The sequence below is a fragment of the Primulina tabacum genome, chromosome 14 (genome assembly GCF_025594145.1).
Source record: "Primulina tabacum isolate GXHZ01 chromosome 14, ASM2559414v2, whole genome shotgun sequence".
Taxonomy (NCBI): Eukaryota; Viridiplantae; Streptophyta; class Magnoliopsida; order Lamiales; family Gesneriaceae; genus Primulina; species Primulina tabacum.
In genome coordinates, this window is record NC_134563.1 from 28,295,031 (window position 1) to 28,367,119 (window position 72,089).

At 38.7% G+C, this 72,089-nt stretch overlaps 1 protein-coding gene and 1 pseudogene across 1 annotated transcript; one reads left to right on the forward strand and one right to left on the reverse strand.

Annotated features, from left to right (window-relative positions):
- Window positions 1–35,806: 35,806 nt before the first annotated feature.
- On the forward strand, window positions 35,807–38,154 carry LOC142525425 (uncharacterized). The gene is made up of 3 exons (XM_075629713.1): window positions 35,807–36,074; window positions 36,408–36,750; window positions 37,854–38,154. Exons 1-3 carry the CDS (start codon window positions 35,914–35,916, stop codon window positions 37,917–37,919), a joined length of 570 nt encoding a protein of 189 aa, XP_075485828.1. The 5' UTR covers window positions 35,807–35,913; the 3' UTR covers window positions 37,920–38,154.
- Window positions 38,155–38,362: 208 nt separating this feature from the next.
- On the reverse strand, window positions 38,363–49,866 carry LOC142523901 (3-ketoacyl-CoA synthase 12-like; annotated as a pseudogene).
- Window positions 49,867–72,089: the final 22,223 nt, after the last annotated feature.

Genomic DNA, 72,089 nt, shown 5'->3' on the forward strand with positions numbered 1-72,089 from the left:
TTAATTCCAGCATTCTCTAGAAAATTTGATAGAGTTTGATTGATGAATTCAGTTCCTCGATCTGATCTGATTCGATCAATTCCAACTGATTTTTCATTTAAAAGTCTTTTGAAGAGCTTTATCAGTTGTGAAGCAGTATGGTCTTTAGATTTGAGAAAAATAACCCAAGTAAATCTTGAAAAATCATCCACGACTACCAAGGTGTATTTCATTCCCCCTAAGCTCATGACTGGTATAGGACCAAAGAGATCCATGTGCAACAGTTCCAAGCATCGGGATGAAGATTTACAACCCTTGTTTTTAAAAGAAGATCGTACTTGTTTACCATACTGACATGCTGAGCAAAGTTTTTCTTTTGAAAATTCTATTTTGGGCAAACCAGTTACAAGTTCATGTTTACTCAGATAGACAATGGTTTTAAAGTTTAAATGGTTTAGTCTCTTATGCCACAATCAGTTTTTAGATGATTTGGAAGCAATAAAACAAACTGGTGCATAAGTTTGATCATTCCAACTGATTTTATATGTGTTTCCATAACGTTTGCCAGTTAGTATGATTTCATCAGTTGAAATTTTGACTGAACATGAGTTTTTGTCAAAATGTACTGAGAATCCACTGTCGCATAACTGACTGATGCTGATCAAGTTATACTTCAGGTTTTCTACTAATAGAACATCTTTAAAAGTAAAGTTATCATGGATAAGCTTACCCTTACCCACAGTTCTACCTTTGGAATTGTCCCCAAAACTGATATTTGGACCACTGTATTTGATCAGTTGAGATAGCACACTTGCATCTCCTGTCATATGTCGCGAACATCCACTGTCCAAATACCATATTGAGTTCTTGTTTGTACATGTTACCTGTTGGCTAGATGATTCTTCTGCTGCATCATTAGCCATCAAGCACTTTACTTCCTCATCATCACTAGAACTGCATGAGCTTTCTGGTTCCGACTCTTCACTGTCAGTTTCTGCCCATTTAGATTTGTTTTCTTCAGCTAAGAGTACCTCATGTTTCTTTCTGAAGACCTTCTTATCTTCCTTGGATCTTTTTTTGCGTTCATATGATTTCTTTCTTCTGTCAGTTCAGCCTTGACTGTCCTTCTTGGGTTTAGGACAATCAGCAATGAAGTGACCTGATTTGCCACAGTTATAGCAGGCATTTGGTTCATCTTTGGAATTGTTCCTTTGGTATGGCTTCTGGAAGTTCCCTTGATTCTTTCTCATGAACCTTCCGAATTTTTTGATGAATAATGACATAGCATCATTACTCAACTGATCAGCAGATTTTTCGACTGAACTGATTTGTTCAGTTCTGATAGCAGCTAGAGCAGTTGTGGCTGCAGGGGTGGATGGTTCTCCTTCTCTGGTCTGCAGCTCGAACTCATATGCCTTTAAATCGGCAAATAAATCATGAAGTTCAATCTGGTTTAGATCTTTGGACTCCCTCATTGCCATGGTTTTGACATCCCATTTCTTGGGAAGACCTCTCATTATCTTTAGTGCAATCTCTTAGTTAGTATACACTTTTCCAAGTGCATTTAACTCATTGATGACACTGCTTACTCTTTCATCATACTTGTGCATCGATTCTCCTGCTTTCATTTTAATGTTATCAAACTTTTGCATAGCAACAGAAAGTTTATTTTCCTTGGTTTAATCATTTCCTTCATACAGCTGGATCAGCTTCTCCCAAATTTCTTTGGCTGTTTTACACATCTTTATTTTGCTGAAGGTTACTTTGTCCAGCTTTTTGTACAGAATGTCTTTTGCCACATTATCAAGATTTTCTTTTCTTTTATCTTCAGTTGTCCATTTATCTCTGGGCTTTTCTATTCTTTGCGGTGCTCCTTCTGTAATGGCAACTGCTTGTATTTGTTTTTAGAATCTTCATGGGTCCATCAGTTATGACATACCACATGTCATCATCTTGTGCAGCCAAATGAGCCTGCATTCTGATTTTCCAATCATCAAATTCTTCTCTAGAGAACATAGGAATTTTGTTGAATGAAGACATGCTTGCAAGTTTATAGATCAAAAGTATTCAAGAACAAGATTCAACCGCTTTGATACCACTTTGATAGGATCAATTAACGTATCAAGAGTGTTTAGAAGGGGGGGTTGAATAAACACTCACAATTAAAACTGATCTTTTCGAATTTTGAGTTCAGTTTGGTGACAAACTCATTCTCGGAATCTTGTTGGTCAATGACAATCAGTTAAACTAAAGTAGTTGCGGAAAATAACTGACTGAAAGATAGAATACGAAACTGAAATAAAATAGGCAAGGGTTGTTTCTGGATGTTCGGAGAATTTAATTACTCCTACGTCACTCCTTCTATCTCAAGGATAGGATATCCACTAAAAGACTTTGATCAAATACAAGAATTGTACTGACCCACTTCAGTTTGGACTTAACACTGCCAAAAACTGAAACTCTTAGTATTACAGAATGTTCTCAGTGCGTAACTGATCTTAGCACTATCGAATTTCAACGATTATTACAACTTGCTAATGAGCTCAAATTGTAGCCTTAACTGCTACGAATATATCAAGTAAGATTGAGCTGAGATTTTGACAGAGTGACAGCAAGCTTTTTGAATAGTGTTGACTCTCTTCTTTCTTCAGCTGTTCTTCTGTCATATTTATAAGCTTCTTTTCTCCAACGGTAACTTGAGATGAATTTGAATCTTTGTATCCGTTGATTTCTACTTGATTATTCCTTGGACATTGTTTGCTTCATTTATTGTGATGCGGCGTCTTAATTGCTTTCGCCGAAATGCATTTTTCTAAGCTGTATTGATTGAAGTGCGGCAGTTGCAATCTTCTATGTCTCTTGACGGTTGATTGTTCTTTCCCGAGATATGTTCAGTTGAAGGGTGCTTAGCATACGGCTGAATATATCAACTGATCAGTCAGTTGATCAGTTTCTAACTGATCAGTCAGTTGATTTCAGTTATTAAGTCCAGTTGCTGAGTTCAGTTTACTCGATCAGTTGGTTCGTATTTTCAGTTGATTCATATTTTTTCAAACGCCGGAATTTAGTTTCCAACAAACTCCTACACAACTGATTAAGCTTTTCAAAATATTATTAAATGAAAAATAAATTGGAATTGATAGAATAAGGTCTGATCGATGGACTGAATTTTTCAATCAAAATCTTTCTCGATTTTTAGAAAATACTGGAATTAAGCCTGAGTTCTCAGCAGCTAGAACACCTCAGCAAAATGGTGTAGCTGAAAGAAGAAATCGTACTCTTAAAGAAGCAGCTAGAATGATGCTTGCTGATTCCGGTATATCTCAAAGATTTTGGGCAGAAGCAGTAAACACTGCGTGTTATACTCAGAATAGATTAATGATTAATAAAAATCATTTGAAAATATCGTATGAGTTCTAGCATGGAACGAAAAAAGTGTGATGTCTTACTTCAGAATATATGGCTGCAGGTGTTTTATTCATAATAATGGCAAAAATCATTTGAAGACTTTTGATGCTAAATCTGCAGAAAGAATATTTTTGGGTTATTCATTAGTTAGTAAAGCTTATAGAGTGTTTAATAAATGTATTTTGAATTTAGAAGAATCAATTCATGTCGTATTTGATGAATCTGCACTAACTGATAAGCCAACTGATCCAGTTGAGCTAACTGATTGCTTTACAGAAATCAGTTTGGAGGATGATAGTGAAGAAGAAATTCACATCAATCGAAATATACTTCAAACACCAGAACCAGAAGTAGTGGATCAAACGGTTGAACAAGAAATTGTTCCTAACAATCAGTTTGTGGGACAACACTATGATATCCAAATGCCAACTGAAACCGCAGCAACTGAAACTGAAGGAAACATTCAATTACAAACTGAACCAGTTGCTGAAGTCGATTCGACTAATCCTAAGTACAGATGGAACAAATCACATCCACAAGAATCGGTGATAGGTAATCCATCAGATCCAATTATCAGTTGGTCTTAAACTGGTAAGACAATTATAAGTCGGTCTTAAATTGAACTGAATCAGTTTATAACTGATCACTCAGTTATTGACCTAACTGATCTTATCACGTAGGTTAACTGATTATCGATAGAATTCCACATTAAATGTTGTGATTGTCAAAATTACGTCATTAATTATAATTCCTTGCATAGTGATTGACAACGTGGCCCCACATAGTCCAATCGACTTATTTACAGTTACACATCGTGAACACACATTTTTCTTTATCCAAAGTTGTAAGGCCCGAGAATTCGATTACCGTGATCTGAAATGATTTGATGATGATTGAGGTGATTATAGAGGGAAAGGATTAGACCGGAAAAGACGGAAGAAAATACGAATTATGTGCGAGGGCAGAACACCTTGCGCATATGCGCGACGAGGATCCGTGCATATGCGCATGAGTGGCAGAAGACCTCGCGCATATGCGCGAGAAGTGTGCGCGCATATGCGCGAGCCATGCGAGAAACCAAAGGGAAGTCCAGAGTAGTTGGCGCATATACGCGACATGGATGGGCGCATATGCGCGAGCATGGCAGAGAAGTTGGCGCATCTGCGCCGGATGGAGGCGCGCATATGCGCGAGTTGTAATGCACTGAGATAGTAAGTCTCGCGCATATGCGCGGGGCTTGGGCGCGCATATGCACGTGTCATTCAGAATGAAAAAGTGCCACTTGCCCCTTACATGCAATGTGTGTGTATATATATATACATATCAGTCTTTGGAAAATTGAAAAGAAAGAAACGAGAGCCGAGGGAATTCTCAATTTTTAAATCATAGAGTTGTGGTTTCTGCAAAATCAGCCCATCTGAATTTGAATCCGAGTACAGTAACGAGTTCCTAGCGACGACAGCTACAACAGGACGTGAGTTTTATTTTTGAAATTATGATATTGGGGGAATTGTGATTTGACTGATATATTGTGTTCTGGATATACTGATCAGTATATAATTGAAGTCAGATCGAAGAACGGACCGTTTATGTAATTGTTATGATTTTCGGAAGTAATATGATTGAGATTGCGCAGATTTGATGTTATGACTTGTTATTATTGAAGATTATGATTCGTATTGATATCGATTATGAGTTGTGGTATTATATCTGTTATGTTGAGATTGACGGGGCTATCAAGACTGTATTATTATGCCGTCGAAACATCAATAGATTGATTGTGATTAGATTCAGTATTGATTGAGATTGTATCATGATATCGTTGATATGGATCAGATTATGTTTGATTTGAGTATTGATCAGAACATGTTTTGAATTGAGTTATACATTGATACAGTGTATTCGATATTGTCATTTCAGATTTGATATGGACAGATTTGACTTCGAGACTTCGACTTCGTCAGACCGAGAAGAGAAATGTATAGATTGATGTTGATGCGGGATTGCACAACTCGAGTTGACTTGACTTGAGTTTCCCAAAATCACATACTTTACCTTATCGCATTAATATTTGCAATTGAATGAAATTGATATTTTGATCTATTGATTTATGTATTGAGTCATAGGTGAATACGCCTAGGCAGAGACGATTGATCTCTTGACAGGGGTGCCTGATAGTGATGGAATCGTCACGGGCACATTGCACATTATCACGAGATACTGATTTGGCGAAAGTGCCAAAGTCTGTGACGGATAGGTCAAGACACCGGACGTTTGGTTATATCGAAGTGGATAGAATTGGAGTTTCTTCTATTACTGATGTTCGATATGGAAAGAGCCAAAGTCCGTGAATAAGAACGTGCCACCACCCCGATCGGGAGTGTAGGTGGGTGTATGTTCTTATTCAGATCGGGATCCCTAGATTAGGATGAGTCGAGTCAGAGTCTGTGAGTCACAGAGTGTGATTCAGAGTTTGTATTGATTTATGTTTCTGATTTGATACATGTTATGAATATCGATTTCATGCTTTTATATCTGTTTATATGAAATGCATGTATACATGATTTATACTGGGAATGTAATTCTCACCGGAATTATCCGGCTGTTGTCTTGTTTGTATGTGTGCTTGACAACAGGTGGGACAGGATCAGGATTAGGAAGAGGATGAGAGATTATAGTTAGCGTGGAGATCCGGGCCCAGAAGCAGAATAGGATTCAGCACTTGATGTATAGATGTTGAACCTAGTTGAGATAGAAACTTGTAGTACATGATTTGTACTTTTATACTGACATATATATTAAATAGATTACATCACATTTCCGCATTTATATTTTAAAAAGAAAAAAAATTTAGTCCCACTTTTCTTAATTGTTATATTTGACAGTAATAATGATTAAGACATGAATTAGCGTCCGGGTCCCCACAGCAGGTGGTATCAGAGCAATAGGTCTAGAACTGTAGGTTCTTGAGACTGAGATAGAAGCTAGTGAGCGGGGTAGAATGAGTTTTCTTTCCTTGCATGTGATTGCTAGCATGTAATTTATTATAATGTTGAATTACATTGTATATGCTAATATTGCATATGTGTTTACTGTTTTTGAAGATACACATTACCTGAATATCTGAGTTGATTTGGTAATGTGTATTATTTGAGAATGAATCAGAACCAATTCTTGATCAGAGGTAAGCTGATCAGGAAGGGACTGAGACGGATTTGTCTCATGTGATTGCTAACTCATGTGATAATCAGATATCCCTCCTCGAAGAATTACAGAACGAAGTAGTAGGGTGACTAATCAGATGGATGTGCCCGAAACTTTGATGGAAACACAGTTGATGAGGTTTCAGTCATTTCAGTCGCTGATTCTGAGGGGTATTCAGACGACAAGTGATTGTGAGAGTTGGTTCAACGATATCGAGATGCTATTTGATTCACTCGATTACCCAGATGAACGGAGAGTTAAACTGATTAGGCACCAGTTACGGGAAGTCGCAAAGAGTTGGTGGATCGCAACCAAAGAAACCCTAGAACAGCATGGTACAGTGATTACGTGGAAAGTCTTTAAAGTTGAATTCTATAAAAGGTTTTTCCCGGGTTCTGAGGGGTATTGAGACAACAAGTGATTGTGAGAGTTGGTTCGACGATATCGAGATGCTATTTGATTCACTCGATTACCCAAATGAACGGAGAGTTAAACTGATTGGGCACCAGTTACGGGAAGTCGCAAAGAGTTGGTGGATCGCAACCAAAGAAACACTAGAACAGCATGGTACAATGATTACGTGGAAAGTCTTTAAAGTTGAATTCTATAAAAGTTTTTTCCCGGGTTCGTATCAAGAGGACAAGAGGGAAGAGTTTGAAAATTTGAAACATGGTCAGCTAAACATTGAAGAATATGTTGCTAAATTCTCTACTTTGCTACGTTTTGCACCTCACGTGGCTGGGAATGATGAAGTTGTAACTGATCGGTTTATCAATGGATTGAATCCTGGAATACTTGCATTGGTAAATGTGGAGCGATCCTATACTTTTTCTGACGTCTTGAATAGAGCAAAGAGAGCTGAGGCAAGTTTGATTCGACAACAAGAAAGGCTATATGTGATCCAATCTCAGAAACATCAACAATCTCCAGTCCAATTCCTACAATCCCCTTTGAAATTGGAGGTTGGTAGTAGTAGTATTGGGAAGAAAGAACAGCTGAAAGCTCGAAAGAAGCAGTTCAAGAAGTTAGGGAGCGGTTCATCTAGCTCCAGTAGTTCTAGCCCGAGTTATACCGGGGTCTATTGTAGAACCTGTGGAGGAAGACATCTCACAGAGCAATGCCAAGTAGTGTATGGTAGTTGTAACATTTGCAAACAGCAAGGATACTTTGCTAGAGTTTGTCCACAGAGAGGTTCCCGAAGATTCCAGGGAGCAGAATCATCTGGATCAGTGACTCAGATCGATAGATCATCTTCTGTTGTTCGCTCTTTCCAACCACCCTCTACTCACACACAACCAGGGCCAGAAGGAAGCCAGAGTGGTGGTAGTAACCGAGGAATGGATCCAGGATGCACTTGAGGATGTAGTGGCAGGTAATCAATCTTTTATGATTATTCTGTGTATATATATATTGAGAAATATTAGTACATCCTGTATATGATTTTTGAATGAATTGCATTGATATATGCTTTATCTATTGAGTCCGTATTTACTGCAGTAGTTATCTCCTTACCTGTTGGGAAAGAGGTTTGATATTAGTGAATTCCGTGAGACATCGGATACTGCAATAGGATAAGAATGAGATTGAGTTAGCTTGTGTTGTACTGGTGTTATCTGATTCTGACCGCATTATTGATATTGATGTGTTGGCCAAGTACAGAGCTATCGCAGATTATTTCCAGGAAATGGTAAGATTCGGACCTGAAATGGCCGAAGAATGAACATGGTACGGTAAAGATTCTGGATTTAGAATACCTTTGATATATGTGATGTTCATGACTCGATGATTATCGAAAGGAACAGAGTGATTCCTTATGTATTCAGTTGATTTACTGAGATGGAGCGTATCATCGACTGATTTGCTAGTGACAGAAGCGTTGCTAAAGTCGTCCCAGATGAGCTTCCGGGTTTGCCTTTAATCAGGAAGATTGATTTCAGCCTTGACTCGATATCAGGTACTGTTATTATCTCTAGAACTTTGTGCCGAATGATACTAATTGAATTGAAAGATCAGTTAAAAGATTTACGGCCTGAGAGTTACATCAGATTGAATGTTTCTCGTTCGGGATGTATCAACTATATTGGTGAGTTGATAAACTCTGTGTTCAGAATATTTTGATGATTCTCTGATTTGTTGATCTATGATATTCTGATATATTCGAAGATTATGACTGATTTTGTTGAATATCTGAGTATTGTATTGAATATTCTGGGAACTGAAAAGTGATATACATAAACTGTTGAAATGTGCATCATGATTGAGAAAGATTGTATTCAGGGTTTTTTATATCTGAAGATGATATATCTATTGATTCTAGCACAGTTGAGACCGCAATCAGTTGGCTGAGATTGATATCCATGTCAGAGATTTACAGTCCTATGAGTTCAGCAGGCTATTATATCTGACTGTTGTTTAAATCTGATTGAGAATTGTTTTTTTCTGGGAGCATCATGTGATACAGATCGTATACAGTTGAGATTTGATACCGTCCAAACCGAACTAGAGCTGATTTTGAAAGTTAAAACAGTTCAGAAAGTTGATCAGAATGGGCAGAATTTGATTATCGATAGTCAGAACAAAGTATCGATCAGAATATCAGGTATGTGATACTGCATTGTATATGAATAGCCGATGGGTTGTGCCAGATATTTCGGATTTGAAATGACTGATGTTGTCAGAAATGCACAATAGTTGATTCAGCATTTATCCTGATAGAAACAGATGAGATCAGATGTGGCAGAATTTGTATTGAAATGTCTTAATTACCGGCAGATAAAGACTAAAAGAATGAAACCAGAAGATTGGTTATGTAGAACCCGTAAATCAGTCTACGTATAAGCCATGCATAATTCTAGTATTTTAAATTAAATTGACTTCATTGCATGATTATTTTAATGCTTTTCTTTGAAGTTAATTATTTTATTATTTCATGCAGTAGTTTGATTTTCAGTTATTTCAGTGAGGCCGGACTGGAGTTGGAGTTTTGAGATAGAATTTAAGATTTAGAAATCATTTCCAGAATTTATTTGAGCTAGCAAGTAAGTTAATTTAAGTTAATAAGGAAGTTCAAGGAATTATTTAAATTACTTGAGGTGAGTAGGAAATAAATTCATTTAAGTTCCATAATTAAGGGGTTAGTTCACTAAATTAATTAGGGATAGGTAAGGCTCTTAAGATATTAAAATTTATCAACTAAACAATATTTCCTTCCATTTATTAGATGAATTTTCGTCCCCCTTAGATGACTAAGCATTACCTTGCCAACTCAACACCTTTGACCCTTTCTTTGTATTTAATTAGTAGGATAATTCTTTTATTTTTTGGGAGCACCATTTAATTAATGATCAATCTTATCCTCACCTAGTCTAGATGGTATTATGATCGGCCACCTCACCCCAACAAGCACCAACAAATCATTTGATATCAAACAAGAATTCAAAATTTCAAAATGAGGGAGACTTGGTCTTGATTTGTCCCTTATATTTTGCACCCATCTCCCTCACTCCCTAACCATTTCCCCATATCCCTAATCTCAAAATTCAGAGCCATTTCAGAGTAGAAAACCGTGGGTTGCATATCTAGACACAAGAGGAAAAAATTCAGTAACAAGCTAAGTAGCAAAGCGCTCCACTCCTCCGCGCCGGATCGTCTCTTCTTTTCGTTTTTCTTTCAAACGAAACCAGGCATGCATATATTCTTCCTTGACTCTTCAATCAAGTCATACTATCATTATTTTTATGTTTTATGATCATCATTTCATGTATGAACCGAAATACATCAAAGAATTTTCAGAAAACATCACATGCAGATTTCGGTTTTCTTGTGCAGTTCACGGCTTCCTCTAATTTTGTGGTTTCAGGTGGATGTTCCGATTCCAGGCTCCCAAGGCGGCTCCTAGACATGTAATAGGATGCATTAGGACCATGTTGGTCCATTCATTCAGTCCCCATGCTTGCTGGAAAACCGAAATCACAGCAAGCTCCCCATAGGTGCAGATTTGTGTTCGAAAATTCAGGTTGCTGTCATAATGGAGATGGATCTGATCATGGCTGCCACAAGGCCCATAGCCATGGTTGGATCACTTGTCTATGGCCCTTAGCCACGGTTCATACCTTCCCCGTCTATCTACCTTGACCATTCAGTCTTCTCTTATTGACCGTATTCGCAGTGGTCAGGCCGCAGATGAGCAATTGGCACAGTGGAAGAAGAGAGATGAAGCCAACGGCAGTGTCTTGTATACAGTCAGCGACGGTATTGTGAGATACCGAGACAGGACATGGGTTCCTAGCAGTGATTCTATCCGAGCAGACATCTTCTCAGAGGCCCATATGTCCCTGTACTCCATTCACCCTGGGAGTACGAAGATGTACAAAGATCTGCAGCTATTGTATTGGTGGCCTGGTATGAAGAAGGACATCAGACGATTTGTGTCCGAGTGTCTGACTTGCCAGTTAGTGAAGGCGGAGCATCAGAGACCAGCAGGTTTGCTCAAGCCTCTTCCCATTCTCGAGTGGAAGTGGGAGAATGTTACCATGGACTTTGTGACCGGATTGCCGAGGTCAGCCAGAGGATCGAATGCTATCTGGGTGATTGTAGATCGTCTTACCAAGTCAGCGCACTTGAGGAACAGAGTGTTGATAGACTTCCAGCGGAGATCTGTTCTTGTCCGACCGCCTGGAATGGAGCAGTTCTTATTTGAGCCGGACAGGTACTTTCCTTTACCGCGCATTATTCCTTATGTTCAGGCCAGGAAGCTCATGCATAGAGGGTGTCGGGCATTTCTAGCGACCTTTTTATCTGTCCCCGATGAACCCAGCCAGTCAGCCTCAGATGTTCCGATCGTCAGAGATTTCTTAGACGTTTTTCCCGAAGACGTCTCTGGTATGACACCCGAGAGAGAGGTGGAGTTTTCCATTGAGCTTATGCCAGGTACGGCTCCGATCTCAAAAGCACCGTACCGACTTGCACCGACAGAGATGGCAGAGCTTAAGAAGCAGATTCAGGAACTTCTTGACAAGGAGTTCATTCGCCCTAGTTTCTCACCTTGGGGCGCGCCAGTCTTGTTTGTTAAGAAGAAAGATGGCACGATGAGGCTTTGTATTGACTATCGGGAGTTGAACAGGGTTACAGTGAAGAATAAATACCCACTTCCGAGGATTGAGGATCTGTTTGACCAGTTTCAGGGAGCTTTGATTTTCTCTAAGATAGATCTGCGTTCCGGTTATCACCAGTTGAAGGTGAGAGATGCTGATGTTTCAAAGACAGCTTTCAAGACTCGTTATGGTCACTACGAGTTTCTTGTGATGCCGTTCGGTTTGACGAATGCGCCAGCGATCTTCATGGATCTCATGAATCGCGTATTTCAGCCATACCTCGACCAATTTGTGATAGTGTTCATATATGACATTCTTGTCTACTCCAAGAATCGGGAGGATCACAGCAGGCATCTGGCCACAGTGTTGCAGACATTGCAAAAGCACAAACTATTCGCAAAGTTCAGTAAATGCGAATTCTGGTTAGAGAAGGTGGCGTTCTTAGGCCACATTGTATCCAGCAGTGGTATTGAGGTAGACCCAGCGAAAGTTACAGCAGTCAGAGATTGGGTTGTGCCGCAAAATGCATCAGAGATCCGCAGTTTTCTTGGCTTAGCAGGATATTATCGGAAGTTCATTAAGGGATTCTCTTCGATTGCAGTTCCACTCACAGCACTGACCAAGAAGAATGTGAAATTTGTTTGGAGCGAGGAGTGTCAGAAGAGCTTCGATACTTTGAAGCAAGCTCTTATCTCAGCACCAGTTTTGGCCATTCCGTCAGGGTCCGGTGAGTTTGTTCTGTATACCGATGCTTCGAAGGTCGGTCTTGGCGCAGTATTGATGCAGCATGGGAAGGTGATAGCTTATGCTTCTAGACAGTTGAAGACTCATGAGAAGAACTACCCTACCCATGATCTAGAGTTGGCCGCAGTAGTTTTTGCCTTGAAGATTTGGAGGCATTATCTGTATGGAGAGAAATGCCAGATCTTTACCGACCACAAGAGCCTCAAGTATTTCTTTACACAGAAGGAGCTGAACATGCGTCAGAGGCGTTGGTTGGAGCTTGTGAAAGACTACGATTGTGACATTAGCTACCACCCTGGGTAAAGCTAATGTAGTTGCGGATGCAATGAGCAGAAAAGTCGCAGTGATGGCTCATTTGACGATTCAGAAACCTCTTCAGATTGAGATGCAGAGGTTTGATCTTGAGACTTATCCTCAAGGTAGAGTTCCCCTGTCTATCTACCTTGACCATTCAGTCTTCTCTTATTGACCGTATTCGCAGTGGTCAGGCCGCAGATGAGCAATTGTCACAGTGGAAGAAGAGAGATGAAGCCAACGGCAGTGTCTTGTATACAGTCAGCGACGGTATTGTGAGATACCGAGACAGGACATGGGTTCCTAGCAGTGATTCTATCCGAGCAGACATCTTCTCAGAGGCCCATATGTCCCTGTACTCCATTCACCCTGGGAGTACGAAGATGTACAAAGATCTGCATCTATTGTATTGGTGGCCTGGTATGAAGAAGGACATCAGACGATTTGTGTCCGAGTGTCTGACTTGCCAGTTAGTGAAGGCGGAGCATCAGAGACCAGCAGGTTTGCTCAAGCCTCTTCCCATTCTCGAGTGGAAGTGGGAGAATGTTACCATGGACTTTGTGACCGGATTGCCGAGGTCAGCCAGAGGATCGAATGCTATCTGGGTGATTGTAGATCGTCTTACCAAGTCAACGCACTTCTTGCCTATTAAGACGACTTTCACCATGGTTCAGTATGCAGAGCTGTATATCCGGGAGATAGTCCGACTTCATGGTGTCCCAGTTTCTATCGTATCTGACAGAGATCCCAGATTTACTTTCTCGTTTTGGAAGAGTTTGCATTCGACTATGGGTACGAAGTTGCTGTTTAGCACAGCTTTCCATCCGCAGACAGATGGGCAGTCAGAGCGAGTTATTCAGATCTTAGAGGATCTTCTCCGTGCTTGCGTCATTGATTTCTCCGGGAGTTGGGAGTCGAACTTACCATTGGTTGAGTTCACCTATAACAACAGCTTCCAGTCTTCTATTGGTATGGCTCCGTATGAAGCACTGTATGGCCGCAAGTGCAGATCTCCTGTTCATTGGGATGAAGTAGGAGAGAGAGCAGAGTTGGGTCCAGAGATTGTTCAGCAAGCAGCAGATGTAGTAGTCAAGATCTGTGATAGGATGAGGACTGCTCAGAGCCGACAGAAGAGTTATGCCGATCAGCGGAGGAGAGATTTAGAGTTTGCAGTGGGCGATCATGTCTTTGTGAAAGTGGCACCTATGAAGGGTGTCATGAGATTTGGAAAGAAAGGGAAGTTCGTTCCGAGATTCATTGGACCGTTTGAGATCCTCGACAGAGTTGGGACGCTAGCTTATCGTGTGGCTCTTCCGCTGAATCTGGCCGGAGTACACAATGTGTTCCACGTCTCCATGCTGAGGAAGTATATGGCAAATCCTTCGCATGTGCTGAATTTCGAGCCGTTGCAGCTTACTCCGAACTTGTCTTATGAGGAGAGACCAGTGCAGATCCTAGACAGACAGGAGAAGAAGCTTCGGAACAAGCTGGTTAAGCGAGTCAAAGTCAAATGGCTCAACCATTCTGAGGAGGAAGCTACGTGGGAGTCTGAGCCGGAGATGAGAGATCGATACCCCGAGTTATTCGGTGAGTTCTAATTTCGAGGACGAAATTTATTTTAAGGGGGGAAGGATTGTAGAACCCGTAAATCAGTCTACGTATAAGCCATGCATAATTCTAGTATTTTAAATTAAATTGACTTCATTGCATGATTATTTTAATGCTTTTCTTTGAAGTTAATTATTTTATTATTTCATGCAGTAGTTTGATTTTCAGTTATTCAGTGAGGCCGGACTGGAGTTGGAGTTTTGAGATAGAATTTAAGATATAGAAATCATTTCCAGAATTTATTTTAGCTAGAAAGTAAGTTAATTTAAGTTAATAAGGAAGTTCAAGGAATTATTTAAATTACTTGAGGTGAGTAGGAAATAAATTCATTTAAGTTCCATAATTAAGGGGTTAGTTCACTAAATTAATTAGGAATAGGTAAGGCTCTTAAGGTATTAAAATTTATCAACTAAACAATATTTCCTTCCATTTATTAGATGAATTTTCGGCCCCCTTAGATGACTAAGCATTACCTTGCCAACTCAACACCTTTGACCCTTTCTTTGTATTTAATTAGTAGGATAATTCTTTTATTTTTTGGGAGCACCATTTAATTAATGATCAATCTTATCCTCACCTAGTCTAGATGGTATTATGATCGGCCACCTCACCCCAACAAGCACCAACAAATCATTTGATATCAAACAAGAATTCAAAATTTCAAAATGAGGGAGACTTGGTCTTGATTTGTCCCTTATATTTTGCACCCATCTCCCTCACTCCCTAACCATTTCCCCATATCCCTAATCTCAAAATTCAGAGCCATTTCAGAGTAGAAAACCGTGGGTTGCATATCTAGACACAAGAGGAAAAAATTCAGTAACAAGCTAAGTAGCAAAGCGCTCCACTCCTCCGCGCCGGATCGTCTCTTCTTTTCGTTTTTCTTTCAAACGAAACCAGGCATGCATATATTCTTCCTTGACTCTTCAATCAAGTCATACTATCATTATTTTTATGTTTTATGATCATCATTTCATGTATGAACCGAAATACATCAAAGAATTTTCAGAAAACATCACATGCAGATTTCGGTTTTCTTGTGCAGTTCACGGCTTCCTCTAATTTTGTGGTTTCAGGTGGATGTTCCGATTCCAGGCTCCCAAGGCGGCTCCTAGACATGTAATAGGATGCATTAGGACCATGTTGGTCCATTCATTCAGTCCCCATGCTTGCTGGAAAACCGAAATCACAGCAAGCTCCCCATAGGTGCAGATTTGTGTTCGAAAATTCAGGTTGCTGTCATAATGGAGATGGATCTGATCATGGCTGCCACAAGGCCCATAGCCATGGTTGGATCACTTGTCTAGCATGTCTAAGACGTGACTAAGTCGCCCTTTTGGTGGCTCGGTCCATGGTGCATCGGTTTGTAAATCAAATGCAAGAACAGCCCCTCCCCTCTCGGCCCCTTCGGTTTTTGACAGCATGTGTGTGTTCGAGTTTTGTGGAATGGTATGGATCTTGGTTGGCCTATGGCCCTTAGCCATGGTTCATACCATGTCCCTAGATGTCTAGATCGTGCCATGGTCAATCAATGGCCACTGGAACGAGTCGAGACAACAAGCGAAGCACAACACCACACACGCACGCATGAGGGCCCTCGGTAAGAGCTTTTGGTTGGTTGCTGGAATGGTGAGGATTGTGGCTTGCCTAGGGCCCTTAGCCATGGTTCAAATCATTCCTTGGGATGTTGGTAAGAGTCTCTGGTCGGTGGTTCACGTCCCAATGGCCGGTAGTCTCGAAAACAACACAAGACACGCGATTGCACAGCTGCTGGAATTTGACAGCAACTTGCTGTGACGGTTTGGAGGCTTGTTTGAATTCTTGGTTGGCTTTTAGCCTATGGCCTTGGACTGGACAGTGCCTCATCGAGTTAGGAAGGTCGTGTTTTTGACCGTTTGTGATTCGGATCATTTTTTAGGTCGTACGAGAATTTACGGTGCGATGTGCCAAATTGACTCTCGAAAGAGTGTTTCTTGTTTTGGCCTCCATTTCACCTAGATTTCGACCCTCATCATTTTAGGAGCATTAGTTCATAATTTTAAGCGTATTTTAATCATGACTATACGTCGGTTCTGTGTTGGTTCGGAGTCATGAATAAATACGAAGTCATTAGACGTAATTGTCGCATTTTCAAACTTAATTGCATAGTTTGGTCAACTATAAGCTATTGCATATTTTTCATGGCATATTTAGGTTGCAGCGAGCCTGGGAGCGATCCAATCCAGTTGGTAAAATATACAGGATATTTTCATTATGCCATTTAATTATATTACGTGCATGAAAATAGAAAATACTTATTTTTGAGATTTATGCGATATTGCTTGTGGTCAATTCACTATTATGGGAGCATTATTTTATACGGTCGCCAGTGACCGATCAGTTCAGTTTGGTACCACCCGGTCGCCAGTGACCGGTCAGCTCAGTTCAGTTTGATACTCCCCGGTAGCCAGTTACCGATCAGTTCAGTTCAGTGCAGGGGCCACAGGCGTAGACCATAATCTCAACAGAAAATTTTTATCAGTTATTTCAGTACAGGGCTCCAAGGAGCAAACATTCACTATGACTTTCAGTTCAGTTATGCACGTATTATAATTGCTCAGTACAAGTTATTTTAAGTATGCCTCATGACATGATATTTTATCCATGCAAATTACATTTTCTCGTTATCTACGATATTTGCATGCTGAGTCTTTAGGCTCACTAGACTTGATTGTTGTAGGTACTGATGAGGCCAGGGCCGAGGGCGGGGACCAGTGAGCCAGCTTGGGTCGGCAGTAGTGGCACCCGAGGACCTCAGTTTCAGCACATGTCATTTTATGCTCAAATATTTTTACCAGTTGTTGGACATTCTTTGAATTGTTATTTTTGGCAAACTTTATTTTCTTCCGCTGCTATATTTTTTTTAACATTGAACTTGATTCATCAGTTGATTTTATGGATGAGGCACTCCATTTATTTTAAAAGAAAAAAAAAATTTTAATTTTCCGCAAATTTTCGAAGTAAGAATTTTCGGGCCTTTTACAGGTTATATAACTTATCTATTCCTGAATGGAAATGTGATTACATTTCTAGGGATATCGTGATGAAGTTACCGCATTCCTCTCGGAATTGAAGCATTGATGGAGTTAGGAGTGACAGACTGACCCAGTCTGCGAGTGCTAGCTCGTACATGAAGATGTATAGATATGATTATATTACTAAGATTCTGTCAGAAAAGTGATCAGATCACACAGAGTGTCGAGAGTTGATTATATTAGACCGTGATTTTGGTTGACTTTGCACGTTTGGCAGAGTATACAGTAAGAGTTGTGTACAAGATTATAACCGAGTACTGCATATCATTCACCAACTGACGGACAGTCAGAGTAGATTATCCGGATTCTGGAGAATATGTTTAGAGTTGTAGTGCTTATTTTAGCACTAATTGGCAGGATTCATTGCCACGATGTGAGTTGTCGTACAGAAATAGCTATCAGGCGAGTATGAAGATAACACCGTTTGAAGCGTTGTACGACCAGAAATGTAGATCCCCTTGTTATTGTAATGATATCTTTGAGATACTTGAAATTGGACCTGATATGATCAGAGCTATGACTGAGGAAGTGAAGCTGATTCAGAAAAGAATGACGACAGCTCTTAATAGATAGACTGAATATGCCAACGTCAGACGACGACCAATGGTATTTGATATAGGAGATTGAATATTGAATTGATTTAGCCTAAACAGATTGGATGGCAGAGGACGATGTTGATTTATTATGAGCTGTTGATTGGTATATACGGATGTTGTATAGCCAGTATTTTGAGATTGATTTTATCAGAGTTACTTCGAGTTATATTATGATATTATATTTCTTGAAGTATTATTCCAGATTGAAATTAGAATTAGTAAAAGAAAGATAATTCATAATGAAGACTATTCTGCTGTTGAAAGTTCAATGGAGTTGTTAGAATATCGAAGAAGCTACTTGAAAGACAGAATCCGAAATGAGACAGTGATTCCGGAATTGTTTTATTGAGATGAGTTTTCTTTTAGCTTTTGTATATATCTCCTTCTTGTATATGATTCAGTATCTGATATGATTACTTGTGATATACGAGTTGATTGCCGGTGATTTCGGGGACGAAATCAGTATCTTAAGGGAGGAGAAATGTAAGGCCCGAGAATTCGATTACCGTGATCTGAAATGATTTGATGATAATTGAGGTGATTATAGAGGTAAAGGATTAGACCGGAAAAGACGGAAGAAAATACAAATTATGTGCGAGGGCAGAACACCTCGCGCATATGCGCGACGAGGATCCGCGCATATGTGCATGAGTGGCAGAAGACCTCGCGCATATGCGCGAGCCATGAGAGAAACCAAAGGGAAGTCCAGAGTAGTTGGCGCATATGCGCGACATGGATGGGCGCATATGCGCGAACATGGCAGAGAAGTTGGCGCATATGCGCCGGATGGAGGCGCGCATATGCGCGAGTTGTAATGCACCGAAATAGTAAGTCTCGCGTATATGCGCGGGGCTTGGGCGTGCATATGCGCGAGTCATGCAGAATGAAAAAGTGCCACTTGCCCCTTACATGCAACGTGTGTGTATATATATATACATATCAGTCATTGGAAAATTGAAAAGATAGAAACGAGAGCCGAGGGAATTCTCAAATTTTAAATCGTAGAGTTGTGGTTTCTGCAAAATCCGCCAGTCTGAATTTTAATCCGAGTACAGTAACGAGTTCCTAGCGACGACAGCTACAACAGGACGTGAGTTTTATTGAATTCTGGTATCATTTGAAATTATGATATTGGGGGAATTGTGATTTGACCGATATATTGTGTTCTGGATATACTGATCAGTATATAATTGAAGTCAGATCGAAGAACGGACCGTTTATGTAATTGTTATGATTTTCGGAAGTGATATGATTGAGATTGCGCAGATTTGATGTTATGACTTGTTATTATTGAAGATTATGATTCGTATTGATATCGATTATGAGTTGTGGTATTATATCTGTTATGTTGAGATTGACGGGGCTATCAAGACTGTATTGTTATGCCGTCGAAACATCAGTAGATTGATTGTGATCAGATTCAGTATTGATTGAGATTGTATCATGATATCGTTGATATGGATCAGATTATGTTTGATTTGAGTATTGATCAGAACAGGTTTTGAATTGAGTTATACATTGATACAGTGTATTCGATATTGTCATTTCAGATTTGATATGGACAGATTTGACTTCGAGACTTCGACTTCGTCAGACCGAGAAAAGAAAGGTATAAATTGATGTTGATGCGGGATTGCACAACTCGAGTTGACTTGACTTGAGTTTCCCAAAATCACATACTTTACCTTATCGCATTGATATTTGCAATTGAATGAAATTGATATTTTGATCTATTGATTTATGTATTGAGTCATAGGTGGATACGCCTAGGCAGAGACGATTGATCTCGTGACAGGGGTGCCTGATAGTGATGGAATCGTCACGGGCACATTGTACATTGTCACAAGATACTGATTTGGCGAAAGTGCCAAAGTCTGTGACGGATAGGTCAAAACACCGGACGTTTGGTTATATTGAAGTGGATAGAATTGGAGTTTTTTCTATTACTGATGTTCGATATGGAAAGAGCCAAAGTCCGTGAATAAGAACATGCCACCACCCCGATCGGGAGTGTAGGTGGGTGTATGTTCTTATTCAGATCGGGATCCCTAGATTAGGATGAGTCGAGTCAGAGTCTGTGAGTCACAGAGTGTGATTCAGAGTTTGTATTGATTTATGTTTCTGATTTGATACATGCTATGAATATCGATTTCATGCTTTTATATCTGTTTATATGAAATGCATGTATACATGATTTATACTGGGAATGTAATTCTCACCGAAATTATCCGGCTGTTGTCTTGTTTGTATGTGTGCTTGACAACAGGTGGGACAGGATCAGGATTAGGAAGAGGATGAGAGATTATAGTTAGCGTGGAGATCCGAGCCCAGAAGCAGAATAGGATTCAGCACTTGATGTATAGATGTTGAACCTAGTTGAGATAGAAACTTGTAGTACATGATTTGTACTTTTATACTGACATATATATTAAATAGATTACATTACATTTCCGCATTTATATTTTAAAAAGAAAAAAAAATTTAGTCCCACTTTTCTTAATTTTTATATTTGACAGTAATAATGATTAAGACATGAATTAGCGTCCAGGGTCCCCACAAAAGTAATCTTGGACTGACACGTTTTCATAAATTTGAACAATCACCAACATAAATAATCGTGCAGCCCTTATTCAATTTTTTTCTTCACGTCATTTCATTCTCTCAGAGCTTCTATTCACTCAGAGCATTCAAACTTTTAGAATTTTCTTCTTTGCAGAAATTCACAACTCGAGCAAATGGCAAGCCAAAAACAAGATTTCATTCTCAATGTTATGGTTATCGACTTTGAAATTGTTTTATCCGTGACAGATGAAGCAGTTCGGAGTGTATTTCTGAAACTCGAAGCTGCTGGTTTGTAGAAATTTCTTGGGCTGGCCAATCAAGCGATTTACCCAAAGGAGATTCAAGAAATCTATGCCAATAGCACTATCTATGATGACCGTAAAATCATCTCGACTGTCAACAATCAGATGCTGATCTTGGATGAAGACTCTTTCCGCACCCTCTTCCAACTACTCTCTGATGGTTAATCTAATTTCTCTGAGATAAAACTTGCCGATGTTGAGGAAATTCAGACTCTGCTATCTACTGATGGGAAGAAGATCAAGGTATCTGATTCCAAGAAAGAACTGAAACCAGAGATACAGTTGCTGGCAAACATAGTTGCCAAGGGTGTTATTGCCAAGGCAGGCTCATTTGATGCCCTCACCCTTGAGAAATTTCAGGTTATGACAGCAATCATGAATGGCAGGAGACTGAACTGGTCAACCATCATCTTCAACATACTGAAAAATATGGTTCAGTCTTCAAAACAGTCACCAACATACTGAAAAATATCTTACTTAATTTATCTCTAGATATTATAGGATATGTTTTTAATATGACTTTTATTTCTAAGATATTTTATCCTTGTTTAAAAGAGTTTATCCCTAATGAAAATCTTTTTTTCATATTTTCTAGGACTCTTTTATGGAATTGTTTTTAGATCAAGCATTGGGTAAAAATATGTAGAGCCTTACAGCCGTGTATGAGGCTCCTGGGGGAAGGTCGGCAGAGCAGTACTTGCATAGAAGAAAAATACGAGAGCCGAGCCTATTTTGATGAAAATATTTTGTGTGATCGGTTGATCGCTTTGTGCAGATGATGAAGTTTTTTGTGTGATCGGTTGATCACTTTGTGCTGTTGTTGGAGTTTTTCTGAACATGCACAAGTTCAGTATCGGTGATTTTCGTGTGAAGAATTTGGGTGATTGATTCACAGATTTACCATGTTGCTGATTGATGTTGACGACACTTGAAGAACGACACTGCGTGAAGTGTTGTTTGGAGAGTGGTTTCATTTGGTTTTTAAGCAATACGTTTTTTATTTTATGCATCTAGTATTTGGTTTGAGTTTTTGATGCATTTTAATTCCTTGGTGTTTCAAGGAATTTAGTTTTGTTATTTTCACTAGTATTGTTTTGGTGTAAACAATTTACATACTTTTCTAGTGAATTTTTGCCATGAGGCATTCCACAAGTATTCGTTACTTGTGCATAATTTAAATCTGGTCCCTATTTATTCAAGTTATACTTGTGTGTCAATAACTAATTTCCGCTGCATGTTGTGCGCTCGTGTTGACAACACCCAAACACAACACTAACTTCTGATACACACAATATATTAATTTCCAGTACGTTTATGATCAACAGCCCTTTCAAGTGGTATCAGAGCCAACACTTGATACACTAAGTGATTGATCATGTTTTACTGTTGTTTTACAGGAAATATAACTATAGCTCAATGGACGCATTGGCTTCAAGTGCTGCTTTTAGACCACCGGTCTTGGATGGATCGAATTATGCATTTTGGACAGTTAAGATGAGGATGTACATAAAATCCATCAAGGAAAGAGCTTGGCAATGGGTTCTAGATGGTTGGTCACCACCTAGAATTGTCGATGCAGATGGTGACAGCCAAGTCAAACCTGAGAATGCATGGACTAACGATGAGGTTCAGACCTCAAATTTCAACTCTAAGGCACTCAATGCCATCTTTATCTCGGTCGATGTCAACATGTTTAGGCTTATTACAAATTGCATATCTGCTAAAGAAGCATGAGATATTCTCCAAAAGCACTGCGAAGGATATGAAAGTGTCCGCTGAACCAAACTGAGGACGATGGCCTCCAAATTTGAGAGCCTAAGAATGGAAGACAATGCGACAATTGCTGAATATGATCGAAAACTTCGAGATATTGCCAATAAAGCCTTTAGTCTTGGTGATCCTATGTCAAATGAAAGGCTCGTCAGTAAGGTACTAAGATCTCTTCTTGAATGATTTAACATCAAGATTTGTTCAATTGATTAATCAAAAGACGTCTACTATAAATTTGGAAGATTTCATAAGCTCTCTTTAGACTTTTGAGATGAATTTGGATGTACAAAGAAGAGATAAAGGGAAAGTAATTGCATTTCAAGCTTCTGATGACTCCTTCAACAATCTAATTCAAGAAGAAAATGAATCTGATCTCGGTGAGGAGTCAATCTCCCTGATCACTAAGAAGTTCGGTGATTACTTGACGAGAATGAGAGACAACAAGAAGATTGTGCAACCATCGAAACCTTCTTTTGGCCCTTCTGACAGATATAAACTGCAAACACCTGCTCAAGGGTGTTTAGAACCAAGAATTAAAGTGATAGCTCGACCAGAAACTAAAAGATTGGATTCCGTAAAGTGTAGAGAGTGTTCTGGATAAGAACATTATACAAATTAGTGTGCTAATCGACTTCGCAGAAATAAAAATATGGCAGTTTTCTTGAGTGGTGAAGATTCTGATGAACAAATTGAATCCAGTAGAGGGGACAAGTTCACCTCTCTGTCTGTCATTTTGAAGAATACACGCCAACTACAAGTCAATCCACTTGGCGTTGCCACTAGTATTGCAGCGCTAGGCCGCAACACCATTTCAAAGTCACTATGCCTCAATGCTAAATCTCTTGAGAACTCATACTTTGAAGAAATCCAGAAATCTTATCAAGAAGAACTTACTGTAGATACTGTCCAGATGATGTATGAAGAGCTGTATGATGACTGACTCAAAAGAAATAAGACAAACTCAATGCTTTCAAAAGAAAATACTGAGCTAAAAAGCAGCTTGTCTCGACTTGAAATCCTACTAAGTAGAAATTATCTCGAACTGTGCAAAGTCAAGGATGATCTTAAAAAGGCCTCAAACACTCTTGCTAAATTCAACTCAAGTTCATCAAAACTTGACTCAATGCTAACAATGGGGAAGGACAGCAGAACTGGTCTTGGATATGTTGAAAGGGTATATGAACATGGTGAATCTTCCAACTTCGGATCAAAATCAACTGTGTTTGTAAAGAAAATTGAAGACAATTATGTCCCCTTAATGGTGAACCCTCCTATGAATACTCTGTCAATCTCAAAACCAGCTTTGGAACAAAGGCTGAAACAAAACAGAGCTTCTTCCTCTCCTTTGAAAGTTGACCCGCCAGTGAAGATGTCACAATCCAAACAATCCAAGAAGCCAGTATCAACTTCTAAATCAACGCAAACAAAGCGACTGTTTGTCTGCCACTACTGCCATAAGACTGGGCACATCAAACCCTTATGCTTTAAAATAAGAGCTGACTACATGAATTGACAATCAAATCAGTTGTTGCACAAGCTGTTGCCCAACACCAAGCACAACACCACAATCAAAAATTCTTCCACAAGGAAAATATGGATACCAAAAACTGTTATTCGATGCAATGTCATTTATACTTCTTTAAAAACTAACATTGCAGGAACGCGATATTTTGAGAATGGGTGCTCACGCCACATGACCGGATCCAAAGAACAACTCACGGATTATCTTGAAGTAAAAAGTAGATGTGTAACTTATAGTGGTGGTGTCAAAAGAATAATTGTAGGCAAAGGAGCCATGAATGTTGATGGGCTTCCTGAACTTCATAATGTTCTACACATTGAAGGAATTAATTCGAACTTAATAAGCATTATTCAACCCTATGATGATGATTTATATGTTAGATCCAACAAAAATAATTGTGAAGTTTTTAATGATGCCAATGTTTGTGTAGTGTCAGGTGCTCGATCTGCTGACAATTTCTACCAACTGGGAGAAGATGATGATTGTCGTAGTGTCAAGGTAAGTGATCTATACCTCTGGCATAAAAAATTGGGACATGTGAGCTTCAAGACTTTGAAGAATTTGTGTAAGTTTGATAATGTGAGAGGTATGCCAAACTTGAGTTCAGGTAATGCTTATGTCTGTGGACCATGTCAGAAAGATAAACAAACCCCTGTTGCACACCTGGTGTTTCAACACCTTGGGACAACACAGTGCCTTGAACTCTTGCACATGGATCTAATGGGTCTAATGGATGTTGAGAGCTTGGGTGGTAAGAAATACTCATTTGTTTGTGTTGATGATTTTTCGCATTTTACTTGGATAAGTTTCCTTAGAGAAAAATCTGACGCTTTTGATGTCTTTAAGAAGTTGCATGCTAGAATAACAAATTTGCATGAAGTGAGGGAGGTTAAAATAAGAACTGACAATGGTAAGGAGTTTGAAAATTCTCATTTTAATTCTTTGTGCAAAAAGAAAGGAATCACTCATGAATTTTCAGCTCCAAAGACCCCTAATGGCTCGGGTCATGTAAGTTCCAAGAATGTGTCAAAACATTTTTGGGCCGAAGCTTTAAATACGGCATGTCACGTTTCCAACCATGTGTTTTTAAGGAGTGGATCTACTGTGAAATCTTATGAAATCATAATGAGAAAAAAACTAATCCTCAAATACTTTCATATCTTTGGTTGTGTCTGCTACGTCTTGAATGATCGAGATCATCTTGCAAAATTTGATTCAAAAAGTGATAAAAGCCTATTTCTTGAATTCTCAATGAATAGTCGGGCCCGTCGTGTATTTAATTTGAGAAATAGAACAACTATTGAATCAATTAATGTTGTGTTTGATGATTTTGCAGACCTAACGGGAAAAACCAAGGAGGTTGACATTGAAGGACTGTTGGATGTAAGTGAGCCTCTGACCAAAAATGGTGTTGAGACCAGCGATACAACACCCATCACAACACTGCCACTAAACCGTACATAAACACTAGATGATGGAGTTGATAACGAAGGAAATGACATTTCCATCAAGATTCAGAAAAATCACCAATTATGCAATCATTGGTGAAGTTCATAATGATGTGCAAACAAGAAAGAAAGAAAAGGTGGACTACAGCAAAATGATTGGACTAATCTGCATGAGCTCCACATTTTCTCAGGTAAGTCACTCTTGTTTCGTGTTTAACATTGAAACTAAGAACATTAATGATGCACTAAAAGATGAATTTTGGGTCAATGCAATGCATGAAGAGCTTAAATAATTTGTGCACAATGGTGTATGAGATTTGGTTCATAGACCATCGAATACCAATGTTATTGGGACAAAATGGATTTTCAAAATTAAAACATATGAATTCAGTAATATTGTTCGAAATCAGGCTCGGTTGGTAGATCAAGAGTATACGGAGGTTGAGGGGGGTGGATTTTGATAAAACCTTCGTCCAGTAGCCCGAATTGAGTCAGTCCGACTGTTGTTTGCCATATCATGCCATATGCGTATCAAATTGTATCAAATGAATGTAAAGAATTATTTTTAAATGGAATTTTGAATGAGAAAGCATATATAAGTCAACCAAAAGGATTTGAAGATCCATATCACATGGACCATGTCTACAAGCTGAAGAAAGCTCTATATGGAGTGAAACAGGCTCCACGAGCATGGTATGGTATGCTGGCTGATTATTTGATCAACTTAGGCTTTAAACGAGGTGAGGTTGACAAAACCCTCTTTATTCAAAATTGAAGCATGATATTTTGATTTGCCAAGTTTATGTAGATAATATTATCTTTGGTGCATCATCACAAAAACTTGTTGATAACTTTGTTGTGTGCATGTCATCCAATTCGAAATGAGCATGGTGGGAGAGTTGAATTTCTTCCTTGGATTGCAAGTTAAACAATTGCATGATGTTATATTTGTGTGTCAATCCAAGTATGCTAAGAATCTGGTCAAAAAGTTCTCAAATGATAATTCTAAGCATATGAAAACTCACATGGGGTCAAGTGGAAAACTTTCTAAAGATGATGATGCCGACGGTGTTGACAACACCATGTACCGCAGTATCACTACAACAAAAATAGCTTTTCGCAGCGCACTATTAACAGCGCACAATAAAGGCACGCCGTTAATAATATTATTAATAGCGTGCATGTTTATGTGCGCTGTTAATAGTAAAAAAAGTTTTAAAAAAATTTTGTCTAGACATTAACGGCGTACATTAATCGCACGTCGTCAATAATATTATTCAGAGCATGCATATTATTGCACGCTGCGAAAAATGGGCTCACTATTAACAATGCATAATAAAGGCACGCCGTTAATAGTATTATTAACAGCGTGCATGTTTATTTGCGCTGTTAAAAGTAAAAAAAAAAATTTAAAAATCGTATCTAGATATTAACGACGTACATTAATCACACGGCATCAATATTATTATTTACGACGTGCATATTATTGCATGCTGTGGAAAATGGGCGTCCATTGTTAGCGACGGTTTCAAAAATCGGCGCAATTTTAAAATTAGCGATGATTTTATACATCACAATATTTACATTAGCCTAAAATCGTCGCTAAATATAGTGACGGGTTTACTAACAACCGTCGCTAAGAGAGACGGTTTAATATAAAACCGTCGCTGACCAAAACCGTCGCAAATGATCTATAAATATCCGCAATTCAGAACCATTTTGTTCCACACCACTTCACTTCTCTCTCAGATGATTTTAGGTTCGATTTAAGGTAAGTTTTTTCATTTCAATTTTTATTAAATTTTTAAGTGTTAGTTTAGATAATAAATATTAGCATAGTGTAAGTTTTTTTTAGATTTATTAAATTATAAAAGTAATTTTTTTTATTTTACTAAAAACATTAGCGACGGATTTGGTGAATACCGTCGCTAAATTTTGCGACGGTTGTTATAAACCCGTCGCTAATTGGTGACGGTTTTTAATAAAACCATCGCTATTTAGCAATGGTTTGTTGAGAAACCGTCGCAAATTATCGACGAGTTATTGAAAAACCATCGCTAATTTTAGGACGGTACACATATTGCAGATATGAAGAATATTAACGGCGTGCATACGCATTGGATATGTACGCCGCAGATAATTGTATTAACTGCGGATAATCTTGAACTTTCAACAGCTTGCAGTTGTGCAGCGTGCAATGTGCGCCGCTGAAAGAGAATTTACGCGCTGCGAAAAGTCATTTTTGTTGTAGTGCATCATCGTTAGTCATTTGTACCTAACTGCTACAATACCCCGATATTATGTTCAATGTCTGTTTGTGTGCTAGGTACCAAGCAAACCCAAAAATATCACACCTAAAATCTATGAAACGTATATTTAGATACATTGCAGGTACGCTAGAATTAGGATTGTGGTACACACAAGAAACAAACACAAATTTGGTAGGTTTTTCTGATGTTGACTGTGCCAAAGACTTAGATGATATGAAGAGCACATTGGGTGGGTGTTTCTATCTTGGGAATAACCTTGTCTTGGTAAAGTAAGAAGCACAATTGTGTGTCCCTATTCACCGCTGAGTCTGATTATGTAGCAGCTGCTAGTTGTTGCTTGCAACTTGTTTGGATGAATGAAATGATTGAATATTATGATTTTCACAGTTACATAATGATGGTATATTTTGACAACTCCAGTGCTATAGAATTTTATAAGAATCATGTTCAACACTCTTAAACAAAACACATAGACATAAGACATCACTTTATTCGAGATTTGGTTGAAAAAAGCATAATTAGACTGGAATTTGTTAGAACTAAAAACCAGCTGGCATATATATTCATGAAATCTTTGGACTTTGAGAGATTATCCAACCTTCGGAAGTCTTTCAGCACGTGTGTACAATAATCATACCCTCATGTGGTCATTGGTGTTGCCAACACCGATAACAACACCATTTTTGCATGTCTATTTTTGGGATGCTAGGCATACTGTATAATCATAATCATCTAACTTAATTGTAATGTACAAGTGATGGAAATATCTTAGTGCACTCCCTGATAGAGATCAATCTTCCAATCTAGTTTTGTAGATGTTTTATTCTCAATCTCAATCATCAAATAATTGAGGAATCACAATATCTTCTTGATCATGTCCAATATGAAAATGGTGACTTGAAAAACTTGAGCAGTTTGGTGAAAAACATAAAAGATGAAAAAATAATAATCAAATTAGAAGAAAATGGAAAAAGCTGCCTAGAAGAGTCATTTGAAGAATGTTTTTCTAGTGTGGGGGCTAACACTTCTAAAATCAAAATAGAAATGGAAAAAATTACCTAGGAGAGTTCTTTGAAGACCGTTCTCTTAGTGTGGGAGCTGTCATATCTAAACCAAAACATTTTTTTTTTGGAAGTATTGACTCATAAACAGTGGTGTTACCAAGAGGTGTTGCAAACACCTAAGTTCAAACACAACACAATTTATATGATGCCTAAAATTTCAATAATTCATCATATTGGAGGCATATTTAGGACATTCATATTGATTTTTTTTTCATGAATTCATCATGTGCACTGACATATTAGTGTTGACATATGACGGTTGATGAAAACCTTAATTACCTAGATTTTGAATTTATGTGACTACTGGTATTAGTGGGTTATAATCGACGTCGGTTTTTGCTTGATAATCTTCTGAAATAGTCATAACACGAGGTTGAATTAATTTTACTGTTGAATGAGGGTGTGACTTGTAAACTGGAAATCAAGTCTGCAATTTATTACCATTACTGTGCGGATTTTCGGAGTTGAAGCATTAAATCGGTGTTCGTTAGATTAAAATTATATATGTTTTGTTGCCATTAAATCTCTGATAATTACTATTGCTTGTTCTCATTTACTCTCGCAATCTTTCCTTGCTCTCGTGATTTCTTTGTGCATTTTTTGTGCGAGATTCTTGATTTTCTTCGTAATTCCCTCTCACATTTTACAGGTGGCTGAAGATATTGCTAATGTTGAGCCCAATGTTTTCAACACCGCTGACAACATTGATTATTCTGATTATGATGTGAATCATTCTTTCTCCACCAAGTTCTACACTGAAGCTGCCTTAGCCCTATGGCCTCTCTATGTGAATAGACAATTTATTGAAGAGAGGAGCATTGACACTGAGGCATATGGACAACAAAATTTGACGGCATTCTTCAAAGATCGAGGACTGCTTGCTACGATTTTCAAGTTCTCCCCGACTGTCATCAATGAATTCTACAATACCCCCGCGGATGAAGAAGATGAAATCACGGCAGACATCAACTGATATCACCAATGTACTCACTAATGGGATAATCACTGAATTCCCTAGTTGCCCGATATGTCTGTCTGCAGCAAGTCTAACTTCTTTCTATTCAGTCCTGTACAAGACAACAATACGCAACTGGACTCGCTCCACCAACACGACTGTGGTTACCAGGCCACAAGAAATTGTGTTATTTGCTATTGGGACAGAAAGACCTTTCGCTTTTGGCAACCTTGTGTTCAAAACGGTTCTTCAATTCTCTGAGGGTGGGTTGAAATCAACAAAGCTCCCTTTTCCCATCCCTGATCTATGGGATACTGGAGTCATAGGGGTTCTTCAAAGAAGATGATGAGACCTTTTTTGATGTGAGTGAAACTCTAAAGATCGCTCATGTCTATTTCAAGAGTAACGGGAAACTGAACCTACCTTGGTCAGCGACTGGTGTTGCCACTGGTGTTGGCAACACGACGTCCACATCCACTTCCGCTCTTGAGGCTACGTCATGCTCTTTGGCCTTTTTGATCTATTGCAAATCAAAATCAATTTGGGCCTATAGATGAGAGGGGAGCAGAAGTACCAAAAATGACAAAGAGAATGAGTGGTGATGCAGATTTCAGCATCTGCAGGAGCTGAGACTGTTTTTGCTTTCATATCGGGTTGATCTTTTATCTGTTTGATGTTGAATGAAATTCTTTTTCCTTCTTATGTCTTCGCATGCTTTCAATGTTCTAATGATGGTGTTGACAACACTGTCAACAACACCAATTCTCTAACATGTTTAATTTAGGGAGAGATGAAATTTAGCTCAGGGGAAGATACACTATAACGCAAGGGGGAGTTTAACTTAATGCTGAAATAATCAAGATTATCATTTTTAGATGTTTTGTCCAGAAAGGCAAAAAGGAGAGATTGAAAGAAATATTTTATTCTTTTATTATTTTTTCTAAATTGATATTATTTAATTTAATATTTTTCCTTTCTAGATTAAAAAATCTTGTTTGTTTTATTTCTAAATGATAATATATTGCTTGATTTATCTCTAGATATTATATGATTTGTTTTTAATATGAATTTTATCTCTAAGATATTTTATCATTGTTTAAAAGAGTTTCATCCCTAATAAAAATCTTGTTTCCATATTTTCTAGGACTCTTTTATGAATTGTTTTAGGTCAAGCATTGGGTATAAATATGTAGAGCCTTACAGCCGTGTTTAAAAGATGATAATATATTGCTTGATTTATCTCTAGATATTATAGTATTTGTTTTAATATGAATTTTATCTCTAAGATATTTTACCCTTGTTTAAAAGAGTTTTATCCCTAATGAAAATCTTGTTTCCATATTTTCTATGGCTCTTTTATGGAATTGTTTTAGGTCAAGCATTGGGTATAAATATGTAGAGCCTTACAACCGTGTATGAGGCTCTTGGGGGAAGGTCGGCAGAGGAGTACTTGCATAGAATAAAAATACAAGAGCCGAGCCTATTTTGATGAAAAGCTTTTGTGTGATCAGTTGGATCACTTTGTGATGTTGTTGGAGTTTTTCTGAACATGCACAAGTTCAGTATTGGATATTTTCATGTGAAGAATTTGGGTGATTGATTCCCAGATTTATCGTGTTGCTGATTGATGTTGACAACACTTGAAGAACAACATTGCGTGAGTGTTGGTTGGAGAGTGGTTTTGTTTGGTTTTTAAGCAATATTTTTTTTTTTGTTTTATGCATCTAGTATTTGGTTTGAGTTTTTGATGCATTTTCATTCCTTGGTGTTTCAATGAATTTAGTTTGAGTATTGAAAAAACCCGAACACAACACTAATTTCTGATACACACAGTATATTGATTTCCTCTACATTTATGATCAGCAACCCTTTCACTTAATATTTTGTCATCGTATTTGTTTTGAAAATAATTTTCCACCCTCGTAGTGTCAAGGTTTGGCAAGATGAGTATATGGTGTTAACTGGATCTCAATTCTATCGTTTTTTGTTTAATGAATATGTTCCATACTAGATTATTAATGTCTATATAAGAATTATGCAGAAGAGAAGTTTGGAGTCTTGATTTGAAATTTTTTGCATGGACACAATTGTGCATATTCATGTGAATTTTACTTGTTTTTTTTTTTTATTTGTTTCATATTCCTCAGTATATGTTTTCTTGACTATGTAGAGTGACGTGTTTGATATGTTGCGACTATAACTTACCGACAATACAAAGCAACATAACCAGTAACACAACCAAAGGTTCACACCAATCCTACCACTCGAGCTTGTCTTTCTTCTCGAAGGTAACACCATGCTCGATTCCCATTCCAGCAATCTTTTTTTCCTATTAAAGTGTAAAATAAAAGTACTTATCAGCAAGCAATTAATAATATAGTAAACTTTGTGCAATACAAAATTTGAAATATTTAAGAATTCCCCAAATAATTCAAACACCAACTCAATGAAACAATAACGCTAGTTTATAGCTTCTTTGCAGTTACGCCTGTTGTGGCATGTCGTATGATGACTACACTTCGACACGCGTGATTCAACTTGCTATAGTATCCTCTTAGTCCTCCATCGGCCTGGCTAACTACGCACATCAGGAGTGTTGATTACATCTACTTCATCATCATAGGAAATATTAATGTCAAAATTTGGGATTGGATTATGAATTCTTTTGTATTCTTGGCGTAACATTTCAATCTTGAAATACTTGTCACAAAAATCATAAAAGATAGTGATTTTGACTCAAGAGTGGCACAAGAATGCTTGCATGGAAGCTTATTGATTTGTTAACATCAATAGCAAATTATCAACTACTTCGAATCTTCAATTACATTTTGACGCACTTTCAACTTCCGAGATTCAAGATATACACTAGCTAGAGCCTTCTCCTTAGATGGACTTAATTCTTTAACCTTGCCAATGTTGGTACACGTCGATGTTGCATCATGTTCTTGATTTGAATGCGTATGTGGTCAACCATGGTCACAATATGGAGAGAACGAGCCGGTTTAACCCAATTATTCAAACACTATTCTATGTTATTATTTATAACGCCCAATCTGTTACAAAGAAACAACTCATATACCCAACTCTGTGGCTCATATTTTGCAATGAAATACCTAGAAGTGGCATGGAATCATGGATATTTTTTTTTACATGTTTTTCATATTCCTAAAAAGATGGTACATAGCTTTCTTGAATACTAAAGACCAATGTTTTTTTTATAACTTCGCAACATCTAAAATGACAAAATCAAGTTCAATTCAGATTAGAAATATACTTTTATATAAGACGACAAATCAAAACAATTACTATCGAAAAAAGTAAGTAATTAATAATTTACTTGTCTCACAAAATTATCAACTAAATGTCTCAAGCAATATGCATGATGACTACCCGTAAATAGTAGCTTAACAACATTGATAATCTCGGGATGTCTATCGAAAAAGTGCACTCGTTGAATCGAAAGTATTTGATAAAAATTTAGGAAATTTCTCAAATGATAACAAATTATTCTCAATTAACATCATTCTCTGTATCCACAACAAAATAAGCAATTGTTAAAAGATCATCATTGGCATTTTTCGAAATAACAAGTAGGATACAACCTTTATGGTTTAAATTATTGACATGATCAATCTCACATTCAGCAACACTGTCAAGATTTGTTTTTCGAACCGCGTGACAATAACATCTAAGTCTATCGTAGCATCCCTTCTACGTGCCATGAATATCATGCATCGCTAGCTCCTTGTCCTTCCACACTTTGTGATAGTCTAACTCTACACCGTAATCTCTTTGTAAGTCTTTCTTAATTGTATAAAGACGATAAGATGACTACCCTATCAATTTTTCTTTCACCACATCAGCGATCCAAGTTGTATCGGCTCTTGGATGCCTACTTAGTATGTAAATTTTGCTCACGACATGTATGATGCAAGTTGCATTTTTAGATCCCAAATATATTATTTGCGTTATATTTAGAGCCATAACTCCCCATCCACAACTTTTTCACTACAAATAGCAACTAACTTTTCGCTATCATTCTTTTTATAAATAAATAAACTTCTTGTAGCTACAAAATAAATTTTCAAACATCTTCTAAAATCAGCAACATCTCCATAGATGCAGTTAATCCAAGCATCTAGGGTATTCGAAATTTGACCTTGATCAACATCAAGATCATTCCTTGATTGTGTGTCTTACTCGTTAACCGTTACCAGTTTGATATTAAATTATTAAAATGCAACAAACAAAATAAAGTATAATATACAGAATGCAAGGAATTAAATATAAACAAGATTAGTATTTTGAAAGAAAGTATAAAAAAATAAGGTGCACCACATATGAAAAATGTTTTGAAATCTAGGAAGATTCATGAAGCACTAATCAACCAGAAAAGTGTGTAGTGTACAAAGATTTAAAAATTTGAAAATTTTCAGCCATTAGAGAAGTAAAACAACAAATTATCTAAATACAATATGACAAGGAATCTAATATATTTTATCTTAGATCGTGACTTGGGTTGACGAAAAATTCGTTCTTGAGCTATGCTCTCAATTCGATAATGGTCAACTTCAAACTAATGTGGAGATGAATCATGTTAAAGACGTCATCGTAATCATTCAAAGACACGCACATCTTGTGCTACGGAGCTACGCATGAAAAATCATAGAATCGTGTTTAATCTCAGAACATTTTTTTCCAAGACTCACAAATATATCCATCTAATGACAACCACTAAAAATTGAAATACAAATAACCGCTTTTTTCAACTTACAACTACCAAAAAATGCAAGGTTACAAGATTCACTTCCAGATTCCATTTCTCGCCTAACACACACACACAAAACATTAGATTTAAGACAAAAACTTGTATGAAACGGTCTCACGGGTTATATTTTGTGAGACAAATATCTTATTTGGGTCATCCATAAAAAATATTAATTTTTATGCTAAAAATATTATTTTTTATTGTAAATATCGGTAGTGTTAACTCGTCTCACAGATAAAGATTCGTGAGACCTTCTCACAAAAGACCTATTCTAGATTTAATATCACCATAAATGAATATCAAAGTATAATTCATATAACATTCAACACAAAAACAAACGTAGTAAGTTGTATGCAAATTTAAATACTCAAAATAATATATAGTTAATCTTTAAAAATCGATCAGCTTTACAATTAAATACGAAATCATTAAAATAAAGGATAAAATCGTTAGATTCAACAACTACAAGGATTTTATAGATATAATTAAACCATTCAAATATATGAAACTCACCACCATTGACAAAACTAAACCGCAAATTTTGGTAATAAAAGCGGTAGATTCAACAACATATAGAGAACTTCCATCAAATAAATCTACAATAAACAACAAATCTCATACAATAATTATATTTCAAAAAAAAAAAACTCATAAGGGTGCAAATTCAGATGAGAAAATAGCCCCTTGAACTCGTATTTTTGCCATTTTTCTTGGGATTTTCAATGTTTTAAATCCTGAGTAGGTTTCTTGTGAGACGGTCTCACGAATCTTTATCTGTAATACATGTCAACTCTTTTTTAATGAATGATCCCAAATAAAATATATGTCTCACAAAATACGACCCGTGAGACCGTCCTAGCAGAGAACTTCCTTAAAGATAGATGAAATTTTCGTTTCTCAAGCAGAGTATGCCATGAGTTTCTTGTTTAATTCCATGAATGATTGAATGTTAGAAAAGAAATGAAGATAGGGTTTAAATTTAAAATAGGATAATATGTTATTCTGAACATAATTAAGGAGTTAAAAAAATATTAAAACTTTGTTAGGAAATTGGAACACATTTGTGCTGCCCTATGGACTTGCGACAAACTTCACTTGCTGGGATTGACATTTTAAATAGCCCATATTTTATTATTTATTTAATTAAAAAACAAATTATGTGGCAGTTGGCAGACACTAGCCTGTTCACATAAAGCGGGGCCCATGGCGCCACCGCTCTTGTAATTCTGAGTAGTCCGTCCCTTTCTGCGGCATGGCGACAACCTCGAACAATTTGACGGAGATTAGGCTGAATCCCATCGAAGCAACCCCAGAGTCCTTTCATGAATTCGGGCAACTGGTTGAAGCCTCGCCGGACGGCGACAAGTTCGGACCCCACGACGCGCAGCTCGACCTCTCCCGTGGGATACCGAGGTCTTTCCCAACTAAATTATTTCTTGTTTATGCTCCATCGTGAGATATTTAAAAACCAGAGTTTTGATATCTTCGGGGCACGGGTAATGTTATTATCAGAGTGAGTTAAATTTGCTGAAAGTGTTTGGATTGTGTGGGATAGAATCTATCTGTGTGATTGTAAATTTCTTTTTCATTTGTGAATTTGTTGTTCTTGTTCGTAATGAGGAGATTGTCTGATTTTATCGAGTAATAATTCGTTCATTTTTTTCTAAAGATTTGCTTTTGTGATATAACTACATTATACACTTTGGTATAAATGATGGTTAAATATTATTTGTTGCATTTTACCAGGCTGTATGTCATGCGTCTAGAAGGCAGGCATCTCAAATTTTCCTCGATTACACACCACGCCAGTGTGACCCAGTGCCTTGGTTCAATTTGTGGTCATTCATGGTATCTTGGAGTTGCAAAACCATCTCTTGTTGATCCAAGTGAAATCAAGGGCGTCGTTGGAGCAGACATTTTGCAATCACATTGTGGTCATTTCTATGTCCCTCCAGCAGTTGAGGATGTGCGTGTTTTTAAAATTTCAGGTCCCAAGTTTTTGAAGCTTAATAAGGGTACATGGCATGCTGGCCCATTATTCCTTAACAAAACAATGGACTTTTATAATCTGGAATTGAGCAATACCAATGTGAGCACTTCTTGCTTTTAACTCCTGTAACGTAATTAGTAATTAGTAATTAGTGATTCTTGTTTGACATTGTTAGGCTGAGTATCTTAAGATTGTTTCAAAAGTTGTATAAATGGAGACAATTATTCTGTAAAGGTGAGTTAAATTAACAATATAAACTAGGATTGGTGGGCCATAATGCATGGAATTTTTTTTATCAACAACTGGTGCTTCTCAAAGAACTACCTTTGTGGAATTCAGCAATTGTTTCTTACATTTATTATTAGAATTCATTTACTTGATCACCTGTCAGTTTGGTGGAAACATTGATTTTGCTCTGAGGAACTATTATGGTAAAAATAAATTGAAACCTTTTGTAACAGAAGAGTACCTTGAATTATGTTGACAAAGGTACTAATTTTGGGTTATGCAAAAGTATCTGACTAAATATATTGAAATTATTGTCGTCGATCTATTGATTTGATCATCAAATTTATATTCATTTGCTTAGATTCTGATCACTGAATTGTTCTCTGATTAGAATTTTAGTGTTCTGGTGGACAACATTAAAAGTTCCTCTGAGGCAGTGTTGCTTGTGAGAATATTTAATTGCAACACCGTTGTTTGAAGTTATATAGCTTCAGACCGGCTGAAGCTCAAATATATTCAGATCCGCATTAGATGCTTGATGCTTCTATTTATTTTGATCTTGTAACTATCACAGGCTTGTTCCTCATTTTCAATTGGAATCCTTTTCTTTAATTTCTTTTGGGTAGAAAAGGTATTGTGCATACTCTTCAAGTTGGCTTGGAAGTCGTGTCTGTACTGCCCAGGAACTCGGCTATTTTATAGATGTGATACAAATACACTTGAGGGGTTTCTAAAAATTTTCATTACATTGTCACCAATCTGATTTTCCAGCGCAAGGTATTTCGACATTTAAGTTAGTAGTCTTGTTAATTAATCATTTAGCATGTTTAAAGAGATAAACCAACGTATGACAGTTAATTAACCTAGTGTTAACACCTGCTAGATCTTACTTTGAGGTTTTTCCTCATGCTGCTTGTTTGGAAGCCACCTGCTCACTGTAATGATTAATTATGGTTTTTTGTTTTTCTGTGCAGGTGGTGGATCATACAACACATTATTTTGCAAGGAAGAACAATGTGGTTTTTGTGATAGATGAGTAGCAATATTATTACATTTGTCATATTATAGTAATCTAGATGGAGGAATTAAAAAAATTGTATGTTTTTCTTTTCTGCTGATAGTTGTTCGGAACTCTTGCAAGGAGCTACTGAAAGGTTGGATCTACAATATGTAGCAGAGATTATGTATCTCTTCGTTTTACTTTTGCAATGTTACTTTGTGGCATTACAATCCATGTTATGGTTAGATATAATGATTCTTATTTGCGAGGAAATATTTTCAGTGTCAATATGTTGTGCACGTACTTGAATGAACACCATCACTTAATAGTCTTCATATGCAGATATTGGTATTGATGCTAGAATCAACTAATATCATTTCGTTCCTTGATTGAAGAAACGAAAGAAAAGTTCTTATTTGTGACGGCTAGTTTAATCCCCACAACATCGAAACACTTCATTTTACCCCTATTAGATGTTTGTCTTCAGAATACTGGAATTCTTGAATTCTTTGGTTCTTCACTTTTGTACGACTCCGATTTCTCTTCAAAGATCCAACCATATTGTTGCATGTAAGGATTGACTATGGTCTTCAAAGGGTAGCCAGCGATTATATCCTCCCACACATTTCCCTCCACCAAATCCCGAACAACTTCCCACACACAACTATCGCACTTGAAACCCGAACCGAAACTGATCATCCAAACTTTGTCACCTTTCTTGAGCCTCTTCTTTGCCTCCATGTATCCCAGCACGAACCAGAGGCTGCTGGCCGATGTGTTTCCAATTCATTGAAGAGTCATTTTAGATGGCTCCACATCATGCTCAGTTGGCCCCAAACCTTCCCTAATTTGTTCATGTTGGGGAAAACCCATAAACCGCAGAATCCATCATGATAAATCATCAAGAATTTGACTGAAAACTTAAGCGGAAGCGTACCTGAAGCCATAATCCTGAATTCTTTAAAACGTGTCTTGATCTTCCAGATCTACGCGCTCTTTCCTTGAGAGAATCCTTTAGTTTCTCTTCAGAACTATTTTCTTAATGGGGGAGAGAATAGTGAAAGTGACAACGCGAGATCTGAGGACCATGACCCATATTTATAGATAATGTTTATCAATATCTTCTGATATTTCTGTTTTAGCTCATCATAAAAACAGAAATTACACTTATGTCTCTACACATTAAAGGCCCACAGCCCATTAGATACATTAAAGCCCAATAACCCGAAACATTAATTGATCACTTTATTTTGGGCTTAACTTAATAGACAACCTACAATACATAATTATTCACATATAAGCCCATATAAATAAATTGATCCAACAATCTCCCACTTGGGCTATATGTGCAACTTTATAATTATGTTTGTGAAAATAACCTTATGAGCTCAAAATTGTTGTCATTCCGAAATGTATCTATAACCAATCTGGTCCATCAATCACATCAACATAGGATCAAAGCAGTCTTCGCTACACTCAAGGTAACTAGACTCATCAATGGTCACATATGCCAACACAACTGAATGACATGGATCATGAAGTGGATGTGTAGCATGGAAATTTCATGCAATGTGACCGTAACATGCCTATTTCCAACTGGTCCTCCCTTTAACCTTATTGAGATCAAACTTTAAATCATAATCAGAGTGTGACTTAACTTGAAATTTATTTCTGTAGAAAATAAATTTACATAAATGTAAATGCAATGTCTACAACTGAAAAGCATTTAAAATAACAAACTCCCACTAAAATCGAATTTCCTCAATTGACATAACACCCATACTAGCAGTGTGCTCATGAAACTGTTTGGGTGGTAGTCCCTTAGTAAGCGGATCCGCAACCATGGAGTTTGTACCGATATGCTCAATAGACAACTTTCCACTCTGAATTCTTTCTTTAACAACCAGAAACTTGATGTCAATGTGTTTTGACTTCGTCGAGCTCCTGTTGTTATTGGAATACATAACTGCTGATTTATTGTCATAATGTAATCTTAGTGGCCTTTCAATGCCATCAACAATACGCAGTCCCGTGACAAAATTTTGCAGCCATATTCCACGTTTGGATGCCTCATAACACGCTACAAACTCAGCTGCCATGGTGGAAGAGGCTATAAATGACTGTTTAGCACTCTTCCAGGAAATGGCACCTCCAGCAAGGAGATAGATGTAGCCCGACGTAGATTTCATACTATCTTGGCATCCAGCAAAATCGGAGTCAGTATACCCAATGATCTCAAGCTGATCCAACCTCCGATATATGAGCATGTAATCTTTTGTTCTTTGTAGGTACCGTAGAACCCTTTTGACTGCTTTCCAATGTTCCACTCCTGGATTACTTAAATATCGTCCCAACATTCCTGTCACGTACGCAATATCTGGACGTGTACAAACCTGAGCATGCATCAGACTCCCCACTGCAGATGCATAGGGAACCTTCTGCATTTCTTTTTCCTCAAAATCATTCTTTGGGTACTGTTTGAGACTAAATTTGTCTCCCTTAGCCACAGGGGTATCTGTTGGTTTACAATCTTGCATCCCGTATCGCTTGAGAACTTTCTCGATATAGCCTTTCTGAGATAATCCAAGAATACCTCGAGAACGATCCCGATGTATCTGAATACCCAGTACAAAAGATGCATCACCAAGATCCTTCATCTCAAAATTCTTAGCTAGAAATCTCTTGGTTTCATGCAACAACTCTATATCGTTGCTAGCGAGCAGAATGTCATCAACATATAAAACCAGAAAAATATGCTTACTCCCACTGAACTTATGGTACACACAATCATCGACCAAATTCATCTCAAAACCAAACGAGATGATCACTTGATGAAATTTGAAATACCATTGTCGAGATGCTTGCTTGAGCCCATAGATGGATTTCTTTAATTTGCAAACCATATTATTTGTGTCTTTGGACACAAAATTTTCTGGCTGCACCATATAAATCGTTTCATCAATGTCACCATTTAGAAACGCAGTCTTTACATCCATCTGATGAAGCTCAAGATCGAAATGCGCCACCAAAGCCATTATAATCCTTAAAGAGTCTTTCGAAGAAACCGGAGAGAAAGTCTCTTTATAATCAATGCCTTCTTTCTGTGTAAAGCTTTTAGCAACAAGACGAGCCTTATATCTTTCCACATTGCCTTTCGAATCCCTCTTGGTTTTAAATATCCATTTGCAACCAATGGGCTTCGTACCTTTAGGCAATGGGACAAGATCCCATACGTCATTGTCCTTCATGGACTCTATCTGCTCATTCATGGCATCATTCCACTTTTGAAAGTTAGAACTTTCCATGGCTTGACGGAAGTTAATAGGATCATCCTCCATCAATCCAATGTCTGCCTCATGTTCTTGAAGAAATACAATGTAATCATCTGGCACTGCATTTCTCCGATCTCTAGTGGATCTCCTTAATGGCATAGGTTCTGGAGGTGCTTGAGTTTGTTCATCTGGAATGAGAGGATCTCTAATATTGTCTTCCTGTATTGTGTCTTGGTCAAAGTGAGGAATATGATCCTGACCAATGTCCAAGACACCTGTGGGAATATTTACTTATTCCCCTTCAAAGACAATATCCCTTACTTTATCTCCCCCCGCAAACTCAACATCTTCAAAGAACCTGGCATTTCCTGACTCAAAAATCGACTTACTCGTGGGATCATAAAACTTGTACCCCCTGGATCTTTCAGAGTATCCAATAAAATAACAACTAACCGTCCTTGAGTCCAGTTTCTTTTCATTAGGCTTGTAAGGCCTTGCCTCAGCTGGACATCCCCAAACGTGCAGATGCTTAAGACTGGGCTTTTTACCCGTCCAAAGTTCATAAGGGGTTTTGGTCGCTGCCTTAGTTGGAACCCTGTTAAGGATATATGCTGCGGTCTTTAGTGCTTCTCCCCAGAGTGATTCTGGTAAGGTAGAATGACTGATCATACTCCTCACCATGTCTTTAAGCGTTCTGTTTCGTCTTTCAGCAACACCATTCATAGTGGGCGAACCCGGCATAGTGTACTGTGGGACGATACCACATTCCTCCAGGAATCTAGCAAAAGGTCCTGGACGTTGTTCACCTGAACCGTCATATCTACCATAGTATTCACCACCACGGTCAGATCTAACGCTTTTAATCTTTAAGCCAAGTTGATTTTCAACTTCAGCTTTATAGTTTTTGAACACATCCAATGACTGTGCCTTTTCATGAATAAGATAAATGAAGCCATATCTTGAAAAATCGTCTGTAAACGTTATAAAATACTGTTGGCCATTCCAAGAAGCCGTAGGAAATGGTCCACAAATATCAGTATGTATAAGTTCTAAGACGCCTGAACACCTGTTGACTTCAAATCTCCTTTTGTTGGTTTGTTTTCCCTTTATACAATTAACACAACTATTATAATCTGTGTAATCTAAAGGTTCGAGAATTTCGTCTGACACGAGTCTCCTTATTCTCTTTTCAGAGATATGACCCAATCTTTTGTGCCATAACGCAGCTGAATTCTCACTGATTAATTTTCTTTTAGTGCCTCTACTTGTTTGCAGGGATTCATTAAATGAAGCAATAACATCCAAAGAATAGAGATTATCGTATCCTGATAAAGAACCAGAACCAACCAATTTTGAATCGAGAAACAAACTGAATATTCAATTTCCAAAAGAGCAAGAATAACCAAATTTGTCCAATGCAGAAATGGAAATCAAATTCCGTCTAAAAGATGGCACAACAAATGTTTCATAAAGATCCAAATATATTCCAGTCTTTAACAATAATCTAAATTTTCCTATTGCCTCAACTTCAACTTTGTTGCCGTCACCAACATAGATGAATCTTTCAGCATCACTTGGTTTTCGGCAATCCAGGCAACCCTGCATAGACACACTGATGTGAGTTGTTGCACCAGAATCTATCCACCACGTGTGTCTAGGCACTGAAGTTAAATTAACCTCAGAACAAACCATATTCAGAAGCATACCTTTCTTAGCACGCCAAGCGTGATAATTACTGCACTGCTTCTTCATATGCCCATCACTGCCACAGAAAAAACAACCAGAACTTTGAGAATCACTAGGATTCTTCTGTTGTTTCTTCGGAGGCTGTGTATCCGCAGCTTCCTTATACTTTCGTTTCTTTCCTTTATCCTTCGAGGTAGAGGCATAATGAGCACTTTCTGTCTTGTCTTGCTTCAACATTTCCTCTTCCTGGACACAGTACGAGATGAGCTCATTCAGAGACCAAGTCTCTTTCTGACATTTATAGCACACCTTGAACTGGTTAAACTGAGGAGGAAGAGATATCAAAACCAGATGCACCAGCAAGTCCTCAGAGAGGTCAAGCTTCAGTGCTTTCAACCTTGAAGCAAGATGAGACTTTTCCATAATGTACTCCCTGATGTTGCCCTTACCCCTGTACCTCATTGAAACGAGACTTCCCAAAAGTGTACCAATTTCAGACTTTTCACTTTTAGCAAACCTTTTTTCGAGGTCTTGAAGGAAAGCCTTAGCCGTAGCAATGTCGCTAGACATTGTGCCCCTAAATGTTTCTGGAATGGCCCTCTTCATGATCATCATACACATGCGATTCGATCTCTCCCACCTTTCAAACTCCCTCTTTTCATCAGAGGTACTCTTATCCGTAATGGCGGGATGAGAGTCAATCCTTATCGCAAGGTCCAAATCCATGACTCCGAGAACTATCAATAAATTCTCTTGCCATGATTTAAAATTAGAGCCATTTAACATAGGAATAGAATTTATGTTGGAGTGAATATTTGCAGGAGTCAAATCTGAACAGAGAACAAAAAACCAAATATACATGCTCAACCAAATATCCAAATAAAATAATCAATAAATTCAAATAATGTAAACCCCATAAACAGAATATCGAGCACTCCATTAGTGTTTCATCTTTGGACAAAAGATTAACTTGTAAGTGATATCCTGGCACAGCAGTCAAACACTGATAGTAACTATCATGTCAAATAACAACCTTCCTTTGGGCCGATTTATTATTCACATGAAACCGAACAACTATCACATGTTTACCACCACAAGTGCATATATAATTATATTAAATATTAATCTTCCTTTGGGCCGATCAGTATTCATATAAATCACATATACCCAAAATCCTTTTGTATTTCAAAATAATATTAATTTCAATAAAAGAGGTCACTTTGGCGACATTTTATTTCAATTAATCAATTTTAAAAATACATATAACCTTGTCATTATTTGAATTAATGAATATTTAACCTCAACCCAATAAACCTGAACTGAAAAAGAAAAAAAAAATTTCGGAAATTCCGTACGGGTCGGGTCGGGTCGGGTCGGGTCGACCCGGTTCCGTACGACCCGACCCGAACCCGTACCTTTTTTTTTTTAAATCCGAATTTTCGATTTTCCTCTAAAATATTTTGTTGAACAAAAATCGGAAGGAAAATCGAAATCTTATACCAAATCTTTAAAATTTTACAACCAAATCTTTTTACCAAAATTGAAACTTTAAAAGATTTGGTTTTCAACCAAAATATTTTCCAGATCTGAAACCTTATCAAAAAAAAATTTTCAGATCTAAACCAAAATAATTTTCAGATCTGAAACCGTATCAAAATATTTTCAGATCTGAAAACATATCAATATATTTTCCAGATCTGAAGCCATATCAAAAAAATTTTAAACAAAATTTAATTTTTTTCAGATCTGGATCCAAAAAATATCCAAAAACTTTAAACAAATCTCAATGATTCAAACATGAATGGCTCTGATACCACTTGTTGGGGAAAACCCATAAACCGCAGAATCCATCATGATAAATCATCAAGAATTTGACTGAAAACTTAAGCGGAAGCGTACCTGAAGCCATAATCCTGAATTCTTTAAAACGTGTCTTGATCTTCCAGATCTACGCGCTCTTTCCTTGAGAGAATCCTTTAGTTTCTCTTCAGAACTATTTTCTTAATGGGGGAGAGAATAGTGAAAGTGACAACGCGAGATCTGAGGACCATGACCCATATTTATAGATAATGTTTATCAATATCTTCTGATATTTCTGTTTTAGCCCATCATAAAAACAGAAATTACACTTATGTCTCTACACATTAAAGGCCCACAGCCCATTAGATATATTAAAGCCCAATAACCCGAAACATTAATTGATCACTTTATTTTGGGCTTAACTTAATAGACAACCCACAATACATAATTATTCACATATAAGCCCATATAAATAAATTGATCCAATAGTTCAATCACAGCCGGTTCACCAGGATGTAAACAGAAATTATCTGTACCGGCTCTAAGATTGAGAATTGCTGCTCTTTTAGCATATTTCAGCGCTACATAGCTGATAATTTCTATTAATGGCCTAAATTTTGGTGCTAACTCTGCTATATCTTCTCGGTTAAAGCCCGAGCAGTAACCTTCGGGAGGTTCTTACCAAGAAAAAATCCATGTTTTCCATGATCACCCTCCTTTTGCCTGCGACAAGTGTGTGCTTCATCACTAGCTCCCAAATTAGTACTGACCAGGCAGTTCAACCTCATTTTTGCTCGATCTTTAAAAGCTCTGTTGTTCGTCTTGAGAATCGAGCATCCTCCTGAGCGGAACAAGCAGTTGGTAAGGATCATCGACTTGTCTTTCCCCGAATACCAGTTTGGAGCTACGGACTCAGAAGTTACCACAACCGCAAAAACATTCTTTTTTTACTGGAAAAAGTTCTACACAAGATTGATGGAAGTGAGGCTTGCACTGCATCCCATGCCCGTGAGATTGAAAGTTTTGATATCATGCCTCATTTTATAGCGGTTTACTATTCTTGATGTCAGAGAAGGGACTGACGCAAGTCTCTTCTCCTATCCCTGAATTCACGATGGCACGCATGAGGAACTGGTGCTCTTGGAGGCCAAGATTTTTGTTTCGACTAATGATATCGCCGCAGAATTTTGTACTAATTTTTCTGTCATTATTAAGTTTCTGGCACTCATAATTCAGGAGGTAGCAGCATTGATCTCTTGTTTGAGTAGCAAGCTCATATAGAATGAAAAGGAAAAAAACAGAAGAGAAAGAAAACTCAAGGCTATCATCAATTGTGTTTGTTCCATTCTCTTTTTTATTAATATTGAACTATTGTAAATACGAGTGATACATCTATCTATCTATATATATATATATAGAGAGAGAGAGAGAGAGGAGGAGGAGGTTCTTGAGCATTTGACTGAAAAAATGGGCGGTAGAGTCCAAGGTTGGTAAGAATAATGGCTACTGAGTTTTATTTATGCTAAATAAGTCAATTGTGCTTTTCTGCATTGGGGGGTGGCCATAAATTAGTTTTTTCAAAGAATAAAAAAAATTATGAAAGATTAATTTGAATACAGAAGACTTGGTTTAAAAAGCGATTTATTAAGCATATTTATTTCAGAATTTGTTAAAGATCAGTAGCAATTCTATGCATGCATATAGAAATGAAAATATATTTGATTTTTTGAAATAGAAACTGAAACAGAAGTATAAAAATTATATTAGTAAAAGTCAAAATATTCAAAATCTGGATTATATAATGAGGTAATCTTCCAAATAAATATTAGGCTCCTCAACCTCTATCTCTCCTCTTCCCAAGATAGTAATAAACAAAAGAGTTAAGTTGGGAGTAGAGATTGTTTGGAGGTTTCTCAACTACATTTGTTTGTATTCATCTCATTTGTGAAACTTGCAATTTGTCAAATTTTTGCAAATGAGATTTTATAACGTCCAAAAATCAGTCCATGTAAACCATATACATACAAATTTTTTAAAATTGATTAATTGTTTTATTTAATTGATTTTAAATGCTAAAATGATACATAGTATATAATTGAATATCTAATTGCATTATTTCATGAAAAATAAAGATTTTTCCGGACATTCGATAGTAGGCTGGGGAAACGAGACGGGTACGATCAAGATAAAAATATTTTTCGATAAATGTTTTGAGGCTTGATAATATGATTAAATACATTTAAAATTTTCTAAAAATGTTGGAGTCTAAATTATTTTATGAGACGAGCTCTAATTATTCATAAACGAAAAATCCCAAAACACTAACACATTAACACCTAAATTTTCGAAAATAATAAATAAGAAACTTAGATTTTTGAGACTCCATTCAGCCAAAATTTGCACACACCATACACACTAAAAGTCTAAATTTGGAGAGCAAAAATTCAAGGATTGGACATGGTCAGGGTCAGGTCTGATCCAGCATGGCTCGGTGGTGGCTCGTGGTTTGGGCGAGACGAGTGGTCCTATGAATGTTAGGGTTCGAACATGGCTAGGGATAAAATGAGGGGCTCGAACCGTGGTTCACGGTGGCTGGTTTGTGGCTCAAGAGAGTAGTTTAGATTTGAAAAAATTACGTTTAAAATTTGGGAAGAAAATATTAAGTTTGAATTAATATGGGATTAAAACACTTCACAGTTTAGTTATTAACTCAATAAATCGAAAGGCTCGGTTTACGTCTAAGAAAAATGTTAAAAGTCAAATTTAAACTTATATGATGATTTGAGATAGCCTCGAGTCAATAAAAGTCAGAAAAAGTCAAAATCAGGAATTTTAGAGTCCAGGGATAAAATGATCATTTTACGCCTGGTTAGTACGAAAGGTCTCGTTGTGTCCCAAAGAATCATAATACATGCTAAATAATATTTTAAAAGGTTTATGATGAAAATATAGAATTTTATGATATATATGCTAAAGTTGTACGATTTTTCCTGTAAAAATGTTATTATACGAATTTTGAATGACACGATATTTTATGAATAAAAAAGAAAGAAAATATTTTGAAAGATGTGAATTGACTGTGAAAAACATGATATGATATGATTGGGAATATCGTGAGGGAGAAGGCCTCAGAGGGAGTCCGTTTACGAGAGAAAGCCCAGAGGGAGCCCGACGATCATATTCCACTTTTGACGAGGCCCATCGCCCGTCCCCATGTACAATGGTGATCTAAGACCGATAGTCGACCACATGATGATACGATTACAGCTAGTCATTTTCAAGGATCAAACTTCACCCAAAAATGATATACAAAGATGGAAAGCTTTACGATTTAATTATTTATGATTCATTTACCCTTACAGATTTATGCTAAGCTTATTTTGCAATAAAAATATGATTTTTAATGCATATGAAGCGTCTGCTAATCGTTTTGCTAAAAAAGTACTAGAAATTTTTTTTTAAAAAAAACACCTCCTTTATTCGGCCGAAACCCTCACACAAGTATAAAAATATTTTTGCACCATTTTTAAAATAAAACAACCAACTAGTATTTGAAAATTCAAAGAAATAGTCAAAACGTGAAATCTTCAAATGTTTTACCAAACCTAAAAAAAATCTTTCAAATATTGCTAAAAGTATCATCCTCTCACAAACCACTCAAAAAGCATAAATAAATGGTCTTAAAAATCTTTAACCTAAATCATAAACACAATTGCGGAAAAGTAGAAGCGCTGGTCATCGGGTTATGTGCACCTTCAGTCCAGTCAGGTCAACCATCAAGACCTCTAGTAATATTAACATCATAATCACCTGCATCAATCACACCTAGTGAGTCTAAAAACTCAACACACCATAATGTTTATAACAAGTAATACATATAAAATCACAGTGCAACAGTGAAAAATACATTTATGTAAAATAACATTTCATGAACATGCATAATCATAACCTTTTTCCTTTCATCATTTCATATCACAAATCATCCCATATCATAAATCCTTTCATCATAATCTTTTTATTTTCATCATAAGCATAAACATTTTCCTTTTATCGAATTTGGATCGTTAATTGTGACTTTCGTATCATCATAAGGTCGATGGATCCATCTATTATAAAACCACAGTACTGGGCGGTGGGGACATCAGCGACATTCTCACCCGTCAACTGAGCCTTGGCCTATCATAAATCATATGGAAATACGATCGTCGGGGCTCCCTCTGGGGCCTTCTCCCATAGACGGGCTCTCTTTGGGGCCTTTTCCCACGCATGAGCTCCCTCTAGGGCCTTCTCCCATAAATAGGCTCCCTCTGGGGCCTTTTCCTCTCACGAAATCCCCAAGCATATCATCATAGCATCATATAGTCACAATTACTTCACCTCCTCCAACGTTTCATATTTCCATCACTTTATAAAAACATGCATATAAATATCATTTTCATTTTAAATCAAGCATGCAACATGTCTTTTAATTGTCCATCATAAATCATAAAAGTTCATAAATATTTAAAATAATCATTTTAGTATATAAAAAGCATTCAGAGCACTGCCATGAAGTTTACTATTTTCTAGGTGTGAAATGACCGTTTTACCCCTAGACGTAAAAATTCTCGGATTTAACTTTTTCTTAATTTTACTGACTCTAACGTTGCCCAATTAATTATTTAAGCTTAATTAAATTTCTATAATTTTATTTAGCTTAAATATTAGACTTTTTAATTAATCTTTAATTATTCGTTTTTAAAGCGTTTTAATCCTGAATAATTTCAAACTTTAATATAAAATTCCTAAATTGAAAAATTAGACTTATTATATTATTTCAGCCCTCGTGAACCATGACTCGGACCCCGTGAGCCGTGTTTCGATTTAATTTGCAAAAATGGAAACCCTAACTACTCGAACCAACCCCCTTGAGCCATCTTGATTTTTCATCGAGCCAAGCTCGAGCCACCCCAAGCCAGCCCCTTCCTAGCCCTTCTATGGACCCTACTGGACCGAAATGACCACATGAACCTGACCCTAGCTCGAAACCGAAGCCCCAACTCCAGCTACAAGAAAGGCCGAGGACTCCTATTGTGCATGAACTCCACGTTTGTGTGCCTAGGTCTCTAGCCATCGACCCAGCCCTTTGAACCATAACCATGTGCACTCACCTAGGACTCTAAGGACTCACTCTAGCCCAGCTCGAAGCTCCCTGGCCGAGCTTACCTTCCCTTGCGCGGCAGCTGTCATGAAGTGGACATGCGCTGCCCCCTCGAGTTGGAGTCCTGGTGGTCGAGTCCTAGCATGGCTAGGACCCTACCCTTGACCCTTCACGGACCCTGGCCAAGCCCTGACTCCAGCCAACTCCAAGCCGATCAACTAGTCCCCCAAAAACGAGCCCTCAAGACCACATGACAGAATTATCGTACCAGCTTGTTTCCTTCGTGATAACAGCGTGTACGGTGTGTGTTCTAGGGCTCTGAATTGTGTAAAAATCTTGCTTGATCATGTCCTAATCATGGCGGTCGCTTAAACAACATAAAAACATGAATTTGGGACATAAAATCATAAGTTTACCACATGTATATGAAATATTACGAAAATGTTCATAAGAATATCATGCTTTTCATGCAAACGTAATTTAAAACAATTATACAATGTGATAAACAAGAAAATGAGATGCATGGCGTGTCTTTGCGTTTTAAACGCACGATTTTACGTTGACGACGACTTGGAGACGACGACTTGTACCCTTGCAAACTTTCAAATTTATCTCTTAATTTGATGGTGTGTGTGCCGTGTATTTTGATGAAACTTAAAATTAATAATTTATTATATGTTAAAACCTGTATTTTAAAATTTAAGTTTCATTAAAATTATAAAATTATGTTATTTTAGTATTGTTTGTTTATATTTAATTGTCTTACTAAATATGTTTTATTTTCAGGTTTTCTACGTGTTGGTAAAATAATGATAACTCAAGCTAGAAAATTCAAATAGAGGTGACTCAAACATGTTTGGAATCCTTGAGAAATTGTCTACAACTTTGCAGAAGACATGATTGCCTAAACAGTTCCTTAAGATGATCAAATTGTGCAAATATCAAAAGGAGGACAAATTTACTTTTACTATGACCAGCATATAGTAAAAAAATCATAACTATTTCAATATTTAACCAAATGAGGTGAACCAAGTGGCCAAATTCATCTACAGACAATTCCCCACATGTTTGCCGTTTTGAGCAGAGTCAAATTCGGTGATTAAAGTCGTGGAACAAAGCATTGAAAGAAGGGACATGGAATTGAACTTGGAGAAGACAAAGAATACTATTGCAACTACATGGCATTAATAAAAATTTTGACCCTTTCTCTCATTTGGCCTATAAATAGAGACCTTATGCTAGCTTGAGAATCATTCTATCTCATTGTAAAATATAGTGTGAGTGTGTATCAAAGTTCTAAGTTCCAATATATTTTCTTTCATGTTCTCAACTATGAGTGATATTTTAGTGTTGATCAAAAGTAAGCTTATGGCAAGCTAAATCTATTATGTCAAGGTGAAGAGGATGCATTCTTGGTGAAGTAAGATTGTTTATATTTTGTATATTCTTTCTTTAGTTCTTTTCATTTAGCTAACTTATTTTTATTGTAGGTATAAAAATGAATTATTTGTTGTTATCAATTTACATCAAATGCTTGATACCATTAAAGTGGTTATCTTGATTTGTTGTTTAATTTTGATACAATAAATATTTCATCACTTATTATTATATATATATAGATATATATATATATATATTTATATAATAATATCATAATATTTCATTTAAACGATAGCGTGGCTCTGCCGGTTGTTCTAAATGAAATATTATGATTTAATACTAACATCTAACATTTACTTTATCGCAACTAACTTTTATTTTTCGCATCTAACATTTTTATCGCAACTAACTTATTAAATCAATATATTTCGTTTAGGCAATAGCGTGGCTCTGCCGGTTGCTTCTAAATGAAATATAATGATTTAAAATGAACAATGAATGCTGAAAATCAATATATTTCATTTAGGCAATAACTCATACGTAACTAACATGCATAATTCCATAATTTATTTTATATGAACACCGAAATGCTGAAAATCTGGTCGAAATTATTTCATGGAAGCATGCTGTCAAAATAATTCATGCTTTAAATAAAATGCTGAACTGTAAAACTTACAGACCGAAGGCGTGGCTTCGTGAGCTTCTCGTGGTAAGTAGTAGTGTAACCCTATACAGAACCACCGCTCTGATACCAACTGTGAAGGCCCAAAAATTCTTACTTTGAAAATTTGCGGAAAATTAAAAATTTTTCTTTTAAAATAAATGGAGTGCCTCATCCATAAAATCAACTGATGAATCAAGTTCAATGTTTAAAAAATATAGCAGCGGAAGAAAATAAAGTTTGCCAAAAATAACAATTCAAAGAATGTCCAACAACTGGTAAAAATGTTTGAGCATAAAATGACATGTGCTGAAACTGAGGTCCTCGGGTGCCACTACTGCCGACCCAAGCTGGCTCACTGGTCCCCGCCCTCGGCCCTGGCCTCATCAGTACCTACAACAATCAAGTCTAGTGAGCCTAAAGACTCAGCATGCAAATATCGTAGGTAACGAGAAAATGAAATTTGCATGGATAAAATATCATGTCATGAGGCATACTTAAAATAACTTGTACTGAGCAATTATAATACGTGCATAACTGAACAGAAAGTCATAGTAAATAGAATGTTTGCTCCTTGGAGCCCTGTACTGAAATAACTGATAAAAATTTTCTGTTGAGATTATGGTCTACGCCTGTGGCCCCTGCACTGAACTGAACTGATCGGTAACTGGCTACCGGGGAGTATCAAACTGAACTGAGCTGACCGGTCACTGGCGACCGGGTGGTACCAAACTGAACTGATCGGTCACTGGCGACCGTATAAAATAATGCTTCCATAATAGTGAATTGACCACAAGCAATATCGCATAAATCTCAAAAATAAGTATTTTCTATTTTCATGCACGTAATATAATTAAATGGCATAATGAAAATATCCTGTATATTTTACCAACTGGATTGGATCGTTCTCAGGCTCGCTGCAACCTAAATATGCCATGAAAAATATGCAATAGCTTATACTTGACCAAACTATGCAATTAAGTTTGAAAATGCGACAATTACGTCTAACGACTTCGTATTTAATCATGACTCCGAACCAACCCGAACCAACACTGAACCGACGTATAGTCATGATTAAAATACGCTTAAAATTATGAACTAATACTCCTAAAATGATGAGGGTCGAAATCTAGGTGAAATGGAGGCCAAAACAAGAAACGCTCTTTCGAGAGTCAATTTGGCACATCGCACCGTAAATTCTCGTACGACCTCAAAAATGATCTGAATCACAAACGGTCAAAAACATGACCTTCCTAACTTGATGAGGCACTGTCCAGTCCAAGGCCATAGGCTAAAAGCCAACCAAGAACTCAAACAAGCCTCCAAACCGTCACAGCAAGTTGCTGTCAAATTCCAGCAGCTGTGCAATCGTGTGTCTTGTGTTGTTTTCGAGACTACCGGCCATTGGGGCGTGAACCACCAACCAGAGACTCTTACCAACATCCCAAGGAATGATTTGAACCATAGCTAAGGGCCCTAGGCCAGCCACAATCCTCACCATTCCAGCAACCAACCAAAAGCTCTTACCGAGGGCCCTCATGCATGCGTGTGTGGTGTTGTGCTTCGCTTGCTGTCTCGACTCATTCCAGTGGCCATTGATTGACCATGGCACGATCTAGACATCTAGGGGCATGGTATGAACCGTGGCTAAGGTCCATAGGCCAACCAAGATCCATACCATTCCACAAAACTCGAACACACACATGCTGTCAAAAACCGAAGGGGCCGAGAGTGGAGGGGCTGTTCTTGTTGTTTTATGTAAAAACCGATTCACCATGGACCAAGCCACCAAAAGGGCAACTTAGTCACGTCTTAGAAATGCTAGGGAAGTGATCTAACCATGGCTATAGGCCCTTAGGGCAGCCAAGATCAGATCCTTTCCCTTGACCTCAAAACAGAATTTTCGAAAAACACAAATGGCTATGAATGAGAAGCTGCTGTCAATTTCGGTTTCTTTCATGCATGGGGCTGGTTTGAATGGACCATCATGGTATTGACACACCCTAGTATGTGTCTAGATGTAGCCTAGTGAGCCTGGAGTCGAACCATAACCTGTAGCAACTGAAACAAAAGAAAACCGTGAAGAGCATCATGAAAGTCAAAAAAAAATTCTGCACATGCATTTCGAAAATGCTTGATGTAAATTTCGGTTTTCTTGTGTAAAAATCATGTAAAAGTGATGTTTGAAATAATATTAGGACTTGATTGAGGTTTGAAAGAAATCTAGACATGCCTTGGTTTTCGTTTGAATGAAAAACGAAAGAATACGACGACTCGGCGCGGAGGAGGTGGAGCGTTCTTGCTACCTCGTTCTTCACTCGATTTTTCCTTAATGAGCTATCGATTTTTCCTCACTAAACCCACGAAAATGCTCTGAACTCTCTCAAGATTTCGGTGGTGGGGGGAGGGGAAATGGTTAGGAGTGTGATGGAGATCCAAAAATAAAGGGATACCAAGGTATGACCAAGTCTCCTCTTTTGAAATTTGAATTTGTTTTGCTAACAAATCTTCTTGGATGGACCTAGAATGAGTAGCCGATTCCTCATGTTAATCTAGACTAGGATAATGCTTAATAATTAATTAATTAAGGTTGATTAATATTTAAAAGGGTTAGCATGCTAAAATAACAAAGAATGGGTCAAAGGGTGAGTTGGCATATCAATGCTTAATCAACTAAGGGTGGCCGAAATTACACAATAAAAATGAAGGGAGAATGTTGTTTAGTTGATAAATTTTAATACCTTAAGAGCCTTACCTATCCCTTAATTAATTTAGTGAACTAACCCCTTAATTATGGAACTTAAATGAATTTATTTTCTACTCACCTCAAGCAGCTTAAATAATTCCTTAAACTTCCTTATTAACTTAAATTAACTTACTTGCTAGCTAAAATAAATTCTGGAAATGATTTCTAAATCTTAAATTTATCTCTAAACTCCAACTCCAGTCCGGCCTCACTGAAATAACTGAAAGAATAAAATTAAACTGCTGGCTAAAATAATTAACTTCAAAGAAAAACATTTAAATAATCATGCAATGAAGTCAATTAAATTCAAAATATTAGAATTATGCATGGCTCGTACGTAGTCTAATTTACGGGTTCTACAATCCTTCCCCCTTTAAAAGAAATTTCGTCCTCGAAATTAGAACTCACCGAATAATTCTGGGTACCGACTCCTCATTTCTGGCTCAGACTCCCATGTAGCTTCCTCCTCTGAATGATTGAGCCATTTGACTTTGACTCGCTTAATCAACTTGTTCCGAAGTTTCTTCTCCTGACAGTCTAGGATCTGCACTGGTCTCTCCTCATAAGACAGGTTCGGGGTAAGCTGCAACGGCTCAAAGTTCAGCACATGCGAAGGATTCGCCATGTACTTTCTCAGCATGGAGACGTGGAACACATTGTGTACTCCGGCCAGATTCGGCGGAAGAGCAACACAATAAGCTAGCGTCCCAACTCTGTCAAGGATCTCAAAGGGTCCAATGAATCTCGGACTGAGCTTCCCTTTCTTCCCAAATCTCATGACACCCTTCATAGGTGCCACTTTCACAAAAACATGATCGCCCACTGCAAACTCTAACTCTCTCCTCCGCTGATCGGCATAACTCTTTTGTCGACTCTGAGCAGTCCTCATCCTATCACGGATCTTGACTACTACATCTGCCGCCTGCTGAACAATCTCTGGACCCAACTCTGCTCTCTCTCCTACTTCATCCCAATGAACAGGAGATCTGCACTTGCGGCCATACAGTGCTTCATACGGAGCCATATCAATAGAAGACTGGAAGCTGTTGTTATAGGTGAACTCAACCAATGGTAAGTTCGACTCCCAACTCTCGGAGAAATCAATGACGCAAGCACGGAGAAGATCCTCTAAGATCTGAATAACTCGCTCTGACTACCCATCTGTCTGCGGATGGAAAGCTGTACTAAACAGCAACTTCGTACCCATAGTCGAATGCAAACTCTTCCAAAACGAGGAAGTAAATCTGGGATCTCTGTCAGATACGATAGAAACTGGGACACCATGAAGTCGGACTATCTCCCGGATATACAGCTCTGCATACTGAACCATGGTGAAAGTCGTCTTAATAAGCAAGAAGTGCGCTGACTTGGTAAGACGATCTACAATCACCCAGATAGCATTCGATCCTCTGGCAGACCTCGGCAATCAGGTCACAAAGTCCATGGTAACATTCTCCCACTTCCACTCGGGAATAGGGAGAAGCTTGAGCAAACCTGCCGGTCTCTGATGCTCCGCTTTCACTTACTGGCAAGTCAGACACTCGGACACAAATCGTCTGATGTCCTTCTTCATCCCTGGCCACCAATACAATAGCTGCAGATCCTTGTACATATTCGTACTCCCTGGATGAATAGAGTAAGGCGACGTAGGAGCTTCTGATAAGATATCTGCTCGGATAGAATCACTGCTAGGAACCCATATCCTGTCTCGGTATCTCACAATACAGTCGCTGACTGTATACAAGACACTGCCCTTAGCTTCATCTCTCTTCTTCCACCGTGCCAATTGCTCATCTGCGGCCTGACCACTGCGAATACGGTCAATAAGAGAAGACTGAATCGTCAAAGTAGACAGACGGGGAACTCTATCTCTAGGATATGACTCTAGATCAAACTTCTGCATCTCAAGCTGAAGAGGTTTCTGAATCGTCAAATGAGTCATCACTGCGACTTTTCTGCTCAATGCATCTGCAACTACATTAGCTTTACCCGGGTGGTAGCTAATGTCACAATCGTAGTCTTTCACAAGCTCCAACCAACGCCTCTGACGCATGTTCAGCTCCTTCTGCGTAAAGAAATACTTGAGGCTCTTGTGGTCGGTAAAGATCTGGCATTTCTCTCCATACAGATAGTGCCTCCAAATCTTCAAGGCAAAAACTACGGCGGCCAACTCTAGATCATGGGTAGGGTAGTTCTTCTCGTGGATTTTCAGCTGTCGAGAAGCATACGCTATCACTCTCCCATGCTGCAACAGAACTGCACCTAAACCGAGCTTCGAAGCATCGGTATAAAGGACAAACTCGCCGGGCCCTAATGGCATGGCCAAAACTGGTGCTGAGATAAGAGCTTGCTTCAAAGTATCGAAGCTCTTCTGACACTCCTCGCTCCAAACAAATTTCACATTTTTCTTGGTCAGTGCTGTGAGTGGAACGGCAATGGAGGAGAATCCCTGAATGAACTTTCTGTAATAATTCCATAATTTATTTTAAATGAACACTGAAATGCTGAAAATCTGGTCGAAATTATTTCATGGAAGCATGCTGTCAAAATAATTCATGCTTTAAATAAAATGCTGAACTGTAAAACTTACAGACCGAAGGCGTGGCTTCGTGAGCTTCTCGTGGTCAGTAGTAGTGTAACCTTATACAGAACCACCGCTCTGATACCAACTGTGAAGGCCCGAAAATTCTTACTTTGAAAATTTGCGGAAAATTAAAAATTTTTCTTTTAAAATAAATGGAGTGCCTCATCCATAAAATCAACTGATGAATCAAGTTCAATGTTTAAAAAATATAGCAGCGGAAGAAAATAAAGTTTGCCAAAAATAACAATTCAAAGAATGTCCAACAACTGGTAAAAATGTTTGAGCATAAAATGACATGTGCTGAAACTGAGGTCCTCGGGTGCCACTACTGCCGACCCAAGCTGGCTCACTGGTCCCCGCCCTCGGCCCTGGCCTCATCAGTACCTACAACAATCAAGTCTAGTGAGCCTAAAGACTCAGCATGCAAATATCGTAGGTAACGAGAAAATGTAATTTGCATGGATAAAATATCATGTCATGAGGCATACTTAAAATAACTTGTACTGAGCAATTATAATACGTGCATAACTGAACAGAAAGTCATAGTAAATAGAATGTTTGCTCCTTGGAGCCCTGTACTGAAATAACTGATAAAAATTTTCTGTTGAGATTATGGTCTACGCCTGTGGCCCCTGCACTGAACTGAACTGATCGGTAACTGGCTACCGGGGAGTATCAAACTGAACTGAGCTGACCGGTCACTGGCGACCGGGTGGTACCAAACTGAACTGATCGGTCACTGGCGACCGTATAAAATAATGCTCCCATAATAGTGAATTGACCACAAGCAATATCGCATAAATCTCAAAAATAAGTATTTTCTATTTTCATGCACGTAATATAATTAAATGGCATAATGAAAATATCCTGTATATTTTACCAACTGGATTGGATCGTTCCCAGGCTCGCTGCAACCTAAATATGCCATGAAAAATATGCAATAGCTTATACTTGACCAAACTATGCAATTAAGTTTGAAAATGCGACAATTACGTCTAACGACTTCGTATTTAATCATGACTCCGAACCAACCCGAACCAACACTGAACCGACGTATAGTCATGATTAAAATACGCTTAAAATTATGAACTAATACTCCTAAAATGATGAGGGTCGAAATCTAGGTGAAATGGAGGCCAAAACAAGAAACGCTCTTTCGAGAGTCAATTTGGCACATCGCACCGTAAATTCTCGTACGACCTCAAAAATGATCTGAATCACAAACGGTCAAAAACATGACCTTCCTAACTTGATGAGGCACTGTCCAGTCCAAGGCCATAGGCTAAAAGCCAACCAAGAACTCAAACAAGCCTCCAAACCGTCACAGCAAGTTGCTGTCAAATTCCAGCAGCTGTGCAATCGCGTGTCTTGTGTTGTTTTCGAGACTACCGGCCATTGGGGCGTGAACCACCAACCAGAGACTCTTACCAACATCCCAAGGAATGATTTGAACCATGGCTAAGGGCCCTAGGCCAGCCACAATCCTCACCATTCCAGCAACCAACCAAAAGCTCTTACCGAGGGCCCTCATGCATGCGTGTGTGGTGTTGTGCTTCGCTTGCTGTCTCGACTCATTCCAGTGGCCATTGATTGACCATGGCACGATCTAGACATCTAGGGGCATGGTATGAACCGTGGCTAAGGGCCATAGGCCAACCAAGATCCATACCATTTCACAAAACTCGAACACACACATGCTGTCAAAAACCGAAGGGGCCGAGAGTGGAGGGGCTGTTCTTGTTGTTTTATGTAAAAACCGATTCACCATGGACCAAGCCACCAAAAGGGCAACTTAGTCACGTCTTAGACATGCTAGGGAAGTGATCTAACCATGGCTATAGGCCCTTAGGGCAGCCAAGATCAGATCCTTTCCCTTGACCTCAAAACAGAATTTTCGAAAAACACAAATGGCTATGAATGAGAAGCTGCTGTCAATTTCGGTTTCTTTCATGCATGGGGCTGGTTTGAATGGACCATCATGGTATTGACACACCCTAGTATGTGTCTAGATGTAGCCTAGTGAGCCTGGAGTCGAACCATAACCTGTAGCAACTGAAACAAAAGAAAACCGTGAAGAGCATCATGAAAGTCAAAAAAAAATTCTGCACATGCATTTCGAAAATGCTTGATGTAAATTTCGGTTTTCTTGTGTAAAAATCATGTAAAAGTGATGTTTGAAATAATATTAGGACTTGATTGAGGTTTGAAAGAAATCTAGACATGCCTTGGTTTTCGTTTGAATGAAAAACGAAAGAATACGACGACTCGGCGCGGAGGAGGTGGAGCGTTCTTGCTACCTCGTTCTTCACTCGATTTTTCCTTAATGAGCTATCGATTTTTCCTCACTAAACCCACGAAAATGCTCTGAACTCTCTCAAGATTTCGGTGGTGGGGGGAGGGGAAATGGTTAGGAGTGTGATGGAGATCCAAAAATAAAGGGATACCAAGGTATGACCAAGTCTCCTCTTTTGAAATTTGAATTTGTTTTGCTAACAAATCTTCTTGGATGGACCTAGAATGAGTAGCCGATTCCTCATGTTAATCTAGACTAGGATAATGCTTAATAATTAATTAATTAAGGTTGATTAATATTTAAAAGGGTTAGCATGCTAAAATAACAAAGAATGGGTCAAAGGGTGAGTTGGCATATCAATGCTTAATCAACTAAGGGTGGCCGAAATTACACAATAAAAATGAAGGGAGAATGTTGTTTAGTTGATAAATTTTAATACCTTAAGAGCCTTACCTATCCCTTAATTAATTTAGTGAACTAACCCCTTAATTATGGAACTTAAATGAATTTATTTTCTACTCACCTCAAGCAGCTTAAATAATTCCTTAAACTTCCTTATTAACTTAAATTAACTTACTTGCTAGCTAAAATAAATTCTGGAAATGATTTCTAAATCTTAAATTTATCTCTAAACTCCAACTCCAGTCCGGCCTCACTGAAATAACTGAAAGAATAAAATTAAACTGCTGGCTAAAATAATTAACTTCAAAGAAAAACATTTAAATAATCATGCAATGAAGTCAATTAAATTCAAAATATTAGAATTATGCATGGCTCGTACGTAGTCTAATTTACGGGTTCTACAATCCTTCCCCCTTTAAAAGAAATTTCGTCCTCGAAATTAGAACTCACCGAATAATTCTGGGTACCGACTCCTCATTTCTGGCTCAGACTCCCATGTAGCTTCCTCCTCTGAATGATTGAGCCATTTGACTTTGACTCGCTTAATCAACTTGTTCCGAAGTTTCTTCTCCTGACAGTCTAGGATCTGCACTGGTCTCTCCTCATAAGACAGGTTCGGGGTAAGCTGCAACGGCTCAAAGTTCAGCACATGCGAAGGATTCGCCATGTACTTTCTCAGCATGGAGACGTGGAACACATTGTGTACTCCGGCCAGATTCGGCGGAAGAGCAACACAATAAGCTAGCGTCCCAACTCTGTCAAGGATCTCAAAGGGTCCAATGAATCTCGGACTGAGCTTCCCTTTCTTCCCAAATCTCATGACACCCTTCATAGGTGCCACTTTCACAAAAACATGATCGCCCACTGCAAACTCTAACTCTCTCCTCCGCTGATCGGCATAACTCTTTTGTCGACTCTGAGCAGTCCTCATCCTATCACGGATCTTGACTACTACATCTGCCGCCTGCTGAACAATCTCTGGACCCAACTCTGCTCTCTCTCCTACTTCATCCCAATGAACAGGAGATCTGCACTTGCGGCCATACAGTGCTTCATACGGAGCCATATCAATAGAAGACTGGAAGCTGTTGTTATAGGTGAACTCAACCAATGGTAAGTTCGACTCCCAACTCTCGGAGAAATCAATGACGCAAGCACGGAGAAGATCCTCTAAGATCTGAATAACTCGCTCTGACTACCCATCTGTCTGCGGATGGAAAGCTGTACTAAACAGCAACTTCGTACCCATAGTCGAATGCAAACTCTTCCAAAACGAGGAAGTAAATCTGGGATCTCTGTCAGATACGATAGAAACTGGGACACCATGAAGTCGGACTATCTCCCGGATATACAGCTCTGCATACTGAACCATGGTGAAAGTCGTCTTAATAAGCAAGAAGTGCGCTGACTTGGTAAGACGATCTACAATCACCCAGATAGCATTCGATCCTCTGGCAGACCTCGGCAATCAGGTCACAAAGTCCATGGTAACATTCTCCCACTTCCACTCGGGAATAGGGAGAAGCTTGAGCAAACCTGCCGGTCTCTGATGCTCCGCTTTCACTTACTGGCAAGTCAGACACTCGGACACAAATCGTCTGATGTCCTTCTTCATCCCTGGCCACCAATACAATAGCTGCAGATCCTTGTACATATTCGTACTCCCTGGATGAATAGAGTAAGGCGACGTAGGAGCTTCTGATAAGATATCTGCTCGGATAGAATCACTGCTAGGAACCCATATCCTGTCTCGGTATCTCACAATACAGTCGCTGACTGTATACAAGACACTGCCCTTAGCTTCATCTCTCTTCTTCCACCGTGCCAATTGCTCATCTGCGGCCTGACCACTGCGAATACGGTCAATAAGAGAAGACTGAATCGTCAAAGTAGACAGACGGGGAACTCTATCTCTAGGATATGACTCTAGATCAAACTTCTGCATCTCAAGCTGAAGAGGTTTCTGAATCGTCAAATGAGTCATCACTGCGACTTTTCTGCTCAATGCATCTGCAACTACATTAGCTTTACCCGGGTGGTAGCTAATGTCACAATCGTAGTCTTTCACAAGCTCCAACCAACGCCTCTGACGCATGTTCAGCTCCTTCTGCGTAAAGAAATACTTGAGGCTCTTGTGGTCGGTAAAGATCTGGCATTTCTCTCCATACAGATAGTGCCTCCAAATCTTCAAGGCAAAAACTACGGCGGCCAACTCTAGATCATGGGTAGGGTAGTTCTTCTCGTGGATTTTCAGCTGTCGAGAAGCATACGCTATCACTCTCCCATGCTGCAACAGAACTGCACCTAAACCGAGCTTCGAAGCATCGGTATAAAGGACAAACTCGCCGGGCCCTAATGGCATGGCCAAAACTGGTGCTGAGATAAGAGCTTGCTTCAAAGTATCGAAGCTCTTCTGACACTCCTCGCTCCAAACAAATTTCACATTTTTCTTGGTCAGTGCTGTGAGTGGAACGGCAATGGAGGAGAATCCCTGAATGAACTTTCTGTAATAATTCCATAATTTATTTTAAATGAACACTGAAATGCTGAAAATCTGGTCGAAATTATTTCATGGAAGCATGCTGTCAAAATAATTCATGCTTTAAATAAAATGCTGAACTGTAAAACTTACAGACCGAAGGCGTGGCTTCGTGAGCTTCTCGTGGTCAGTAGTAGTGTAACCTTATACAGAACCACCGCTCTGATACCAACTGTGAAGGCCCGAAAATTCTTACTTTGAAAATTTGCGGAAAATTAAAAATTTTTCTTTTAAAATAAATGGAGTGCCTCATCCATAAAATCAACTGATGAATCAAGTTCAATGTTTAAAAAATATAGCAGCGGAAGAAAATAAAGTTTGCCAAAAATAACAATTCAAAGAATGTCCAACAACTGGTAAAAATGTTTGAGCATAAAATGACATGTGCTGAAACTGAGGTCCTCGGGTGCCACTACTGCCGACCCAAGCTGGCTCACTGGTCCCCGCCCTCGGCCCTGGCCTCATCAGTACCTACAACAATCAAGTCTAGTGAGCCTAAAGACTCAGCATGCAAATATCGTAGGTAACGAGAAAATGTAATTTGCATGGATAAAATATCATGTCATGAGGCATACTTAAAATAACTTGTACTGAGCAATTATAATACGTGCATAACTGAACAGAAAGTCATAGTAAATAGAATGTTTGCTCCTTGGAGCCCTGTACTGAAATAACTGATAAAAATTTTCTGTTGAGATTATGGTCTACGCCTGTGGCCCCTGCACTGAACTGAACTGATCGGTAACTGGCTACCGGGGAGTATCAAACTGAACTGAGCTGACCGGTCACTGGCGACCGGGTGGTACCAAACTGAACTGATCGGTCACTGGCGACCGTATAAAATAATGCTCCCATAATAGTGAATTGACCACAAGCAATATCGCATAAATCTCAAAAATAAGTATTTTCTATTTTCATGCACGTAATATAATTAAATGGCATAATGAAAATATCCTGTATATTTTACCAACTGGATTGGATCGTTCCCAGGCTCGCTGCAACCTAAATATGCCATGAAAAATATGCAATAGCTTATACTTGACCAAACTATGCAATTAAGTTTGAAAATGCGACAATTACGTCTAACGACTTCGTATTTAATCATGACTCCGAACCAACCCGAACCAACACTGAACCGACGTATAGTCATGATTAAAATACGCTTAAAATTATGAACTAATACTCCTAAAATGATGAGGGTCGAAATCTAGGTGAAATGGAGGCCAAAACAAGAAACGCTCTTTCGAGAGTCAATTTGGCACATCGCACCGTAAATTCTCGTACGACCTCAAAAATGATCTGAATCACAAACGGTCAAAAACATGACCTTCCTAACTTGATGAGGCACTGTCCAGTCCAAGGCCATAGGCTAAAAGCCAACCAAGAACTCAAACAAGCCTCCAAACCGTCACAGCAAGTTGCTGTCAAATTCCAGCAGCTGTGCAATCGCGTGTCTTGTGTTGTTTTCGAGACTACCGGCCATTGGGGCGTGAACCACCAACCAGAGACTCTTACCAACATCCCAAGGAATGATTTGAACCATGGCTAAGGGCCCTAGGCCAGCCACAATCCTCACCATTCCAGCAACCAACCAAAAGCTCTTACCGAGGGCCCTCATGCATGCGTGTGTGGTGTTGTGCTTCGCTTGCTGTCTCGACTCATTCCAGTGGCCATTGATTGACCATGGCACGATCTAGACATCTAGGGGCATGGTATGAACCGTGGCTAAGGGCCATAGGCCAACCAAGATCCATACCATTTCCACAAAACTCGAACACACACATGCTGTCAAAAACCGAAGGGGCCGAGAGTGGAGGGGCTGTTCTTGTTGTTTTATGTAAAAACCGATTCACCATGGACCAAGCCACCAAAAGGGCAACTTAGTCACGTCTTAGACATGCTAGGGAAGTGATCTAACCATGGCTATAGGCCCTTAGGGCAGCCAAGATCAGATCCTTTCCCTTGACCTCAAAACAGAATTTTCGAAAAACACAAATGGCTATGAATGAGAAGCTGCTGTCAATTTCGGTTTCTTTCATGCATGGGGCTGGTTTGAATGGACCATCATGGTATTGACACACCCTAGTATGTGTCTAGATGTAGCCTAGTGAGCCTGGAGTCGAACCATAACCTGTAGCAACTGAAACAAAAGAAAACCGTGAAGAGCATCATGAAAGTCAAAAAAAAATTCTGCACATGCATTTCGAAAATGCTTGATGTAAATTTCGGTTTTCTTGTGTAAAAATCATGTAAAGTGATGTTTGAAATAATATTAGGACTTGATTGAGGTTTGAAAGAAATCTAGACATGCCTTGGTTTTCGTTTGAATGAAAAACGAAAGAATACGACGACTCGGCGCGGAGGAGGTGGAGCGTTCTTGCTACCTCGTTCTTCACTCGATTTTTCCTTAATGAGCTATCGATTTTTCCTCACTAAACCCACGAAAATGCTCTGAACTCTCTCAAGATTTCGGTGGTGGGGGGAGGGGAAATGGTTAGGAGTGTGATGGAGATCCAAAAATAAAGGGATACCAAGGTATGACCAAGTCTCCTCTTTTGAAATTTGAATTTGTTTTGCTAACAAATCTTCTTGGATGGACCTAGAATGAGTAGCCGATTCCTCATGTTAATCTAGACTAGGATAATGCTTAATAATTAATTAATTAAGGTTGATTAATATTTAAAAGGGTTAGCATGCTAAAATAACAAAGAATGGGTCAAAGGGTGAGTTGGCATATCAATGCTTAATCAACTAAGGGTGGCCGAAATTACACAATAAAAATGAAGGGAGAATGTTGTTTAGTTGATAAATTTTAATACCTTAAGAGCCTTACCTATCCCTTAATTAATTTAGTGAACTAACCCCTTAATTATGGAACTTAAATGAATTTATTTTCTACTCACCTCAAGCAGCTTAAATAATTCCTTAAACTTCCTTATTAACTTAAATTAACTTACTTGCTAGCTAAAATAAATTCTGGAAATGATTTCTAAATCTTAAATTTATCTCTAAACTCCAACTCCAGTCCGGCCTCACTGAAATAACTGAAAGAATAAAATTAAACTGCTGGCTAAAATAATTAACTTCAAAGAAAAACATTTAAATAATCATGCAATGAAGTCAATTAAATTCAAAATATTAGAATTATGCATGGCTCGTACGTAGTCTAATTTACGGGTTCTACAATCCTTCCCCCTTTAAAAGAAATTTCGTCCTCGAAATTAGAACTCACCGAATAATTCTGGGTACCGACTCCTCATTTCTGGCTCAGACTCCCATGTAGCTTCCTCCTCTGAATGATTGAGCCATTTGACTTTGACTCGCTTAATCAACTTGTTCCGAAGTTTCTTCTCCTGACAGTCTAGGATCTGCACTGGTCTCTCCTCATAAGACAGGTTCGGGGTAAGCTGCAACGGCTCAAAGTTCAGCACATGCGAAGGATTCGCCATGTACTTTCTCAGCATGGAGACGTGGAACACATTGTGTACTCCGGCCAGATTCGGCGGAAGAGCAACACAATAAGCTAGCGTCCCAACTCTGTCAAGGATCTCAAAGGGTCCAATGAATCTCGGACTGAGCTTCCCTTTCTTCCCAAATCTCATGACACCCTTCATAGGTGCCACTTTCACAAAAACATGATCGCCCACTGCAAACTCTAACTCTCTCCTCCGCTGATCGGCATAACTCTTTTGTCGACTCTGAGCAGTCCTCATCCTATCACGGATCTTGACTACTACATCTGCCGCCTGCTGAACAATCTCTGGACCCAACTCTGCTCTCTCTCCTACTTCATCCCAATGAACAGGAGATCTGCACTTGCGGCCATACAGTGCTTCATACGGAGCCATATCAATAGAAGACTGGAAGCTGTTGTTATAGGTGAACTCAACCAATGGTAAGTTCGACTCCCAACTCTCGGAGAAATCAATGACGCAAGCACGGAGAAGATCCTCTAAGATCTGAATAACTCGCTCTGACTACCCATCTGTCTGCGGATGGAAAGCTGTACTAAACAGCAACTTCGTACCCATAGTCGAATGCAAACTCTTCCAAAACGAGGAAGTAAATCTGGGATCTCTGTCAGATACGATAGAAACTGGGACACCATGAAGTCGGACTATCTCCCGGATATACAGCTCTGCATACTGAACCATGGTGAAAGTCGTCTTAATAAGCAAGAAGTGCGCTGACTTGGTAAGACGATCTACAATCACCCAGATAGCATTCGATCCTCTGGCAGACCTCGGCAATCAGGTCACAAAGTCCATGGTAACATTCTCCCACTTCCACTCGGGAATAGGGAGAAGCTTGAGCAAACCTGCCGGTCTCTGATGCTCCGCTTTCACTTACTGGCAAGTCAGACACTCGGACACAAATCGTCTGATGTCCTTCTTCATCCCTGGCCACCAATACAATAGCTGCAGATCCTTGTACATATTCGTACTCCCTGGATGAATAGAGTAAGGCGACGTAGGAGCTTCTGATAAGATATCTGCTCGGATAGAATCACTGCTAGGAACCCATATCCTGTCTCGGTATCTCACAATACAGTCGCTGACTGTATACAAGACACTGCCCTTAGCTTCATCTCTCTTCTTCCACCGTGCCAATTGCTCATCTGCGGCCTGACCACTGCGAATACGGTCAATAAGAGAAGACTGAATCGTCAAAGTAGACAGACGGGGAACTCTATCTCTAGGATATGACTCTAGATCAAACTTCTGCATCTCAAGCTGAAGAGGTTTCTGAATCGTCAAATGAGTCATCACTGCGACTTTTCTGCTCAATGCATCTGCAACTACATTAGCTTTACCCGGGTGGTAGCTAATGTCACAATCGTAGTCTTTCACAAGCTCCAACCAACGCCTCTGACGCATGTTCAGCTCCTTCTGCGTAAAGAAATACTTGAGGCTCTTGTGGTCGGTAAAGATCTGGCATTTCTCTCCATACAGATAGTGCCTCCAAATCTTCAAGGCAAAAACTACGGCGGCCAACTCTAGATCATGGGTAGGGTAGTTCTTCTCGTGGATTTTCAGCTGTCGAGAAGCATACGCTATCACTCTCCCATGCTGCAACAGAACTGCACCTAAACCGAGCTTCGAAGCATCGGTATAAAGGACAAACTCGCCGGGCCCTAATGGCATGGCCAAAACTGGTGCTGAGATAAGAGCTTGCTTCAAAGTATCGAAGCTCTTCTGACACTCCTCGCTCCAAACAAATTTCAAATTTTTCTTGGTCAGTGCTGTGAGTGGAACGGCAATGGAGGAGAATCCCTGAATGAACTTTCTGTAATAATTCCATAATTTATTTTAAATGAACACTGAAATGCTGAAAATCTGGTCGAAATTATTTCATGGAAGCATGCTGTCAAAATAATTCATGCTTTAAATAAAATGCTGAACTGTAAAACTTACAGACCGAAGGCGTGGCTTCGTGAGCTTCTCGTGGTCAGTAGTAGTGTAACCTTATACAGAACCACCGCTCTGATACCAACTGTGAAGGCCCGAAAATTCTTACTTTGAAAATTTGCGGAAAATTAAAAATTTTTCTTTTAAAATAAATGGAGTGCCTCATCCATAAAATCAACTGATGAATCAAGTTCAATGTTTAAAAAATATAGCAGCGGAAGAAAATAAAGTTTGCCAAAAATAACAATTCAAAGAATGTCCAACAACTGGTAAAAATGTTTGAGCATAAAATGACATGTGCTGAAACTGAGGTCCTCGGGTGCCACTACTGCCGACCCAAGCTGGCTCACTGGTCCCCGCCCTCGGCCCTGGCCTCATCAGTACCTACAACAATCAAGTCTAGTGAGCCTAAAGACTCAGCATGCAAATATCGTAGGTAACGAGAAAATGTAATTTGCATGGATAAAATATCATGTCATGAGGCATACTTAAAATAACTTGTACTGAGCAATTATAATACGTGCATAACTGAACAGAAAGTCATAGTAAATAGAATGTTTGCTCCTTGGAGCCCTGTACTGAAATAACTGATAAAAATTTTCTGTTGAGATTATGGTCTACGCCTGTGGCCCCTGCACTGAACTGAACTGATCGGTAACTGGCTACCGGGGAGTATCAAACTGAACTGAGCTGACCGGTCACTGGCGACCGGGTGGTACCAAACTGAACTGATCGGTCACTGGCGACCGTATAAAATAATGCTCCCATAATAGTGAATTGACCACAAGCAATATCGCATAAATCTCAAAAATAAGTATTTTCTATTTTCATGCACGTAATATAATTAAATGGCATAATGAAAATATCCTGTATATTTTACCAACTGGATTGGATCGTTCCCAGGCTCGCTGCAACCTAAATATGCCATGAAAAATATGCAATAGCTTATACTTGACCAAACTATGCAATTAAGTTTGAAAATGCGACAATTACGTCTAACGACTTCGTATTTAATCATGACTCCGAACCAACCCGAACCAACACTGAACCGACGTATAGTCATGATTAAAATACGCTTAAAATTATGAACTAATACTCCTAAAATGATGAGGGTCGAAATCTAGGTGAAATGGAGGCCAAAACAAGAAACGCTCTTTCGAGAGTCAATTTGGCACATCGCACCGTAAATTCTCGTACGACCTCAAAAATGATCTGAATCACAAACGGTCAAAAACATGACCTTCCTAACTTGATGAGGCACTGTCCAGTCCAAGGCCATAGGCTAAAAGCCAACCAAGAACTCAAACAAGCCTCCAAACCGTCACAGCAAGTTGCTGTCAAATTCCAGCAGCTGTGCAATCGCGTGTCTTGTGTTGTTTTCGAGACTACCGGCCATTGGGGCGTGAACCACCAACCAGAGACTCTTACCAACATCCCAAGGAATGATTTGAACCATGGCTAAGGGCCCTAGGCCAGCCACAATCCTCACCATTCCAGCAACCAACCAAAAGCTCTTACCGAGGGCCCTCATGCATGCGTGTGTGGTGTTGTGCTTCGCTTGCTGTCTCGACTCGTTCCAGTGGCCATTGATTGACCATGGCACGATCTAGACATCTAGGGGCATGGTATGAACCGTGGCTAAGGGCCATAGGCCAACCAAGATCCATACCATTCCACAAAACTCGAACACACACATGCTGTCAAAAACCGAAGGGGCCGAGAGTGGAGGGGCTGTTCTTGTTGTTTTATGTAAAAACCGATTCACCATGGACCAAGCCACCAAAAGGGCAACTTAGTCACGTCTTAGACATGCTAGGGAAGTGATCTAACCATGGCTATAGGCCCTTAGGGCAGCCAAGATCAGATCCTTTCCCTTGACCTCAAAACAGAATTTTCGAAAAACACAAATGGCTATGAATGAGAAGCTGCTGTCAATTTCGGTTTCTTTCATGCATGGGGCTGGTTTGAATGGACCATCATGGTATTGACACACCCTAGTATGTGTCTAGATGTAGCCTAGTGAGCCTGGAGTCGAACCATAACCTGTAGCAACTGAAACAAAAGAAAACCGTGAAGAGCATCATGAAAGTCAAAAAAAAATTCTGCACATGCATTTCGAAAATGCTTGATGTAAATTTCGGTTTTCTTGTGTAAAAATCATGTAAAAGTGATGTTTGAAATAATATTAGGACTTGATTGAGGTTTGAAAGAAATCTAGACATGCCTTGGTTTTCGTTTGAATGAAAAACGAAAGAATACGACGACTCGGCGCGGAGGAGGTGGAGCGTTCTTGCTACCTCGTTCTTCACTCGATTTTTCCTTAATGAGCTATCGATTTTTCCTCACTAAACCCACGAAAATGCTCTGAACTCTCTCAAGATTTCGGTGGTGGGGGGAGGGGAAATGGTTAGGAGTGTGATGGAGATCCAAAAATAAAGGGATACCAAGGTATGACCAAGTCTCCTCTTTTGAAATTTGAATTTGTTTTGCTAACAAATCTTCTTGGATGGACCTAGAATGAGTAGCCGATTCCTCATGTTAATCTAGACTAGGATAATGCTTAATAATTAATTAATTAAGGTTGATTAATAATTAAAAGGGTTAGCATGCTAAAATAACAAAGAATGGGTCAAAGGGTGAGTTGGCATATCAATGCTTAATCAACTAAGGGTGGCCGAAATTACACAATAAAATGAAGGGGAGAATGTTGTTTAGTTGATAAATTTTAATACCTTAAGAGCCTTACCTATCCCTTAATTAATTTAGTGAACTAACCCCTTAATTATGGAACTTAAATGAATTTATTTTCTACTCACCTCAAGCAGCTTAAATAATTCCTTAAACTTCCTTATTAACTTAAATTAACTTACTTGCTAGCTAAAATAAATTCTGAAATGATTTCTAAATCTTGAATTTATCTCTAAACTCCAACTCCAGTCCGGCCTCACTGAAATAACTGAAAGAATAAAATTAAACTGCTGGCTAAAATAATTAACTTCAAAGAAAACATTTAAATAATCATGCAATGAAGTCAATTAAATTCAAAATATTAGAATTATGCATGGCTCGTACGTAGTCTAATTTACGGGTTCTACAATCCTTCCCCCTTTAAAAGAAATTTCGTCCTCGAAATTAGAACTCACCGAATAATTCTGGGTACCGACTCCTCATTTCTGGCTCAGACTCCCATGTAGCTTCCTCCTCTGAATGATTGAGCCATTTGACTTTGACTCGCTTAATCAACTTGTTCCGAAGTTTCTTCTCCTGACAGTCTAGGATCTGCACTGGTCTCTCCTCATAAGACAGGTTCGGGGTAAGCTGCAACGGCTCAAAGTTCAGCACATGCGAAGGATTCGCCATGTACTTTCTCAGCATGGAGACGTGGAACACATTGTGTACTCCGGCCAGATTCGGCGGAAGAGCAACACAATAAGCTAGCGTCCCAACTCTGTCAAGGATCTCAAAGGGTCCAATGAATCTCGGACTGAGCTTCCCTTTCTTCCCAAATCTCATGACACCCTTCATAGGTGCCACTTTCACAAAAACATGATCGCCCACTGCAAACTCTAACTCTCTCCTCCGCTGATCGGCATAACTCTTTTGTCGACTCTGAGCAGTCCTCATCCTATCACGGATCTTGACTACTACATCTGCCGCCTGCTGAACAATCTCTGGACCCAACTCTGCTCTCTCTCCTACTTCATCCCAATGAACAGGAGATCTGCACTTGCGGCCATACAGTGCTTCATACGGAGCCATATCAATAGAAGACTGGAAGCTGTTGTTATAGGTGAACTCAACCAATGGTAAGTTCGACTCCCAACTCTCGGAGAAATCAATGACGCAAGCACGGAGAAGATCCTCTAAGATCTGAATAACTCGCTCTGACTACCCATCTGTCTGCGGATGGAAAGCTGTACTAAACAGCAACTTCGTACCCATAGTCGAATGCAAACTCTTCCAAAACGAGGAAGTAAATCTGGGATCTCTGTCAGATACGATAGAAACTGGGACACCATGAAGTCGGACTATCTCCCGGATATACAGCTCTGCATACTGAACCATGGTGAAAGTCGTCTTAATAAGCAAGAAGTGCGCTGACTTGGTAAGACGATCTACAATCACCCAGATAGCATTCGATCCTCTGGCAGACCTCGGCAATCAGGTCACAAAGTCCATGGTAACATTCTCCCACTTCCACTCGGGAATAGGGAGAAGCTTGAGCAAACCTGCCGGTCTCTGATGCTCCGCTTTCACTTACTGGCAAGTCAGACACTCGGACACAAATCGTCTGATGTC

What these genes read in the sequence shown, in the direction of transcription:
- LOC142525425 (XM_075629713.1), top strand. Translation starts at nt 35,914, where the DNA reads ATGGCGACAACCTCGAACAATTTGACGGAGATTAGGCTGAATCCCATC. An exon ending in CTCTCCCGTGGGATACCGAG is followed by an intron (nt 36,075 to 36,407) that starts GTCTTTCCCAAC and finishes GCATTTTACCAG; the next exon opens with GCTGTATGTCATGCGTCTAG. An exon ending in TGGAATTGAGCAATACCAAT is followed by an intron (nt 36,751 to 37,853) that starts GTGAGCACTTCT and finishes TTTTCTGTGCAG; the next exon opens with GTGGTGGATCATACAACACA.